Here is a 72,089-nt window from a genome sequence, read left to right as displayed (position 1 = left end):
TATCAAATACACCCATCAGAAAACAGCCTGTCCGAAACCACGAAGAAATCTACAAACGCTGGAAATTCAAGGGATACACACAAAATGCTGGTGGAACACAGCAGGCCAGGCAGCATCTATAGGGAGAAGCGCTGTTGACGTTTCTGACCGAGACCTTTCGTCAGGACTAACTGAAAGGAAAGATAGTTAGAGATTTGAAAGTAGGAGGGGGAGGGGAAAAGCAAAATGCAAAATGATAGGAGAAGACCGGAGGGGGTGGGGTGAAGCTAAGTGCAAGAAAGGTGATTGGCAAAAGGGATACAGAGCTAGAGAAGGGAAAGGTGAAGAATGTCGTGTCTCACCAACATATAAAAGGCCACACTTGCCAGATCTTTTCTGATACCACCAAAATTGACCTTTCTCCAATTTAGAATCTCAAACCAAGGTCCAGACCCCTCTTTTTGCATACAGTCGGCCCTCCTTATCCGCGGGGGATTGGTTCCGGGCCCTCTCACGGATACCAAAAAACACGGAGCTCAATTCCCTGATTTAACTTTTCTCAGTGTGGTGGACTTTAGGACCCAGCAGAGTCTCATAGCATTATGATCACTAATTTCTGTCACCAGCCCTGGATCATTTCCTAACATCTTATTGCACACTTCTACGGTGAGAATTCTATATACTGATTAAGGGCACATTTGACAAACTCTACGTCATCAAGACCTTTTACAGTATGGGAGTCCCAGTCAATATATGGAAAGTTAAAATCACTTACTAAATCAACCTTGGATTCTTGGAATGGTCTGCGATCTCTCTACGAATTTGTTCCTCTAAATCCCTTAGACTGTTGGGTGCAACCAAGTCCCTCCTGAGCTCATCAGGCTTTCCTATGATGCTTCTTGCACTGTGGTATGCACAGCTCAGCACAATGATCGCACCATGCTGTTACGTACCCGTGACACGTGACAGTGGTACCCTTGTCACGTGACTGGGGTTGAAGTTATACTGGACATGAGGTAATGGTGGAGTGATGTCATTTTCCCGCCAGTAGAGGTCATGTGACAGGTTTTTTCTACAGGGTATAAAAGGAAGATCCACCCTGTCAGGTGGGGCAGTTCGTGGCTGGATTTGCCAAGATGACTTCATATCACTGTGTGATTTAATGCGATGACGCAGTTTAGTTAAAAATGAAGTTTTGTTAATGCCAAAAGTTTAAAAGGTCAGAGCCAACGGTTTCTTTGCTAATGGAGAGTGAAGTTTGGAGATCAAGAAAAATCGATTTTCGATGGTTTGACTTCGACCTTGTGTGATCCTCATTCGGAAGGATTTCGTTGACTATTCTCGCTGTTGGCCCCTGGGATGACCAGAAAGGGTTTGAGAATAGTGTGGAAGAGAGGTCAGTCACTTTAAGTTGTTATATTTAATAAAATTCGACGTGGGAGTTCGACGCTGGGAATCGAAGGACATCGACGTGGAAGAGAATTTAAATCGCTTTAAAAAGTCTCTCCTTTTAAAAGTACCGTGAGCTTTTGAACTGTCGGCATATCGTTTTAAAATACTGCTTTCATTCGGCATATCGCTTTGGAGAACTGAGTTTTTTCAATACCGCTTTAAAGACTGTTTGAGACTGCAAAGCTATTAAGAACTGTTTGATTCGGCTGCCAGCAGCTGAGCTCGGACCATTGTTTGGGTTTGTTTACATTTGAAGGGGGTTTGTTATCAGTGTTTAATAAACGTGTTATTCGTTATAAAACCCCTTGCCTAACTCATCTATATTATTGTTGCCCGAATACGTAACATAATTATGGGGGCTCGTCCGGGATTGAATTGTTTGTGTTTAAAAAGTTTTTTGAATTTTGAATCGGTGTTTTGGTAACGGGGATTGCTCGATTTTTTTTTGTTTGCTTGGCTTGTGAGTGGTATTCGGCAACGATGAATATTGATGAGTTTCTGGATTCGCCAGACGCGGATTTGTTAGCGAAGGCGAAAAAAACTGAAGTCTCTGAACTTGCTAATCGGTTGCATCTGAAAGGGATTTTGCCAACTACTTCAAAAGCTGTAATACAGAGAAAGATCGCATCACATTTTGTGGCTTCGGGTCATTTTGAAGAATCGATTTTAGAATCGTTTCCAATAAGTAATCTGGAGATGCAGTTGCAAATTGAACAAATGATGTTAGAAAGGTGTAAATTGGAATCTGAGCAAAAGCAGAGAGATTTTGAATATGCAATGGAGAAATTAAGGTCTGTAGAAAAGGCTGCTGATTCTAAAAAACCGTTTGTTGCTAGCCAAGAAATTAAATTGGTCCCTCCATTTAGTGAAACAGAAGTGGAGAGATATTTTCAACATTTTGAAACTATTGCTCGGATGTCAGAGTGGCCGAAAGATAAATGGTCAGTGTTATTACAGAGTGTAATCAAAGGAAAGGCAAGACACGTTTACACAGCTTTAACTGCTGCGCAAGCATTAGATTATGATATTGTGAAAGAAAATATTCTCAAATCGTATGAATTGGTCCCAGAAGCGTATAGGGAAAGATTCAGGAGTTTGAAAAAGTCTGTGGAAAAGACTTATGTGGAATTTGCCTATGATAAAGCTATGTGTTTTGAGAGATGGGTTTCTTCTAAAAATGTAGATGAGGACTATGAGACATTGAGAGAGCTGATTTTGATGGAGGAATTTAAAAGAAGCATTCCTGTTGAAGTAAGGACCTACTTAAATGAGAGGGATACTGATAAATTGCAGGACTGTGCTAGATTAGCTGATGAGTATGTTTTAATCCATAAGAATAAATTTCCTCAGGGTAGAATTTTCAAGAGGAAAAATAATATGGAGACTCCAGGTAAATCAGAAATTAAATCAGAGGTTAATGAGAGAGGTAAGGAGGAAGGAAAGCCTGTGAAGGAAAGACAGTTTGGTCTTATTTGTAACTATTGTAAGAAGCCTGGCCATGTAATAGCTAACTGTTTCAAATTGAAAAAGAAAGAGAAGGAAGCAGTTCCGGATGCTTGTGTGCAACATACTGAAGCACCTGTAAAGTTACAGGGTTTGGTAAACACAAATGAGGATTTGTTAGAGTCTGACAAAGTTAGGAAGGGATATGATCATTTTATAACTGAAGGGTTTGTATCCTTGAAAGAAGGATCTACTCTGGTGCCAATAAAAATTCTTAGGGATACTGGAGCTTCTCAATCACTGATGTTAGATAGTGTGTTGAAGTTTAATGAAGAGAGTGATACTGGTGAGGTAAATTACATAAGAGGTGTTGGAAGTGATTTTATGCCTGTACGTTTACATGAAGTAAATTTAAAGTCAGGGTTAGTTACAGGATTTGTTAAGGTAGGATTACAGCATAGCTTACCTGTGAAGGGTATTTCTTTATTGTTAGGTAATGACTTGGCAGGTGGACAAGTTTTTCCTGAAGTGCATTTGACAATGGAATCAGAGGAACCAGAGGTGAATTCTAACACAGATTCTTCCTGTGTTGTGACTAGAGCTATGGCTAAAAAAATTGATGTGCAGAATGAGGTTGTTACTCATGACTGTTCAACTCAGGATTTGAGTTTTGAAGATGTGTCGGAAACTTTCTTACCTTCGTTGTTTGAACAAGGTTCTGGGAGTAAGTCTGACTATGAAGATTTATCTTTGTCTCGGAAGGAGATGATAGCAGAGCAGAATAGAGATCCTGAGATTGTAAAATTAAGGGAACAAGCTTTACTAGGTAGTGAAATTGAGAAGGTGTCAGTAGGATATTACTTGGAAAAAGGAGTGTTGATGAGGAAGTGGAGGTCGCCTACAATTCCTGCAAGTGAGGAATGGAATGTTGTTTATCAGGTAGTTGTTCCTAAAGTTTATCGGAATGAGATTTTGACTTTAGCTCATAGTGTGCCTTTAGGTGGACATCAAGGGGTAAGGAAAACTGTGGACAAGATTTTAAAACATTTTTACTGGCCTGGTTTAAGAAAAGATGTGGCGATGTTTTGTAAGACGTGCCATACTTGTCAAATTGTGGGTAAACCAAATCAGGTTACACCAGTAGCTCCATTACAACCTATTCCAGCATTTGGTGAACCGTTTTCTAAAGTTATTGTAGATTGTGTTGGTCCATTACCAAAGACAAAAACTGGTTATCAGTATTTGTTGACTATCATGTGTACTTCGTCTAGGTTTCCAGAGGCAGTACCACTTAGGAATATAAAAGCTAAAACTGTGACGAAGGCTCTTATAAAATTCTTTACTTATTTTGGATTGCCTAAGGAAATACAAACTGATCAAGGTAGTAATTTTATGTCTGGATTGTTTCAACAGATAGTTTATAAATTGGGAGCTAAGCAAATTACTTCGTCTGCGTACCATCCAGAATCGCAAGGTGCTTTGGAGAGGTTTCATTCTACTCTCAAGAATATGATTAGGACATATTGTGTGGAGAATGAAAGTGACTGGGATGAGAGTATAAACTTACTTTTATTTGCAGTAAGGGAATCGGTACAGGAATCTTTAGGTTTTAGTCCATTTGAACTTGTGTTTGGACATAGAGTTAGAGGACCTTTAGCTTTATTGAAGGAACAGTGGATTAGTAAGGAAGTGCATACTAATTTGTTGGACTATGTTTTGAAATTTAAGGACAGGTTACATAAAGCTTGTAGCTTAGCCAAGGAAAATTTGAAGTTGGCTCAGGAGAAAATGAAGACTTGGTATGATAAGGAAGCTAGGATGAGGATGTTTAAGCCTGGAGATAAGGTGTTGGTTTTTTTCCCAGTGCAGACAAATCCTTTACAAGCTAGATTTCATGGACCTTATGAAATTGTGTCTAGAGTTAATGATGTGGATTATGTAATAAAAACTCCAGATCGTAGAAGGTCAACACAACTTTGCCACATAAATATGATTAAACCATATTTTGAGAAACAATCTGATACTGTGACTGTTGTGGTTAGTGAGAATGAGTTGGATTTAACTGGGAACATGATAGATGATTCATCTGACTTTCATTCTAAATCTAACATTGTTTCTGTTAGGTTACCTAATTCGACTATTTTGGAAAATATGGATGAGAAATTAGCACATTTACAGCTAGAGCAGAAACAACAGATGAAGGAATTGATTTTTAAGTATAAGGATTTGTTTCCAGATGTTCCGAGAAGGACTACTGTAGCTTCACATGATGTAGATGTTGGAGATGCCAAACCTATTAAACAACATCCATATAGGATGAACATGGAAAAATGTGAACTTGCTGAGAAAGAAATTGAATACATGTTAGAGAATGATATTATTAGACATTCTAACTCGAATTGGAGTTCGCCATGTGTTATGGTGCCAAAACCAGATGGTAGTATTAGGTTTTGTACGGACTATAGGAAGGTGAATGCTGTAACGAAAACAGATGCATATCCAATTCCTAGAGTAGATGATTGTGTAGATAAGGTGGGGAAAGCAAAGTTTCTTACAAAGATTGATTTATTGAAAGGGTATTGGTGTGTTCCGTTAACGGACAGAGGTAGAGAAATTTCTGCATTTGTAACTCCATCTGGGTTATATGAGTATAATGTTCTTCCATTTGGGATGAAGAATGCCCCAGGTACTTTTCAGAGGATGATTAATTCTGTGATTCAGGGATTGAAAGATACTGATGCTTATATTGATGATTTAGTGACAGGAAATGATACTTGGGAAGCACACATTATTGCGGTGGAGAAATTGTTTGAAAAGCTTTCAAAAGCTAACTTGACTATTAATTTAGCCAAGAGTGAATTTGGACATGCTACTGTGACTTACCTTGGTTATGTTGTGGGTCAAGGTAAGGTAGCTCCTGTTCAGGCAAAAGTTCAGGCAATTTTGGAAATTCCCACTCCAACGGGGAAAAAAACTCTCAGAAGGTTTTTGGGAATGGTAGGATATTATCGAAAATTTTGTAAGAATTTTGCTAATGTTGCCCTTCCATTAACTAACCTTCTGCAGAAGAATGTAAAGTTTGTGTGGACAGTGTTTTGTCAGGAAGCATTTGAAAAATTGAAAACAATGATATGTGAACAACCTGTGCTTAAGGCACCTGACTTTGCAAAACCTTTTTCATTAGCTGTAGATGCTAGTGATGAAGCTGCGGGAGCAGTATTGATGCAAAGGAATGAGGGTGATGAGGTTGATCATCCGGTAGCATACTTTTCTAAGAAATTTAATAAGCATCAAAGAAACTATTCAACAATAGAGAAAGAATTGTTATCTCTTGTTTTAGCTTTGGAATATTTTGAGGTATATGTTGGTACAACTCAAAAACCACTTATTGTTTACACTGATCATAATCCGTTAGTTTTTCTGAGTAAGATGAAAAACAAAAACAGAAGATTGTTAAATTGGAGTTTGATGTTACAAGAGTACAATATTGTGATAACTCATATTAAAGGTAAAGATAATGTGGTTGCTGATTGTCTATCTCGATGTTGAATGTACAATGGTTTTTTTTTGGAGTGGTTTTTTTTTATTGTAACACTCCTACTGTATTGTATATTGTGTATGTTATATGATTTATACATGTTGTTTTTTTTTGTAAGTAATTGTTAAAATTTTTGTTCTTGATAGACCAAAAATGTTTTTTTTGGAGGGAGGTGTTACGTACCCGTGACACGTGACAGTGGTACCCTTGTCACGTGACTGGGGTTGAAGTTATACTGGACATGAGGTAATGGTGGAGTGATGTCATTTTCCCGCCAGTAGAGGTCATGTGACAGGTTTTTTCTACAGGGTATAAAAGGAAGATCCACCCTGTCAGGTGGGGCAGTTCGTGGCTGGATTTGCCAAGATGACTTCATATCACTGTGTGATTTAATGCGATGACGCAGTTTAGTTAAAAATGAAGTTTTGTTAATGCCAAAAGTTTAAAAGGTCAGAGCCAACGGTTTCTTTGCTAATGGAGAGTGAAGTTTGGAGATCAAGAAAAATCGATTTTCGATGGTTTGACTTCGACCTTGTGTGATCCTCATTCGGAAGGATTTCGTTGACTATTCTCGCTGTTGGCCCCTGGGATGACCAGAAAGGGTTTGAGAATAGTGTGGAAGAGAGGTCAGTCACTTTAAGTTGTTATATTTAATAAAATTCGACGTGGGAGTTCGACGCTGGGAATCGAAGGACATCGACGTGGAAGAGAATTTAAATCGCTTTAAAAAGTCTCTCCTTTTAAAAGTACCGTGAGCTTTTGAACTGTCGGCATATCGTTTTAAAATACTGCTTTCATTCGGCATATCGCTTTGGAGAACTGAGTTTTTTCAATACCGCTTTAAAGACTGTTTGAGACTGCAAAGCTATTAAGAACTGTTTGATTCGGCTGCCAGCAGCTGAGCTCGGACCATTGTTTGGGTTTGTTTACATTTGAAGGGGGTTTGTTATCAGTGTTTAATAAACGTGTTATTCGTTATAAAACCCCTTGCCTAACTCATCTATATTATTGTTGCCCGAATACGTAACAATGCACAACTATGATTGCTGGCTCTATCTGAGGTCTGAACAACATCTGAATGGTGTCAAGTAAACATACTCTCCATCATTGTCACAAAAACAAAGGAGCTGATTGTGGACTACAGGAGTAATGAAGACAGGCTAACCCCCATCAACATCAATGAATCTGGGGTTGAGAGGGTGAACAGCTTTCAGTTCCTCAGCGTAAACATCACCAAGGATCTCACATTGTCTGTACATTCTGGCTGTGTTGTGAAAAGAGCACAGCAGCATCTCTTTCACCTCAGATGGTTGAAGAAATTTGGGATGGGGCCCCAAATCCTAAGACCTTTCTACAGGGACACAATTGAAAGCATCCTTACTGGCTGCATCACTGCCTGGCATGGGAACTGTACTTGCCGGAATCGCAGGAAGCTGCAGAAAGTAGTGCAGACAGCCCAGTACATCTGTAGATGTGAACTTCCCACTATTCTAGACATTTACAGAGATAGGTGTGTAAAAAGGGCCCAAAGGATATTGAGGACCCAATTCACCACAACCACAAACTGTTCCTGTTGCTACCATCCAGAAAACTGTACCACAGCAAAAGGACAAACAGGCTCTGGGACATCATCTTCTACCAGGACAGAAGGCTGATAAAGTCATGCTGATACAATTGCATGTCTATGTTATATTGTGTCCTATGTATAAACTATTTATTATAAATTACTATAAATTACACATTGCACATTTAGATAAAGATGTAACAAAGATTTCTACTCCTCTTGTATATGAAGATATCTGTTCTGTCATTATGGCTCCCATTCCCCCTGCAACTTATATTAACCACATCAACCGCTCCCCCCCCCCACACTAGCACTGGCAAGCCTCACCACAATGATATTAGTCCCCTCTTGTTCTGTTCCCCTAACTAACGAATCTCCTATCAGTCCTTTGACTTTCCCCTGCCAGGTAACCCCAACAGTTTCTAAAGTGGTCCACCTGCTGTTGTGCGGGATAGTGACATGAGTACTCTGCGATGGCTATTTTACCTCATTCCCATTCCTGACTCTCACTCAGTTTCCTGTGTCCTGCACCTTGGGTGTAACTCAACTCTGACTTGACTTGACTCTCTTCATGTCATATCTATCACCCTTTCCGACTCCCGGCTGATCCGGAATTCATTCATTTCAAGTTCCAACTACTTAAAATGCAGGGTTACAAGCTGCAGCTGGATACACATCTTGTAGGTGAGGGTGTCAGAGACACTGGAGGTCTCCCCGCCTGCCTACCAAAGCCCACTCTAATTTGTAATGACCAGTGTGAGGAAAAATCTTGTGCTGTGCAATTTTTTTTGCCCAATGAAAACAAGTTATGGGCACTAAATTTTATATTTTGAGGTATTCATTTTAACAGCTTGCAAATCACTGTCGTTAAGAACTTTGTTCTCCTCTGGGTTTGATCGAGTTCATCTGCACTCTCACACAACCTATGTAGCAGGCTTGTAATGGGTAATGAGGGATTTTCTCACCAGAGCTTTTGCACATTGTCCTTATGTGGTTTGCTTTCCTAAATTATGCTTTAAAAAGTCAGATTTCCAAATATCACTCCACTTCTTCCAACTTGTAAATTCTCCAGCAACTTTTGCATCACCACAATACATACAGGAAACATCAGTTTCTATATTGCACATCAATATTTCCCCTGAACCATCCTGAGGAAGTGAGAATATATAAAAAAATCATTTCGAACCAATGTAACCTCTGACTAAAAGAATTATTGGGACTGAATAGGAATTTTTGAACTGAAGTAAACTCTGTCTTCTGCGGTTAGCTAAGACAGGTTTTTTTTACCAGTTCTCTGAGACTTGCAGAGAGATACACTGAGAGATGATAACATTATACATTGCACCCTCATTAGTTGATAACATTATACATTGTACCCTCGTTTGAGTAAAGGGAGAAGAACTCGCCGATAAGTACAGGAATGAACATCTGTTTATAATTAAGTCAATGCTTTGCAAAGAGAATAACTGATAAGGACTGGACAATACATCCATCTGTAACTAAAACCTTTATGTAGCAAACTCTCTTATCTAAGTAATTAAATTTAGCACCAACAAATTTGGTGGGTGTACCAGTTCAAATAACATCTTGCTATAGTAATGTATGGGGCTTACTATGTATAAGTATACAGCTGTAGCCTGCCTAAGTCAGCTGGTGGCAGTGCTTACGTGCCTTCCCTTTGACAACTGGGTCTCAAACTCCTGCAGGGAAATGCGCAATAAACTGTGATGATGATAAGAAGCTGGTCTCCCGAGTTTTATTCAGATTCAGCTTTAACATTTGGTGTCACAAACAGGATCCTAATATAGGGAGTGCCAAGCAGACGGACTAAGTAAGCGGGTGGAACACTCTGGGGACTGCGGAGATCGACCGGGCGCCCAAGAGGTATTTTACCTTTTGTCGCTCTGAGTTAGTTCCTTTGGAAGTACAGTCCCTTGACCAAGGCCGATCGCATACCTTGACAGGATCAGGAAATAATCTGTCGGGAGACTCATATAAGGTAGGCAACATTTTACTAAGTGGGCAGGAGGCAGACGTGCCAGATAAATGTATCAACTGAGCAGGAGGAGACAGTTGGGTAAATTTATCTGATTGTTAATTGAGCAGGAAGCTTTGTGCCGGGTAAATTACTTAGAGAACATGAGTCAATTTCAGTCGATTGATACGAGTGGGCCAGGAGCAGCCCTACACAATATGTGTGAGTTTTCCAGACAAGGAAAAAGAATTGCGAATGTTGAGTGCAGCGCTGAATAAGAAATTGGGAAACAAAATGTGGCCACTGGGTTGGGGGGGGGGGGGGGGCGGTGGAACATGGTGTTACTACCTCATGAGAACAAGTACTTTGATATGGATTATTTGATATGGAAAAAGAACTGTGGAAAGAAGTGGAAATTGTTGAAAAGGGAATGGAAGGAAAGGCTGATGTAAAGTGGAACAGTATGTTATTAGCAAGTTGGAGGAACAATGTATGTAACAAGGGGATAGAGGTATGAACTGCAGAAGGAACACCAAAGGTTGGGAGACGGTAAAAGCAGAGCGTGAGTGGGTGGATTGGCGCTGAAAACGAGAACAGGAAAAACAACGTAAGCAAACCAAGGCCGGCCTAGATAGGAGAGAAGGGCAGGAATGTCAAACTAAAGTTTGAACTGATGGGGAAACAAGGGATCACAAACCCATGCCTGGCAAACTGACCCTGTTTGAGGACACTGGCCGTGATGAGGAGTGGACACCCACCGTACCACCCCCACCCACCTTACCACGGGTCAAGTGCACCCAGTGCTCCCAAACCCCAATTCTCCCAGTACTCAGATACGGTGGCCACTTGGGTAAAACAGCAACGGCAGGGAAGGGGAGGTTCCTATACCCTGAGATCCAGAAAGGGAATTCTGAGGATTATTCTGAGACAGCAAGGGAAGAATCCTATAAAACCGCAGAGTTAATGACTCCACAGAGACAACTGCCCACAAGAATGCTGCCCAATCCATGAGCAGGAGGAGGGACAGCCCTCAGTGATTCCTGTGTATGCACCCTGGAAGCCTCAAGAAATGGTAATGATCATGAGTCAGGCCCCAGATAGAAAAGAAAAACCCGCACCGTTTGCTCAGTATGTCCACAGTACTATACAAATGTTTCATGTGACCCCACAAGATTTATTCGGTCTCTGCTGCACATTTCTTTCAGCTGATGAGGGGCGGAAATGGAAGGCAGAATTGAGATACCAAACCTATCAGGAGCTACAAGCGGGAAACCATAATGAGAATGAACAAACAGACCAGATTATTCAAGCCTTGGAAAGGACTCTCCAGCAACCTGTAAATATCACTAAAGTACTTGAATGCAAACCTAAGCCTGGAGAATTGGGACCAGACTATTGGGAGTGATTTGTGGCCTGCTACGGCACTTTCGCAAGAAACCAAGCCTTTAAAGATGGGAATCCGTCCCCCCAGTTTAATGCCTTACTGCTCCAATGCTTACCAACTAAGTTACCAACATGATTACAACAAATAATATGGATTGTCCTGACAACAACCAAAATCCAATGTGACAAGCTATGACATATTATTGGGACTGGGCTTTCGAATCCCGATCAATCTCGAAGGGAAGTAATATTAAAGGTGAATATGTTCAGCAGGAAGAAGGATGCAAGCGGGCTATATCTGGGAATCAGAAATGGGAACAAAAACCTACCAAGGGACAGGTGGGGACAACAACCCGTTTAGAAATTGACAAACAAGGATGCTTCCTACCGTGAGTACCACTTCTCAGGAACAGCCCAAGGTAATATTGCAAGTTGCTGGAATCCCAGCTCCATTTATGATTGACATTGGGACAACCACAACCACTCTCGAACAGGAAATAGTATCGGAAAAGGGATTACAGCTATCAGACGCTACAACCACTCTGTCTGGGTTCGAAGGCACGGAACGTACGTATTCACGTACCCAGCCACAGCAGATGGAATTCCAGGGGAACCAATGTGAGGTTTCATTTAGTTTCAAGATTCTGAGGTGCAATCTAGGAGGGAGAGACTTGCTCTGTCCATTGGAAGTCGAGATTCTACGCATGGACAAGGGTATCACCCTGGGACTAGTGAACAATCTACAGCTTCCCCAGTTTCTGACCCCCCCCCCCCCGTGCCCCAGTGGTGGGCACTTCATCTGGACTCCACTGCATTTGAACCCCTTCTGCCAGCGGCCGACCCTCATGTGACTCTGTGCTGTGATGCTACGGGGTGCTCAACTGAGGAAAGACAATATTATCGAGGGACTGAAGTTCCCAGTCACAGTGTTTGGAGAGATTAAAGGTAAAGAGGGCAATGAAGCACCTTTTTATGAGGATGGAAGCTCTTTTGTGGATGCAGCAGGAGAACGATATTCCAGCTATGCGATACAGTGATGGACAGTGAAGTAGTTGAGCTGGCCTCTTTTGAAGCAGCTGTCTACGCCCAGAAGGCTGAGCTGTTTTCTCTGATTCGTGCCTGTATCCAAGCAACAGACAAAAGTGGGAATGTTTACACAGACTCCCGTTATGCATTTAGAGTTGCACATGACTTACGTGGCTCTCTGGGAACATGGGGATCCCTGACTTCCTCTGGCCACCCCATTAGTAATGCCACCTTTGCAGACAACTTACTCACCGCTCTACAGCTACCTCAAGTTTTGGCTATCATTAAATATGTGGCCCACACCCGCATGTCTGACCGGTTCATTAAAGGCAATGCTTTAGCAGATTAGACAGCGAAATGTGCAGCACAGTCCTCGGTAGTTGCAGTCCCCTTGAGTTCCTGTCAAGCAACCTTCCGTGACTTAAGAAGAATGGGTTTGCCAGACATGTGGATGGTACATACTTTTCAGGGGGACGCCTCTGAGGAGGAGCGCAGTGGTTCTAAATGGAGTGCCCGAAAGACCCTGACCTAGGTTTTTGGATCACCCCAGCAGGACAGGTTTGCGTTCCTATACAGTTTTTACCAATATTGGTCGATTATATACATGACTATACACAACTGGGAAAGGAGGGAATGGTTGGTAACCTGTACCCTGCACAACAGGTGGACGTTTTTCATGTCTACATGTTGATTTTATTGAATTGCCTAGAGTGCATTACTATAGATACTGCTTAGTTATTATAGATTTGTTTAGTAGATGGATTGAAGCTATTCCAACTACCAATAATACTGCTATAACTGTTGTGAAGGTATTATTACAGGAAATAACTCCCAGGTACGGCCTGCCAGAGATACTGAGCTCTGACAATGGCCCACACTTTGTGGCGAAAGTAAACAAAGGGTTATGTAACGAACTAGCTATCAAGCAACATGGGCCGCTGGCATAGTGGAAAGAGCCAATGGCGCTCTGAAGAGTAAATTGGCCAAACTAACGGTGGAGACTGGACTCACTTGGTTGAAGATCCTACAGTTAGCCCTATTCCACATGAGGGTTACCCCACAGGGGAAAACAGGGTTGTCACACCAGCTGAAATCATCTATGGACAGCCCATGAGGACACTCTGGGGACCAGGACCTTGTGCACCATTACTCCCAGAAAGTCTACCAGCAAAATTGGATATGCATACCCTACGGGAAGAGATGGGGAAATATAAATGCCAACTAATCAACATTTTCCAAGCATTACATTCACAGGTATGACAGGCTTACAAGGAAGAGAGGAGTGACTATCCCACCATAGAACCTGGGAATTTTGTCCTGATCAAGAACTGGGATCAAGGGAAACTCAGATCTCAGTGGAGAGGACCATATCAAGTGTACTGACCACTCTCCCACTCTCACAGCTGTGAAACAGAAGGGGCAATCTCGGTGGATACAACAAACAGACTGCAAATCTGTTACTGAAGGACTCCCTCGGACTAAAAGAAAATTCATTGGTTGATAGTGGAGTGATGAACCCCTACATTTCTTGACGTGGACTTGTCATTTTAAGGAGAGTGCCTGAGTGATGTCAGCCAATGGCTTTCCCGGCTCCTGTTTGACTCTTACTGAGAGAGAGAGGGGCAGAACAATTTGACTATGCAGCGTGTTTACACTTGCTGGCAGTTTGATTTACTTAAGCAAGGACAGTCAGACAGAGAGAAAGAAAGAAGATGGAAGGTTCAAAGCAAAGGACCTTGTGGCCACAGGTCACTGTTTGGAGTCTCCTAAACCCACAAGGGTGGGTAGATTATTGATCCAGCATATACCGAATGTGTGATTGTCACTTTGTTTGATCTGCAGGAGTGGATCTTTTGGTTTGGGAGTATCCTGTGAAGACCACTTGTGCTAACCCTTGCCTGGGTGTGGTAATTCACTTGAAGAGGGTACCCCTGTGACAAATCACTATTGGTGATAATTCGTATAATCTCTATGTGGATTTTGTTGAAGTATCCCGTGGCTACCACTTTTGTTAACCCTTAGCTGGGTTTTCGTGTGTTATGTCGTAACCACATGTGAGAAGGGATATTCTGTGTAAATCACTGTCGCTAATACTTTGTGTGTTGGATCTGGATTGCGAGTACTTTTTGGAATACCTGTGTGTTAACCCTTGCCTGGGTGGTAGTTCCCTTTTAAGACGGAAGCCCTGTGAGAAGCTACTTTTGGTGATAATTTGTACGTGCATTTGGAACGACGATGATAAGACCTACGGCAACTGTTATCCCATTTTACCACCATGGAATTGTGGAATTCGACGTAATTGCCTTCTCTCAATATTCACCCTTGGATTACAAATATATCTCTCTCTCTCTCTCATTTATTTCATCGATGAACTAAACTTTCATACTTCGCCATCTCAAGACTTTAAGATTGTTATTCCTGGAGCACAATGGTTTGGGAGTCATATTTACACATATGTATAGTGATAACACTGTTAACTTTTGATTATTTTGCTTAAGTTGTTATCATGTAAGTAGATACTAATAAAGGTAGTGGTTTTAACATCAAAACCAGACTCCAGGTGTGGTCTATTGCTGCTGGTTCATTTAAATCGTTACGGGTACGCAACAGTGGTGTTTGTGTTTGTGTCTTTGAGAGAGCTCAGCCCAGCATCCAGGACCCCCATATTAACACCTTTCTATTTCTGTCACACCTATGCCAAAGAGGTAGAACTAGGGGCCTGCTGGGTTTGTGCCGAAATTCCGCAACATGGTAAAACTATGATTCCAATGTCAGTAATCACGCTCAACCAGAGAGAGGAACTCTCAGCCTGGGCTTTCTCAAATAACACCCGGGGAAGTGAGGTGAGGAACTGTGATCCAGTCAGAGATGACTGTGGCTGTCAGTGTTTTGAGGGATGGTATCTCAGGCCCCCACCAAACAGAACTTCCTCGACTGGGAAACATACATCCTGGCCATGCTTGCAGGTGCCCAGCAGTGGAGAGGAATAACTGAGACTGAGCGATTTTGGATGATCACTTTTCTCTCTTATGGAGTAGCTAGGAATTCATGAGAGATAATCAATTTGGCTACAGCATTTGTGGAGCTGGCCACAGTACTGCAGGGGCCCTGACAGAAACACAGGCCCAAGTCACAGAAATATCCACTGAAATGATTACAATCTGGCAAACAGTCCTACAGTATCATATGGCTTTAGATTTTATCCAAGCTGAGAAAGCGGGAACCTGTGTTATTATTGACACAGAATGCTGCACTGATATCCCTAATGAGTCTAACATTACAATCCTCTCTGAGCACACTGCCAAGGAGATTGACAGCATCATGAAAGTAGGGCAGGATTTACACGTGTTCACTGAAGGGTCAAAATGGTGGTCTTCGAAGGCCTGTTTGGTAATATTTAGGGCATGATATTGCATTATGGCCTAATAGCTGTACATATCATTGTTATAATTGATGTACGCTGTTTTTACCCACTGTTAAGTCAATGCTGTAATTGGTTGCTTTCTCTGTAAAGATACTGCTTTGTTGATCATGTAATAATCAAAAGGAGAGAATCATAAAGTATGTCAAGGGTTAACACTTTGTTAAATAATAGCACCCTGCTTTACTAAAAGAAACTGTTGATGATCAACAGATGTGCTATGCCTTGCTGACCCATACTACTTCTTGAGGATAGCTAGCTAGGGTTTCAGGATGCTTCTCTCCTTGTGCACTCATACATAGAGATAGGACAGCTTCAGTCTGTTCTGTGTGTGTAGCCATTATGACTATTTTGTAATTTGTCTTTAGGGACTGTCATATAGTAAATAACTTTGGTTCCAGCCTGTCTTGAGTGGGGAGTATCTGGACAGATATATCTGTGGTGTAAGGGGAATTGTTAGTCAGTTCGTGGATTTGGGCGGGAACAGTCACAGACTGTTCCTGTTTGAGCGACTAACTGAGTAAGTCCCGGGCGCTTGGAGTAAAGAGTTTGTACTTATATGGTCTCTGAGTGACTTTATCTGGATTCAACTTCCACAGAATGGGAGTGTCTTTAAATGGCTGGGCTGCTGGAAGCACATTACCAGACCTGGAGTGATTGCAACTGGGACTGACAGAGGCATAACTGGTTCTTCTGGGCACATTCAGTCTCACTCCAACTATTTCCTACCTTCCCTTGTACAGATATGTAATGTCTAAAGGACCAGTATCTGAGTAAATGAAACTCACCAAACTTTCTCCTGACTGAATTAATGGGAACTCTGAGTCAGTTGATTCAGAATTGTTCTCTCCAGTTGATGTACTCAATCCTCAGGCTGGTTCACTTGTTCCTGTTCCCTCGTCTTCACCCGTGGTTTGCTCCCAGTTTGTTTTTTTCTTCCAATAAACCTGTTACCGCAGGTCTAACTTTAACCAGAGAGATAATGCAACACGTTAACAATAAAAAGGAGAACCAAACATTTCTGCTTAATGTTATTAAGAACAAAACTCACTGAAATTTAAACATTGAATGCAGATATAATGATCTCAGTGAACAATCCTTTATTGTCCCTCACATGTCACAAGACAATATGGGATAAGAAGGAGCCATCATTCAAGCAGGAGCAGAATTTGATGATGTGATCCATCTGGTCTGCCCCACCACTCAACCATGGCCGATTTTCATTCCAACACCATATTCCTGCCTTCCTCCTGTAACCCTGAACTACTCAGAATCATGATTATATTAATCTCTGTCATAAATATACCCAAAAGGCAGCCTCAACCAACCTCTGCGGCAACAAATTCCACAGATCAGACGTCTTTTGGCCAAAATATTTTTCCCATCTCAGTTGTAAAGGGAAGGATCTTTATTCTGAGACTGTGCAGACAGTTTACAGACTCTCCGTATAATGGAAACATCTTCTCCATGTCCACTGTATCCAGGCTTTTCAGCATTTGGTAGGTTTACTTAACCATACATACCCCCATCATCCGTCCCTCTGAACTTCACTGAGCACAGGTCCAGAACCATCAAATGCTCTTCATACATAAAGCCAATCATTCCTGAGATTATTCTTGTAAACCTCTTTATCAACAACTGTACTGAACACATTTCCAGGAATAACAGACGAATTGGTACCAGGTTAATTTACAGGTAAAGTTGTGCTTTCTTTACTGTTCTGCTGGCACAGAATGAGGCACTTCCATTTCCAGGTTAAACAGGTCAGTTTCAGGAAATGTAAACCATTCCACGGTGAATGTAATAAAAAGAAACTGGAATTACCAGAAACGCTCAGCAGATAAGGAACAGCTGTGGGGAGAGGAACAAACTTTACAATTCAAGTTAATAATATTTCATCAAAATGACTTCAAACATTTTCAGTTTTTAGTACAGATCTCCAGCAACTTGAGATTCTGCTTGATTTCCACCGAGTGACAGACAGGCGACAGTGGGGGGGGGGGGGGGTGTTGGTGGATTTCCAAACACCGTTTGAACACCAAACTCACAGGTCTGTTTCTACTGTTGTGAACACGAAAAAGCCCATTTACTCGTAGCCTCTCCCTGTGAGGATGAAATGGGAACTCATTCTCTCCTCAGATTAGCAGTCATTGCTTCCAAAGGAACTCTGGAAACAAACATCTGATTCCAGACCAGAAATACTCACACAACGCCGCATAAGCCCAAGCAGCTCGATCCCTGGGTCCATTTTACCTGGATTAAAAGCTGTGATATCCCAGGACCCAACCTCACAGAGTCAGACAGCTGAATCAGCTATTCACCCACCCTGAGAGTCTCACACATCATCCCTGCATCTCAGACCGGGTAGTGCAATCCGGGATTTGACCAGAACTAATGTTCAGCTGCTGGAAAATTCTGCTTCATTACAGAAGGAGGAACATCCAGACCCATCTGTAGAAGCACTAACCACAATCAAAGCCAAAACACCGACAGTTCCATTTGGCTGGAATGCCAATCACAGGATTATAGCCCAAGTAGCAACTCCCCCAGTACTCTTTGCTGACAGTAAAATGCTGCTGTTTGTCAGCCAGTCACTCTTCAAAAACTAGCACATCCACACTAATGCACAACAGAACTGGTACCTGAGGACCCTCTGGCATTCCAACTAACAAAAACTGCTTTTGGAAATAATTCTGTGAGGCCAAATGTGTAAAAGAATACATCACAATGAAGACAAGGGTTAGAAGAAAGATTGCTGATATACAGTATATCATTGAAGAGGTGTGATACAGGGTGGATCAAGGTTGACCCAGATGTTTGAGGTATATCACTGATACTCGGGGGAGAGAGAGACTGGACAGAGGTTGTGCAAGATGGGCAGGGAATGAGCAGATGGAACCAGGTGGAGAAGAGAACAAGGACGATCAATGATGGTTCTCCAGCAATACACAGATACTCAATTAATAGTACACACTACTGTATAAAAGATCATAAAATCACAAAGTTAGAGCAAACAATAAGAACTTTGGCATTTACACTTTGACCCTCACAAAATCTTTATCAACACACCATAGAAAGTTTCCTATCCGGACACATCTCGCCTTTGCATGGTAACTGCTTTCTCCGTGACTGTGAGGAATGGCAGAGACCTTTGGATTCAGATCAGCACATCAAAGAAACCACCCCCCCCCCCAGACTTCCCAATCCCTCGGTAAAGCAGGCAGTGAAATCAAAGATCCCCACAACATGGGACGATCTCCTTTCTCACCTACCCCAGTCGGGGAGAAGACAACAGCCATAAAGCTCGAGGACAAATGCGAGGAGCCTCAGGAAGTGAGGCGAGTTTGGGTAATTTAACGGGACTCACTGGCCAACATCAGACTCCCCAATACAACAAGGAGGAAGCATCACCACTCATCAGGGGACTCAGTACACCCCACGTGATCTTGTGTCACAAAGCGGAGGGCGGGGCAGATCTGCGGTAAACAGCCTCACATAACCTGTTCACAGGACTCCCATTTCAATTCTGCTGAAATAGACATCCTGGGCTCCTGGTTTGGATCATTCAATACAGATTAAATGAAGTAGACACATTTTTGACGAGCCCAGATAATTGGAAAATAAATGAGTAATTGGCCCTTATTTCGGGGCTTACGGCCAAGAACAGATCTCCCTGCTTGGGATCGGTCTTAATATATATATATCCCGACCTCAAGCTCCCCGACCCAGGAGGTGAGGTTCCCTTCCCAATCCCACAGTCGATCCACTTCAGCAATGAGCAGAAAGGAAAACATCACCCATCCGGAGACTGTGAGCATCTGCGAAGTGATTGTTACATCATCTGAAGGGCGGGGCCTCAGAAACAGACGCTCAGATGCTACCCATCTGTGGTTAAATGGAAGAGATCAACTTGCCCCTCCCATCTCCTCTCACCTTAAATGTATGAGACATTACAGCCCCCAGGAAAAATGCATCGTCTGTCCACTAAAAATCAGAATAATGTTTATTATCACTGGCATGTGTCATGAAATGTGTTAACTTTGCAGCAGCAGTTCACTGCAAAACATAATATAGAAGAAAAAAAAACAAAATAAAATAATAAAAATAAATTGCTAAATCAATTATAGTATACGTATATCTGGGACCCTTGCTCATTGTGATTTTTATAAATCACCTGGATGAAGAAGTGAAGGGATGAGTTTGTTAATTTGCAATAGTGTGGGGGGCTGTCAGAGGTTACAGCAAGACATTGATAGGATTCAAAACTGGGCTGAGAAGTGGCAAATGAAATTCAACTGAGATAAACGTGAGACGGTACATTTTGTTAGGTCAAATATGATGGCAGAACATAGCATTAATGGAAACACTCTTGGTAGTGTGGAGGATCAGAGGGATCTTGGGGTCCGTGTGCATAGGACACTCAAAGCTGCTACTCAGGTTTACTCTGTGGTTAAGAAGTCATATGGTGCTTTGGTTTCATCAAAGCCAAAGCCATCAAAGGATTGAATTTAGGAGCCGAGAGGTAATGTTGCAGCTATATATGACCCTGGTCACACCCCACTGTGCTCAATTCTGGTCGCCTCACTACAGAAAGGATGTGGAAGCCATAGAAAGGGTGCAGAGGAGATTTACAAGGATGTTGGCTGGATTGGGGGGCATGCCTTATGTGAATAGGTTGAGTGAACTCAGCCTTTTCTCCTTGGAGCAAAGGAGGATGAGAGGTGACCTGATAGAGGTGTACAAGATGATGAGAAGCTTTGATCCTGTGGATAGTCAGAGGCTTTTTCCCAGGGCTGAAAAGGCTGCCACAAGAGGGCACAGGTTTAAGGTGCTGGGGAGTAGGTGCAGAGTAGATGTCAGTGGTAAGTTTTTTTTTTAACGCAGTGAGTGGTGAGTACGTGGAATGGGCTGCTGGCAATGTTGGTGGAAGCAGATACGATCAGGTCTTTTAAGAGACTTTTGGATATGTACCTGGAGACACTAGAGAAAAGTAGAGAAAAACCAGCTTAGAAAAAACAGAGGGCTATGGGTAATCTTAGTAATTTCTAAGGTTTGGACATGTCGGCACAACTTTGTGAGCCGATGGGCTTGTATTGTGCTGTAGGCTTTCTATGTTTCTATGAATAGATTAAAAATCGTGCAAGAAACAGAAATACTATATATTTTAAAAGTGAGGTAGTGTTCAAGGGTTCAATGTGGATTTAGCAATTAGATGGCAGAGAGAAAGAAACAGTTCCTGAATCACTGAGTGTGTGCCTTAAGGCTTCTGTACCTCTCTATCTAATGGTAACATTGAGAAAAGGGCATGCCCTGGTTGCTGGAGGCCCTTAATAATTGACGCAGCCTTTCTGAGACACTGCTTCTAATCCTCTGGTAATCTTATAAACGTCTAACCAGTCTCACCCCAGCCGGCAGGCTCTGGAGAAAACAGCACAAGTTTGTCCAAACTCTCGATATAGCTCATGCCCTCTAATCCAGACAATATCCTGGTCAACCTCTTCTGCACCCTCTCCAAATCCAGGACATCCTTCCTAGAATGGGGGCGACCAGAACTGTAGGAGATACTCCAGATGTGGTCTAACTAGTTTCATAAAGTTGCAACACAACATCCCGAGTTTTGAACTCGATGCAAGACAACCACGCTATTTGCCTTCTGAACCACCTGATCAATGTGTGCAGTCTCTTTCAGGGAGCGATGAACTTAGACTCTAAGATCCCTCTGATAATCAACACTGTTCAGGGTTTTGCATTTAACAGTGTACTGTCACATACATTCGACCTACCGAGCTGCCACGATGATCATCACTAATCAAATCTCAATGAGTTTTCGCAGGTGTTGCTGAATTTATCTCCAAGTGCACAAGTACGGGAAGGTACAGGTATAGAGAAACACTGACTTGTAGCAGTATCACAGGCAAGTACATTCAGATCACTCACAGAACATAAATTATACAATTCTCCGTCAGTAAGAACATAGAAATATGTTTTACTTCATCCTGTTAATAGGACCAGAACAACAGAGGATGAGCAGCGGCTCATCTCAGACGGTTCGGTGTGAAGGGTTTCGGCCGGTAACGTCGACTGTACTCTTTTTCTGGATGTTACCCAGCCTGCTGTGCTCCTCCAGCATTTTGCGCGCGTTGCTCGCATTTCCAGCATCTGCAGATTTTCTCTTGTTTGAGTTCGGGAAAGTTAACTGACTACCCAACGTCAGACCTCCCCGCCCGGGACCGGCTTCAATAGTCACCGAGGAGAAATTTTTGGTGTCGCCCCGCAGAGAATAATCCGTTTCCGGCTCCACGCCCCAGGGAGCGAGGACCCTATTCCGATCCCGAACCCATTGCCCACCCGCCTCAAAGAACCAAAAACACGGCCCATTCCGGGACTGAGCATGCGCGATGTCGTCTACGCGTTATCAGGGCGATGGGCGAGGCCTCGGAAACAAATCCGCAGGTGCTGCCGAACCGCGGTAAAACGGGGTCACGTGATGCTGGAGGGTCTCCCACATGACCCGGTGACTCCTCTCCTCGCCCCTCACACGCTGCCCGACCCACCGCCGCATTTCCCACATTATTTCATTATTTTCCTATATTATTTTCATATTTATACCAGTTACGTATTCAGTTTTTCCCTTCATATCTTCCCCGATCCCTGTACCTCCAACCCCAGGTCACAGAGTTCTCAGAGTTAGAGTCTCGGTCAGACACACAATTCAGACCCAAACAGGAAATGTGCAAGTTTCATTTAAATCAGTTCCATATTTATAAACACTAATTTCTATTCACATTCCTCTGGCCTCAATGGACAGGAACACTGAAACATCAAGTGAGAAATAGCAGGAGGTGGCCATTCAGACCCTCTAACCATCAACAAGATGGCGGCTGCTCTCCCATCTCAGCCACGTTACTGCCCATTTCTCATTTCCTCAATCCCTTCGGTGTCCACACATCTTACGAACTCTGTTTTATGTGAGGATGATCACTGAGACTTCACCGCCCTCTGTTGTGGGGATTTACAAACATTCGCCACCCTTAGAGTGGAGACAATTCCCCTCATCTCAGTCCCGGACAGTCCACCCGGTTTTTCAGAGACTGGGATCCCTGGTTCAACCGGTAATTATGTTGTGCATTTCAATGTGTTCACCTCTCAGATAACAACACACACAAAATGCTGGTGGAACACAACAGGCCAGGCAGCATCTATAGGGAGAAGCGCTGTTGACGTCTCAGGCCCAGACCCTTCATCAGGACTAACCGAAAGGAAAGATAGTAGGAGATTTGAAAGTAGTGGGGGGGGGGGGGGGGATAGGAAATGATAGGAGAAGACCGGAGGGGGCGGGATGAAGCTAAGAGCTGGAAAGGTGATTGGCGAAAGAGATACAGAGCTGGAGAAGGGAAAGGATCATGGGATGGGAGTGTTACGTATCCCGTAACTGGATCACTTACCAGCAAAGCTAGAGAGGTCCACTGAAGTCTGATGGTACCATTTTTAAACGTTTTTATTTATAAAGGGGCACAAAAGGAAGGTTAATACAAACATGCAGATACCATAAGTCGTCAATACTCAATCTAAAGCGCAGGTATAGTAATAATCAATAAGAAATAAGCTCTATCGTTGTCTAGGGGTAAGATATATATTGTCCGCTGTATATCTAAAAGTCTCTTGCGGTCACTGCAGTTCCACCAGCTGCCGTTTTTTGGGGTGTCGCGGTGGTGCACTTTTGTTGGAGAGAGAGAGATAGAGATTGAATGAAACAGTTACCCGGCGGGTTTTTCCAACCTTTATGAGTTCGATCCGTCGGAGTCTCGTTGGGGAATGGCCGCTCACTTGTGGCCTCTCCTGTAGCTAAGCCGTTTTTCCGTGGTGAGGTCGCCAATCCCAGGCAAGGAAAAGACGCACACGAACCCCCCCACCGGCTGTCGCTATTAAACGCTGTCACAGGATTTCTAGCGTGTCCTCTGGTGCGTCTGGGGGGCCGTCTTTACAACCCCTCTTTTATCTGAATTCACGGGGTCTCAGATGTCAATCAGGTTGGGATGAAGCAATCTCTCTCCGTCTCTCCACCCACGTTGCCCTGAGGGTATACACGTAGTACAGTTCCCAATTCACAAAGGTGTCTCCACGAGACAATGACCACAGTCGCCAGCTTTTGCCTCGCCGTGAAACGAGGGACACCGCACGTATCTCTCTCTTCTCTTGGGTCATTGACCCCCCCTTCACTAGGGCTCTTGCGATTCTCACAAAGGAGGGGGCTGGGGTCATAACAGGAGGCATCGGGTGAAAGAAAGGGGGGTGGGACACCAAAGGGAGATGGAGAACAGGCAAACAACTAAATATGTCAGGGATGGGGTAAGAAGGGGAGGAGGGGCATTAGCAGAAGTTAGAGAAGTCAATGTTCATGCCATCAGGTCGGAGGCTACCCAGTTGGTATATAAGGTGTTGTTCCTCCAACCTGAGTTTGGATTCATTTTGACAATAGAGGAGGCCATGGATAGACATATCAGAATAGGAATGGGACGTGGAATTAAAATGTATGGCCACTGGGAGATCCTGCTTTTTCTGGCGGAACGAGCGTAGGGGTTCAGCGAAACGGTCTCCCAGTCTGCGACGGGTCTCACCAATATATAAAAGGCCACCTCGGGAGTACTGGACACAGTATACCACACCAGCCGACTCACAGGTGAAGTTTTGCCTCACCTGGAAGGACTGTCTGGGGCCCTGAATTGTGGTGAGGGAGGAAGTGTAAGGGCAGGTGTAGCACTTGTTCCGTTTACAAGGATTAGTGCCAGGAGGGAGATTGGTGGGAAGGAATGGGGGGGGGGGGAGTGTGGACAAGGAAGTCACGTAGGGAGTGATCCCTGCAAAAAGCAGAAAGGTGGGGGGAGGGAAAATGTGTTTGGTAGTGGGATCCCTTTAGAGGTGGCGGAAGTTATGGAGAATTATACGTTGGACCTGGAGGCTGGTGAGGTGGTAGGCAAGGACAAGGGGAACACTATCCTGAGTGGGGTGGCAGGTGGATGGGGTGAGGGCAGATGTGCGGGAAATGAGAGAGATGCGTTTGAGAGCAGAGTTGATGGTGGACGAAGGGAAGCCCCTTAGTTTAAAAAAGGAAGACATCTCCTTCGTCCTGGAATGAAAAGCCTCACCCTGAGAGCGGATGCGGCGGAGACGGAGGAATTGTGAGACGGGGATAGCATTTTTGCAAGAGACAGGGTGGGAAGAGGAATAGTCCAGGTAGCTGGAGAGTCTGTAGGCTTATAGTAGTTGTTAGTAGATAGCCAGTCTCCAGAGATGGAGACAGGAAGATCTAGAACGGGGAGGGAGGTGTCGGAAATGGACCAGGTAAATTTGAGGGCAGGGTGAAAGTTGGAGGCAAAATTAATGAAGTACACGTGCTCAGCATACGTGCAGGAGGCAGCGCCAATGCAGTCGTCGATGTAGCGAAGGAAAAGAGGGGGATGGATACCCGTATAGACTTGGAACATGGACTGTTCCATAAAGCCAACAAAAAGGCAGGCATAACTGGGATCCATGCGGGTGCCCATGGCTACACTCTTGGTTTGGAGGAAGTGGGAGGAGCCAAAGGAGAAATTATTAAGAGTAAGAACTAATTCCACTAGACGGAGGAGAGTGGTGGTAGAGGGGAATTGGTTAAGTCTGGAATTCAAAACAAAAAGCGAAAAACTTTGAGACCATCTCGGTGGGGGGTGGATGTATATAGGGACTGGACGTCTATGGTGAAAATAAGATGGTGGGGGCCAGGGAACTTAAAATCACTGAAAAAATTCAAAGCATGAGAAGTGTCACGAACATAGGTGGGAAGAGATTGAACAAGGGGGGATAAGACAGTGTCAAGGTATGCAGAAATGAGTTCAGTGGGGCAGGAGCAAGCTGAGACAATAGGCCTACCTGGACAGGCAGGTTTGTGGATCTTGGGTAGGAGGTAGAAACGGGAAGTGCGGGGTGTGGGAACTATGAGGTTGGTGTCAGTGAATGGGAGATCCCCAGAGCTGATAAGGTTGGTGATGGTATATTAAACAATGGCCTGGTGCTCCTTAGTGGGGTCATGATTAAGGGGTAAATAAGAGGAGGTATCAGAGAGGTGTCGCTGTGCCTCGGCCAGGTAGAGGTCAGTGCGCCAGACAACAACAGCTCCCCCCTTATCAGCAGGTTTTATAGTGAGGTTGGGATTGGCGCAGAGGGACCTCCCAGTCCTCGATTCTCTAAATGAAAGGGTTATCGCATTTGATCTTTCTTCATATGATGACACCCACCACTCCAGGGATCAGTCTGGTGAATCTTCATTGCACTCTCTATATCAAATACTCTCCAACCTCTTTGTCGAATTTCTATGGAATTAATTTCCATCTTCTGCAGCCTGTGTTGCCCCAACCACTCACCACCCACCCCTGACATTATTTCCACCTTCCCACCTTACCCTCACCTGGATCCACCTCTCGCTCCCCAGCTCTTGCCCCATCCCCACCCCTCACCGCTTTTCTCTGACTATTTCCCGTCCACTCTCAGTCCAGAGGGAGGGTTTCGGTCTGAAATGTTGACTGTCTGTTTCCCTCCACAGATGCTGCCCGACCCATTGAGTTCCTCCAGCAGTTTGTTCTTTGGTCTGTTTGACCCGTGTTAATATGGGGAGCGGGATTTTACACCATAAAGGGATCGGGGAAGATATGGAGGGAAAACAAAGCACAAATAATTGTCACTTTGCCCGGACCATTGGCCCCGCTTGCAGGTCAACAGTTTGCCGATGTTTGAACCCCAATGTCGTGAATTCCTCTGCTCGACACCACCGTGAGCTCAGACATTTCCACAGATGAGCCCCTCCTGTCTGCACCAGGACAAACATCCTGTCCGCCCCCTCTCACACCATCCTCATCCTTTCAATAAAACCCCCTCACCCCGTGGGAGTCTATCCCACCCCGGGGAAGAGGCAGCAAGCCGACGGACCGAGCCGTCTGCTCCTACCTCTTAGCGATACATTAGACTCCGGCCGTAGGAGACGCTTCACAAAAACCCCCAACTTCCCTCGGAGGGAAATAGAAATGGAAATAAATTAAAAAGCGGAACATTTACTTCGAGATTTGCTCCGCTCTGATGGAGTCCAGCGTGGGATCGCCCACTCGGCTTGTCCGATTCCCCGACTGGTTGTATCCAGCGATTGACATCGCTTCGCACCAATGAGAATAGCGCAGCTCCTTTCTCCTTTGTTGACAGCGGTGGGGGGGGGGGGGGAAATGCGCTGGTCACGTGATTATCAGTCCAGCCATTTAACCGACAAAGCTCGAGCTCACCAGAGCGTGGGTGCACGTGAGGGCAGATCCCGTTGTGGGGAGTCCATGTTGACGTTAGGCGCGTGTGTGCGCCTGTGTAACGTCACCTGTGGGGAGCGTTCGTACTTAAAAGCACCTTAATGGACGGTTCTTCTGAATTCAGTGGGAGAACAACATTAATCACGGGTTTCATCACTGAATCCAGTGTTGTGAGATGTAAAGTCCCCTATTCTGTCTCCGGCTGAGCCGTGTTGTTGGTGGAGTGGGCAGAGTGGTGTTTGTCTCGATTCGGGTCATAACACCAGAATTGCCAGCGGGGTCCACACACAGTGTATTAGTCAACAAAAAAAAAACATCTCGTCCCTGCAGTCTTTGTCTCCTGGTAAACTCAACACCCTGACAATGTGGACCAAGGTTACCCCTTCCTCTCAAAGTCAGGGAATCATTCAGACAGCTGATCGCTGAGAGCAATTATATTTATTGGTCTTTAAAGTTCGCCCAGATTCGTTTGGACGGATTTGATGTGGAGTTCGGGGTGTCACTGTGAAAGGGCCGGATGGCCGAACTCTCTGCGTTGTCCAAACATCCTTCTAGGTGAGGCGACACTTCACCGGCGAATCTTCCGGGGTCGCCGTTGTGTCCGCTGCTCCCGATGCGGCCACCTCTATACTGGTGACACCAGCTCCTCCGCAGTTGTGCAGGTTAGGGATGGTTTTTTTTGGGGGGGGGGGTCGATATTATTGTTCCCTTTTGTGCGGAGGGGTGAGTTTTGGGGGTTGATCTCAATGCCGTCGTTGCGATGCGGTGGGAGTTTGATTTTTCTCTCTGAACGACTTTCATGCTCTTTCTTTGTTTCGTGGCTCCCTGGGAAAGAAAAAAAAATAGCTGAGAATTGTTTATTACCTACTTTGATAATAAATTAACCTTGAACTATCCGCTCAGAGCGGAACTTCTCGGTGACCAAACATTTTCCTTCCGATTCCCATTCCCGTTCCGATGTGTCAACCCAAGATGAGGCCACCCTCAGTGTCCAGGATCAGCTCCTTATATTACGTCTGGGTACACCCCCCCCCCCCCCCCGCCAGCCTGATAGCATGAATATCGATTTCTCCTTCCAGTAACAAATTTTCCCCACACCCCTCCCTCCCACTCCCTCTCTGACTTTTCACGTCTTCTCACCTGCTGATCACTTCTCTCTGGGCCCACTGCTCCTTCCCTTTCTCTTATTCTCCACTCTCCTCTCCTATTAGATTCTATTTTCTTCTGCTCTTGAGCATTCCCACCTACCTGGCTTCACCTATCACCTTCCAGCTAGACATTTCTTCGCCTGACCCGATTTTATTCAGATATTTCCCCATTCCATCTCAGTCTTGAAGCAGAGTGTCAACTGGAAACGTCGACTGTTGACTCTTTTTGATAGATGCTGTCCGACCTGCTGAGTTCTGCCAGCCTTTTGTGTGTGTTGCTCTGGATTTCCAGCATCTGCAGACTTTGTCGTGTTTGTGATTTACCTCTCCGTTTGCTTCCCGCCTCCGGTCACTGGTGGCGCTGCATGGACCTCCGGTCACTGGTGGCGGTACATGGACTTCCATCACTGGTGGCGCTGCATGGACCTCCGGCCACTGGTGGCGCTGCGGGGAGCTCTGACCCCGGCGGCGATGTGTAGACCATCGGTTACAGCTGGTGCTGCTGTGAACTAACTATTAAATGAGCCGGCGGTTAGGCGGTTCTCCGATTGAGGCGGCGGTAAGGAAAGGGCTGATCCTGGGTTTGTGCAAATCGGGGGCCTGCTGAAGTGGGAAAGGGCCGGGACCGAGCTCTGCCGTTCGGCTGGAGGCTCCGGGCTCTCGTGTCCCTCAGCCCCGGTTTTAGCTTTGCGCCCGAGCCCGGGCTGTGGGATCAGTTAGTTGTCGTTCCCAAGCTGTGAGGGGGTTTGGGGTGAAGGGGAACTCTTTGTGTGTGTGGGTAGAGGTTATGGGTGGACTGTGGGTGGGGGTGAATGGAGGGAAGGGTGTGGGACGGTAGTCGGGGGAGGGTGGGGTTGCTGTTGTGAGAAAGTGGGATGATCGGACGTTCCGTGACACGGGTCAAATGAATTTGGAAACAACAGGAGATCTGGCCCGTTGTATCGGACGCTGCGTGTCCTTTCAGTGAGCAACAATTCTCTCTTCATGTGAATTACTGATTAATCTTACTGTTAACATTGTGTTTGTTACAAAGCCCCAGAGGCTGGGAAGAGCTGTCACCGTCATGGGCTGTTGGTGCAGATTGGGTTGGCGGTGGGGTGTCAGTGATGTCTGTATCAGAGAACAACACGGGTTTGTTCAGCCTCCTGTGAGATATAAATGTCCTTACAGTGGTTTCGGATCTGGTGGCACATCTGGAGTTTGCAAAGGGAGCCGGTAAAAGGAAGGGGCTGAGGAGAGTGAGTTTTAACCAGCGAAGCATGGTCAGAGGTGGAGGGCAACAGGAGCTGTCTGGTAGATCGTTGTAATTGTTTTTTTTATAATCTCGTAGATGGTGGCAGAGCTTGTTGAGGGAGGAGACCCGGAGGTTAGCAGGTCAGACACGGTATCAGGAGAGTGACAGTGATGTGATTTCCTGTGTCACGGGTACAAACCGTCATTTGTGTGGAGGTGCAGCTTCCGTGGAGGTCGAGGAAACAGGACACCAACAGGTTGAACCAGCTGTGGGAAGGCATAGGTTGTCAGGTCTGACGACGAGCTGAATGTACCATAACCTTCAGACTGAATCAGAAAACTATTCTGAGGGTATTTGAAATGTCAGAAGCAGGGGGGATGTGATCACATGTGCAGAGGGCACTGGTTGTGTCTCCATCAGACCCTCAGTGAGATGGTTCAAGATACAATGTGCATTGATGAAAGCACAGTGTATGGGGCCGGACTTAATCTCTGATTCTGACACAGTGAGAGGGTTAGCTTTCCTGTAAGGAAGCAGCCCTAAGGGAAGAAGACACAGGAACTTCATCAGTTGCCAGTTGTTAGCAGAAGTGACCAATCTGTATGTTACCTTGACAGAAGCAGATATTCACATTGGTGACAAAGGGGTGCAGTCTGGTTTATTTCAGGTTGGAAAAGGAGATGGAGTCTTGTGGTGCCACCATCTTTAATTTAGCATGTCCGGAGTGGTGGATCACACAACACGGAAACAGACTTTTGGCTGGCCATACCTGTTCTGACCATCCACTCACTGTCTACACTGGTCCCATTTATCAGCACTGGGTTCATAGCCACTGTATCTCGGCAGTTTCAATGATCATCCACTTCATAAGTGTTCTGAAGGGACCTGCCTCCACCACATCCTCGGGCAGTATTTTACAGATTTCAACTACCCACTGAATGAAAGAACTTAAACAAAACCTCTTCCTCAGAACCCTTGAAACCGCCTCATCCTCTGTTTAAATCTATACCCTCTGATCAGTAACACCTTTGTTGCTTTCCACAGAGTAGTGGTAGCTGGAGAGTTCTGCCTGGGGTGTGAGAACCCACTGGTCACGTGATCACATGTGCCCCTCCCATTTAACTGCAGATGTAACATTCACATGCTCACGGTCTCCGGGTGGGCGAAGTTTTCTTTTCCGATCAGTGTTGAAGTGGATCGTCTCCAGGATCCGGAAAGGTCCTAGCCTCCTGCATCTAGGACAGGGGTGTCAAACTCATTTTAGGTCACGGGCCGGATTGAGCAAAATGCAGCTTCATGCGGGCCGGATCAGTCGGACGCGTGCGAACGCAGCTTTCGTTGCCTCCGTTTTTTCAGCCTGCTCTCATGTGTCTCAGTCTCTGCTATAACTACAAAGTGTTTCACTTTACAAATTCCGTTTCTTATGAAGAAGACTGCCGAATAAACACTAAAAACCCTGAAAACCTGGTACCTGAATAAACTCAGCATTAGCCATATCATACGTCATAGGCGCTTCGATTACTGGGGCCAGCTTTAATAGTAATTAGATATTATCTCGCGGGCCAAAGATAATTCCACCGCGGGCCTTGAGTTTGACATATATGGTCTAGGAACTGGGCATCACCTGAGGCTGTTTACCACAGATTTACCCGTTCCGTCACGGGCAGAGCAGTTACCATGCAAAGCGTGAACTGTCCGGATGGGAAACTTTCTATGGTGTGTTGATAAAAATTTGGTTAGGATCAATATATATATGGCAAAGTTCTTGTTGTTTGTTGTAACATTGTCATTTTAGAATCTTTTATACAGTAGCATTTACTATTCATTCACTATCTGTGTATTTCGGGAGGATCATCAGTGATTGTCCTTGATCTCTTCTCCCTCCTGGTTCCACCTGCTCATCCCTGCCCATCTTGTTCAACCTCTGTCAAGTCTCCTAACCCCAACTCTCCCTCCCCCAGCTTCAGTGATATGCATCAACCTCAGTCCACCCTGTATACCACCACCTCAATGTTATAAATCAACAATTTTTCTTCTAACCTTCGTCTTCATTCTTTTCCACCTTTGGCCTCACTGAGTTATTTCCAGAATCGGTTTTTGTTAGCTGGAATGCGAGAGAGTCATCAAGTACCAGTTCTGTTGTGCATTGGAGTGGAGGTGCTAGTTTTTGAACAGTGACTGGCTGACACACTACAGCATTTTACTGGCAGCAAAGAGTACTGGGAGAGTTGGTGCTTAGGCTATAATCCTGTGATCTACATTCCAGACATATGGAGCTGTCAGTGTTTTGGCTTTGACTGTGGTTAGTGCTTCTACAGATGGGGCTGGATGTTCCTCGTTCTGCAATGAAGCAGAATTTTTGAGCAGCTGAACATTAGTTCTGGGAAAATCCCAGATTGCACTACCCAGTCTGAGATGCAGGGACGATGTGTGAGACTCTCAGGGTGGGTGAGTGGCAGATTCAGCTGTCTGACTCTGTGAGGTTGGGTCCTGGGATATCACAGTTTTTAATCCAGGTAAAATGGACTCAGGGATCATGCTGCTTGGGCTTATGAGGTGTGGAGCGAGTATTTCTGGTCTGGAATCAGATGTTTCTTTCTGCAGTTCCTTTGGAAGCAATGACTGCTAATCTGAGGAGAGGATGAGTTCCCATTCCATCCTCACAGGAAGAGGCTATGACTAAATGGGTTGTTCCATGTTTACAGCAGTAAAAATAGACCTGTGAGTTTGGTGTTCAAACTGTGTTTGGAAATCCCCCCCTCACTGTCACCTGTCTGTCACTCGGTAGAAACCAAGCAGAATCTCAAGTTGCTGGAGATCTGTACTAAAAACTGAAAATGTTTGAAGTCATTTTGATGAAACATTATTAACCTGAATTGTAAAGTTTATTCCTCTCCCCACAGCTGTTCTTACCTGCTGCGCATTTCTGGTAATTACAGTTTCTTTTTATTACATTCACCCTGGAATGGTTTATATTTCCTGAAATTGACCTGTTTTAACCTGGAAATAGAAGTGGCTTATTCTGTGCTAGCAGAACAGTAAAAAAAGCACAACTTTATCTGTAAATTAACCTGGTAGCAATTTGTCTGTTTTTCCTGGAAATGTGTTCAGTACAGTTGTTGATAATGAGGTTTACAAGAATAATCTCAGGAATGATTGGCGTTATGTATGAAGAGCATTTGATGGTTCTGGACCTGTGCTCAATGGAGTTCAGAGGGACAGTGGGGGTGGTGGAGAGAAGTATGGTTAAATAAACCTACCAAATGCTGAAAAGCCTGCATACAGTGAACATGGAGAGGATGTTTCCATTAGATGGAGAGTCTGTGATCTGACAGCACAGTCTCAGAATAAAGATCCTTCCCTTTAAAACTGAGATGAGAAAAATGTTTTGGCCAAAGGATGTCTGATCTATGGAATTTGTTGCTGCAGAGGTTCGTTGAGGCTGCCATTTTGGTATATTTATGACAGAGATTAATATATTAATGAATGCTAAGTAGCTTCAGGGTTACAGGAGGAAGGCAGGAATATTGTGTTGGAATAAAAATCAGCCATGGTTGAATGGTGGGGCAGACCAGATGGATCGAATCACCTAATTCTGATCCTGTGTCTTATGTCTTACCATGACTGAATGATGGCTCCTTCTTATCCCATATCGTTTTGTGACATGTGAGGGACAATATAAGACTTCACTAAAATCATTATATTTGCCTTCAATGTTTAAATTTCAGTGAGTTTAGTTCTTAGTAACGTTAAGCAGAAATGTTTGGTTGTCATTTTTATTCTTAATGTGCTTCATTATCTTTCATGTTAAAGTTAGACCTGAGGTGAGAGATTTATTGGAAGAAAAATCCCAACTGGAAGTAAACCACGACTGAAGACAAGGGAACAGCAACAAGTGAACCAGCCTGAGGATTGAGAGTATCAACTGGAGAGGACCCATCTGACTCAGAGAATCCAGTGATTCAGTCAGGATAAAGTTTGGTGAGTCTCCTTTACTCAAACATTGGTCCTTTAGACATCACATACCTGTACAAAGGAAGGTAGGAAATAGTTAGACTGAGACTGAATGTGCCCAGAAGAACCAGTTATGCCTCTGTCAGACCCATTTGCAATCACTCCAGGTCTGGTAATGTGCTTCCAGCAGCCCAGTCCTTTAAAACCACTCCCATTTTGTGGAACAAACACGAGGAAATCTGCAGATGCTGGAAATTTAAACAACAACACACACAAAATGCTGTGTTCCACCAGCATTTTGTATGTGTTCCCATTTTGTGGAAGTTGAATCTGGATAAGGTCACTCAGAGACTGTATAAGTACAAACTCTTTATTCCAAGCACCCAGGGCTTACTCAGTTTGTCGCTCAAACAGGAACAGTCTGTGACTGTTCCCTCCCAATCCACTAACTGAATAACATTCCTCTTACACCACAGACATATCCATCCAGATACCCCACACAAAACAGGCTGGAGCCAAAGTTATTTACTACATGACTGCCCCAAAAGACAAATTACAAAATAGTCATAATGGCTTACAGACTGAACAGACTGATGCTGTCCTATCTCTATGCATGAGTGCACAAGGAGATAAACATCCTGAAACCTTAGCTAGCTACCCTCAGGAAGATATATGGCTCAGCGTGGCTTAGCACACCTGTTGATCATCAGCAGTTTCTTTCAGAAAAAGAGGCTGCTGTTGTTTAACGAAGTGTTAACCCTTTTACATAACTTATTCCCGTCTTTTGATCATCACATGATCAACAAAGCAGTAATTTTTTCTTTTTTTCTTTTTAAATCTTTTTATTAATTTTAAACAAACATAAATGAAACATGAATACAGAGAGCTTGAGAGTACATAATTAGTAGGTTAAGATATAAATACAAATAGATGATAATCCACATATAATAACCTCCCAAACTCATAGTAATTACGAAAAATGGAGTAAATAAGAACCCCCTCCCAAAAAAAGGAAAAAAAAACTAACCAACATGGGCCATTGCATTATGTCAAATATACACATTAGCGTCAATAACTCTGCACCTCCATCCAAATAATTAAGGATAATAAAAGTAAGGTTTAGGAAAAGTCAATTTAGCTCATATGAAAATATTGAATAAATGGTCTCTTCAAATTTCAAGTTTCTTCAAATTTTACTGAAGGGTCAAAGACAACACTTCTAATTTTTTCTAAACTCAAACAAGAAATAGTTTGAGAAATATAGTTGGAGGATTAATTTCTTTCCAGTTCAATAGGATAGATCTTCTAGCCATTAATGTAACAAATGCAATCATCCGCCGGGCTGAGGGGGATAAACAACTATTATCCACCATTGATAAACTGAAAATTGCAGTAATAGGATGCAGCTGCAATTTGATATGCAAAACTGCTGAAATAGTACCGAAAATATCTTTCCAATAATTTTGCAAACAAGAGCAAGACCAAAACATGTGGGTCAATGAAGCGACTTCAGAATGACATCTGTCACAGTTTGGATTGACATAAAAATAAAATCGAGCAAGTTTATGCTTGGACATGTGAGCCCTATGTACAACCTTAAATTTTATTAGAGCATGTTTAGCACAAATAGAAGAAGAATTGACTAATTGTAAAATTTTCTCCCACTGCTCAGTGGGTGTGAGACAGTGAAGTTCTTTTTCCCGTTCCTTCTTAATTTTTTCTGATACTCCTGGCTGTATTTTCATGATCATATTATAAATGATGGCTACTAATCCCTTCTGGCAAGGATTCAGTGCTAAATTTTTTTCCGTAATGTCCATTGGACATAATTTCGGAAAAGACTGTACATATTATTCAAGAAATTTCTAACTTACAAGAATCTAAAAAAATGAGTTTTAGGCAAATTATATTTATTGGAAAGCTGTTCAAAAGACATAAAACTGTTATCTAAAAATAGATAATGAAAACATGTTATACCTTTTGTTTTCCATAATACAAAGGCTTGATCCATAAAAGAGGGCTGAAAAAAAGTTAGATATGATAGGGCTTGATAAGATAAACTTATTCAAGCCAAAAAATTTACGAAATTGAAACCATATTCATAATGTATGTTTAACTGTAGGATCAGTTATTTGTTTATTCAATTTAGATAAAGCAAAAGGAAGCAAAGTTCCTAAAATAGAAAACAATGAGAAGTCTTGTACAGATTTACATTCCAAATTTACCCATTGTGGGCAAGGTGCTATAATCGATTCTTGCGTCCAAAATATTAAATATCGAATATTAACTGCCCAATAGTTAAATCTTAGGCTTCTGTAAATATTTTTTACATAATCTAGGATTTTTATTCTGCCACACATACGAGGATATTTTGAAGTCAATAATATCAAAAAAAGATTTAGGAATAAAAATTGGTAATGCTTGGAATAAAAATAAAAATTTGGGTAATACTATCATCTTAATAGCATTAACCCGACCAACCAATGACAAAGATAATGGGGACGATCTGGTAATTAGTTGCTTGATTTGGTCAATTAAAGGTAAAAACTTAACTTTAAATAAATCCTTATGTTTCTTGGTAATTTTAATAGCCAAATAAGTAAAATGATCTGTGACAACTTTAAATGGTAAGTGTTTATAGATTGAAACTTGAATATTTAATGGAAATAGTTCACTCTTATTAAAATTCAGTTTGTAGCCAGAAAAGCTACTAAACTGAGCAAGGATAAAATAGCAGGAATAGATCTCTCAGGGTCAGATATGTATAGTAACTGTTACGGATTCAGCAACAAAAAATATATAAGTGAGGCAGGGTTTCTTATAACAAATAAAACGTTTATTAAACACTGAAAAACAAACCCCCAAAAAGTAAACAAACGACTAACGCAACCAGAAATCAGCTGCTGTGCGGCAGCTTAAGCAGTGCTTAAAGCGGTAAAGCTTAAACAGTTCTTAAATAAATGAAGCGAAAACAGTTCTTAAAGCGATGTTGCAAAAACAGTTCTTCAAAGTAGTACTGCAAAAGTTCAAAATGCTTACAGTCCATTAAAGGAGAGACTTTTTAGATGATTTAAATTCTTTTTCACGTCGTGTTGTTGCGGTTCCCAGTCGAACTATACTTTTCCTGGAGAATTTACGAAGATGAAAATGAAACAGCTTAAAGGCACTGACCTTTCCTTTACAAAACTGCACCCAACCCTTTCTGCTATTATTCGCAGGGGTTAACACGGGGACAGCCAACAAATTCCTTCCGAATGAGAATCAAACAAGGTCAAACCTGTTTCACCGTCGAAATCGACTTTCCTCAATCTTTTAACTCCCGAACTTCGATCTTCACTCTCCACTGAATTTTAACTTGCAGTATTATAAAGAAACTGTCGGCGATGACCTTTAAACTTTAGGCATTAGATAAAACTCCACCTTTCAACCAAACTGTGTCATAATATTGGACCACGCAGTGGCATGGAGTCAAAATGTATCTTATGGATAGGGGAATCAAGGGATATGGGGACAAGGCAGGAACTGGGTATTGATAGTAGATGATCAGCCATGATCTCAGAATGGTGGTGCAGGCTCGAAGGGCCGAATGGTCTACGTCTGCACCTATTGTCTATTGTCTATTGTCTAAAATGGCAAATCGAGCCACGAACTGCCCCTGCTCACAGGGAGGGGTCCTCCTTTTATACCCTGTAAAAAAAAACTGTCACATGACCTCTACTGGCGGGAAAATGACGTCACTCCACCATCACAAGACCATTGCCTTAAGTCCAGTATAGCTTCAACACCACTGTCACGTGACAAGTACAAGATACCCATGGGTACGTAACATCTCCCTCCAAAAAAAAATTGGTCTGTCAAGAACAAAATTTTAACAATTATTTACAAGGAAAAACAAATGTATAAATTTTATAACATACACAGTATACATAGTATTATCATATAGCATCTTACAACTTACAATACAGTAGGAGTGTTACAATTGTAAAAAAAAACTACTCCATAAAAAAAGTTACATTGTACATTCAACATCGAGATAGACAATCAGCAACCACATTATCTTTACCTTTAATATGAGTTATTACAATATTGTACTCTTGTAACATCAAATTCCAATTTAATAACCTTCTGTTTTTGTTTTTCATCTTACCCAGAAACACTAATGGATTATGATCAGTGTAAATGATAAGTGGTTTTTGAGTTGTACCAACATATATGTCAAAATGTTCTAAAGCTAAAACAAGAGATAACAATTCCTTCTCTATTGTTGAATAGTTTTTTTGATGCTTATTAAATTTCTTAGAAAAGTAAGCTACTGGATGATCAACCTCATCACCCTCATTCCTTTGCAATAATACTGCTCCTGCAGCCTCATCACTAGCATCTACAGCTAATGAAAAAGGTTTTTCAAAGTCAGGTGCCTTGAGCACAGGTTGCTGACATATCACAGTTTTTAATTTCTCAAATGCTTCTTGACAAGGCACTGTCCACACAAACTTCTCATTCTTCTTCATGAGGTTAGTTAACGGAAGGGCATTATTAGCAAAATTCTTACAAAATTTTCGATAATATCCTACCATTCCCAAGAATCTCCTGAGTTTTTTTTTCCCATTGGAGTGGGAATCTCTAAAATTGCCCGAACTTTTGCCTGAACAGGAGCTACCTTACCTTGACCCACAACATAACCAAGGTAAGTCACAGTGGCATGTCCAAATTCACTCTTAGCTAAATTAACAGTAAAGTTAGCTTTTGAAAGCCTTTCAAACAATTTCTCCACCGCAATAATGTGTGCTTCCCAAGTATCATTTCCTGTCACTAAATCATCAATATTTAAGTATCTGTATGTTTCAATCCCTGAATCACAGAGTTAATCATCCTCTGGAAAGTACCTGGGGCATTCTTCATCCCAAATGGAAGAACATTATATTCATTTAGCCCAGATGGAGTTACAAATGCAGAAATCTCCTACCTCTGTCCGTTAGTGGAACACACCAATACCCTTTCAATAAATCAATCTTTGTAACAAACTTTGCTTTTCCAACTTTACGTACACAATCATCTACTCTAGGAATTGGATATGCATCTGTTTTCGTTTCAGCATTCACCTTCCTACAGTCCGTACAAAACCTAATACTACCGTCTGGCTTTGGCACCGTAACACAGGGTGAAATCCAATTTGAGTTAGGAAGTCTAATAATATTATTCTCTAACATATATTTAATTTCTTTCTCAGCAAGTTCACATTTTTCTATGTTCATCCTATATGGGTGTTGTTTAGTGGGTTTGGCATCTCCAACATCTACATCATGTGAAGCTATAGTAGTCCTTCTCGGAACATCTGGATACAAATCCTTATATTTAAAAATTAATTTTTTCATCTGCTGTTTCTGCTCTGGCTGTAAATGTGTTAGTTTCTCGTCAATATTTTCCAGAATGGTTGAATTTGGTAACCTGACAGAAACAATGCTGGATTTAGAATGAAATTCAGATGAATCATCTATCATGTTCCTAGTTAAATCAAATTCATTATCATTAACCACAACAGTCACAGTATCAGATTGTTTCTCATAATATGGTTTTATCATATTTATATGGCAAAGTTGTGTTGGCCTTCTATGATCTGGAGTTTTTATCACGTAATCCACATCATTGATTTTAGACACAATTTCATAAGGACCATGAAATCTATCTTGTAAAAGATTCATTTGCACTGGGAAAAGAACCAGCACCTTATCTCCAGGCTTAAACATCCTCATCCTAGCTTCTTTATCGTACCAAGTTTTTATTTTCTCCTGAGCCAATTTTAAATTTTCCTTGGCTAAGCTACAAGCTTTATGTAACCTGTCCTTAAATTTCAAAACATAGTCCAACAAATTAGTGTCTACTTCCTTACTAATCCACTGTTCTTTTAATAAAGCTAAAGGTCCTCTAACTCTATGCCCAAATACAAGTTCAAACGGACTAAAACCTAAAGATTCTTGTACCGATACCCTTACTGCAAATAACAAATCATCAGCATATAATTATAACTTGTAAGTCTCTTCCCTACAGGTAATACCAAAAATATTAGGTGATTCACGAATGGCAATGGCTAAAGGTTCCAAATCAATGTCAATTAATAGAGGACTTAAAGGACAGCCTTGCCTCGTACCATGGAATAACTGAAAGAAAGGAGATCTCTGATTACTGGCAAGAACTGAAGCCAAAGGTTTACAATATATGAATTTAATCCATGATATAAATTTCAAGCTAAAATTAAAATTCTGCAACGTATTAAATAAATATGGCCATTCAACTCTATCAAATGCCTTTTCAGCATCTAAGGAAATAATACATTCTGGTATTTTAGATAAAGGAGTATAAATTATATTAATTAATTTTCTGATGTTAAAAGATGAATAACGGTTTTTAATAAATCCGGTCTGGTCTTCAGAGATAATTTGAGGAAATATATTTTCTAATCCAGTGGCCAAAATTTTGGTAAAAATCTTAGAATTCGTATTCAGCAAGGATATAGGCCGATAGGATGCACATTCAGTGGGGTCTTTATCTTTTTTAATAATTGGAGAAATGGAGGAATCATAAAAAGATTGTGGTAATTTACCTACAGTTAACGCATCTTTAAAAATTTTACAAAGTGAAGGAGAGAGTATAGGAAAAAAGGATTTTAAAAATTCCGTAGTATAACTGTCTGGACCAGGGGCTTTACCTGAATTGATTGAAAAAATAGCCTCTTTTATATCAGTTTCCATAATAGGTGCGTCTAGAAGTACACAATCTTATGTGGTTAATTTCAGGATATTCAATTTTCTTAAAAAATCATCTATTACGGAGGAATCCTCAACAAATTCTGATTGATATAAAGAATTATAAAAATCTTGAAAGGCTTTATTTATCTCTTTATGATCAATCGTCAAAGTGCCATCTCGTTTACAAATCTTAATGATTTGTCATTTAACCAAAGCAGTTTTCAATTGATTAGCCAATAATTTGCCAGATTTATCTTCCTGTACATAAACTAGATTTAATTAACTGATTTTCAGTCGAGGAGGATAATAACAAACTGTGCTGCATTTGAAGTTCAACTCGCTTTTTATAAAGTTCTTTACTGGGGGTCACTGCATAAATCTTATCAATTTCTTTAATTTTATCGACCAATGTTAGTATTTCAGTATTAGTTTGTTTCCTAACTCCAGCAGAGTATGAAATAATCTGTCCGCGAATAAATGCTTTAAAAAGTAATTTTTTACAGAGTAAGCAACCAAGTACAGCATTGACATCAGTAGGTAAAAACAGCATACAAAAGTAATTATTACAATGATATGTACAATAGGCCATAATGCAGTATCATGCCTACATGTTACCGAGCAGGCCTTCAAAGACCACCATTTCGACCCTTTGGTGAACCCGTGTAAATCCTGCCCTACTTTCTTGATGCTGTCAATCTCCTTGGCAGTGTGCTCGGAGAGGGATGTAATGTTAGTACACTCATCAGGGATATAGGTGCAGCAATTTGTGTCAACAATAGCGCAGGTTCCCCCTTTTCTCAGCTTGGATAAAATCTAAAGCCTTACGATTCTGTAGGTCTGTTTGCCAGATTGCAATCATTTCAGTGGATAGTTCTATTACTTGGGCCTGTGTTTCTGTTAGGGCTCCTGCAGTACTGTGGCCAGCTCCTCAAGTGCTGTAGCCAAATTGATTATCTCTCGTGAATTCCTGGCTACTCCATAGGAGAGAAAAGTGATCATCCAAAATCGCTCAGTCTCAGTTATTCCTCTCCGCTGCTGGGCACCTGCAAGCATGGCCAGGATGCATGTTTCCCAGTAAAGGAAGTTCCATTTGTTAGGGGCCTAAGATACCATCCATCAGAACACTGACAGCTGCAATCATTCTGACTGGATCACAGTCCCTCGCCTCACTTCCCCAGGTGTTATTTCAGAAGACCCAGGCTGAGAGTTCCTCTCCCTGGTTGAGCAGGATTATTGACATTGGAATCACAGTTTTACCATGCTGCGGAATTTCAGCACAAATCCAGCAGGCCCCTAGTTCTACCAGTTTGGCATTGGTGTGACAGAGAGACAGAAAGGTGTTAACGTGGAGGCCCCCGGATGTCGGGGTGAGCCCTCTCATAGACATAAACGCGAACACCACTATCAACCAATACATTTTCCTTTAGTCCGAGAGAGTCCTTCTACTCAGTTCCTTCAGTAACATGTTTGCATTCTGTTCGATGTATCCACCGAGATTGCCCCTTCAGTTTCACAGCAGTGGGAGTGGTCAGTAACACCTGATATGGTCCTCTCCAGTGATGTCTGATTTTCCCTCGATCCCAGTTCTTGATCAGGACAAAATTCCCAGGTTCTATGGTGGAATAGTCACTCCTCTCTGCAAGGTGGTTCTCTTCCTTGTAAGCCTGTCATACCTATTAATGTAATGCTTGGAAAGTTTTATTAGTTGGCACATATATTTCCCCATCTCTTCCCCTAGGGTATGCATATCCAATTTTGCTGGTAGACTTCTGGGAGCAATGATACACAAGGTCTTGGTCCCCATGGTGTCCTCATGGGCCGTCCATAAATGATTTCAGCTGGTGACAACCTTGCTTACCCCTGTGGGGTAACCCTCGTGTGGAATAGGGCTAACGGTAGGACCTTCAACCAAGTGAGTCCAGTCTCCGCTGTTAGTTTGGCCACTTTACTCTTCAGTGTGCTATTGGCTCTTTCCCCTATGCCAGCGGCCCATGGGTGGTGTACACAGTGGGATTACTGCTTGATAGCTAGTTCGTTACATACCTCTTTGTTTACTTTCACCACATAGTGTGGGCCACTGTCAGAGCTCAGTATCTCTGGCAGGCCGTACCTGGGAATAATTTCCCATAATAATACCTTCACAACAGTCATAACAGTATTATTGGTAGTTGGAATAGCTTCAATCCATCCACTAAACACATCTGTAATAACTAAGCAGTATCTATAGCAATGTACTCTAGGAAGTTCAATAAAATCAACTTGTAGATACGAAAAAGGCTCACCTGTCAAGGGAGTCATACCCAGTGTGTAGGGTACAGGTTACCAGCCATTCCCTCCTTTTCCAGGTGTGTACAATCATCTATATAATCGACCAATATTGGTAAACACTGTGTAGGAACACAAACTTGTCCTGCTGGGGTGATCCAAAAACCTTGGTCAGGGTTTTTCTGGCACCCCATCTGGGACCACAGTTTGCGCTCCTCTTCAGAGGCATCCCCCTGAAAAGTACATACCTCCTGTATGTCTGGCAAACCCGTTCTGCTTATGTCATGGTGGGTTGCTTGTTGGAAACCTGAGGGGACTACAACTACCGAGGATTGTGCTGCACTTTCTAAAGCATTGCCTTCAGTGACCTGGTCGGACATGCTGGTGTGGGCCACACATTTAATAATAGCCAAAACTCAAGGTAGCTGTAGAGCGGTGAGTAAGTTGTTTACTAATGGGGTGGCCAGAGGAAGTCAGGGATCCCCATGTTCCCAGAGAGCCACGTAGTCATGTACAACTCCAAATGCATAACAGGAGTCTCTGTAAACATTCCCACTTTTGTCTGTTGCTGGGAGACAGGCACGAGTCAGAGAAAACAGCTCAGCCTTCTGGGCGGAGACAGCTGCTTCAGAAGAGGCCTGCTCAACTACTTCACTGTCCATCACTGTATTGCATAGCTAGAATATCGTTCTCCTGCTGGATCCACAAAAGAGCTTCCATCCTCATAAAATGTTAGCTTGGACTTGAGGGGGTATTGTATAATGGATGGGAGAGTCTGTCCTTTTATCACGGTGATCCAGACGGTGGGGGCTGTTGTACGGCCGACTTTGTGGCCTGAAATTGCCCAGAGATGGGATACAATGCCTGGGGTTCGGTCAATCTTAAAGGAGTCTCTTGCCAGATGTCCTGTCTTCTTCTCCAACTCCTTCCAGTATCGGAGTTGGCCGGAGGCCGAGTCTTGGCAGACAGACAGACAGACATACTTTATTGATCCCGAGGGAAATTGGGTTTCGTTACAGCCGCACCAACCAAGAATAGTGTAGAAATATATCAATATAAAACCATAAATAATTAAATAATAATAAGTTAATCATTCCAAGTGGAAATAAGTCCAGGACCAGCCCATTGGCTCAGGGTGTCTGACACTCCGAGGGAGGAGATGTAAAGTTTGATGGCCACAGGCAGGAATGACTTCCTATGACACTCAGTGTTACATCTCGGTGGAATGAGTCTCTGGTTGAATGTACTCCTGTGCCTAACCAGTACATTATGGAGTGGATGGGAGTCATTGTTCAAGATGGCATTCAACTTGGACAGCATCCCCTTTTCAGACACCACCGTCAGAGAGTCCAGTTCCACCCCCACAACATCACTGGCCTTACGAATGATTTTGTTGATTCTGTTGGTGTCTGCTACCCTCAGCCTGCTGCCCCAGCACACAACAGCAAACATGATAACACTGGCCACCACTGCCTCGTAGAACATCCTTAGCATCATCCGGCAGATGTTAAAGGACCTCAGTCTCCTCATGAAATAGAGACGGCTCCGACCCTTCTTGTAGACAACCTCAGTGTTCTTTGATCAGTCCAGTTTATTGTCAATTCGTATCCCCAGGTATTTGTAATCCTCCACCATGTCCACACTGACCCCTTGGATGGAAACAGGGGTGTCCGGTGCCTTAGCCCTCCTCAGGTCCACCACCAGCTCCTTAGTCTTTTTCACATTTAGCTGCAAATGATTCTGCTTGCACCATGTGACAAAGTTTCCCACCATTGCCCTGTACTTAGCCTCATCTCCCTTGCTGATGCATCCAACTATGGCAGAGTCATCAGTCAACTTCTGAAGATGGCAAGTTGACGTCTGAGGTGTAGATGGTGAAGAGAAAGGGAGACAGGACAGTCCCCTGTGGAGCCCCAGTGCTGCTGACCACTCTGTCTGACACACAGTGTTGCAAGTGCACGTACTGTGGTCTGCCAGTCAGGTAATCAATAATTCATGACACCAGGGAACCATCCAACTGCATCACTGTCAGCTTCTTACCCAGCAGAGCAGGGCAGATGGTGTTGAACGCACAGGAGAAGTAAAAAAACATGACCCTCACAGTGCTCGCCGGCTTGTCCATGTGGGCGTAGACATGGTTCAGCAGGTAGACAATGGCACCCTCAACTCCTAGTCGGGGCTGATAGGCGAACTGGAGGGGGTCAAAGTGTGGCCTAACTATAGGCCGGAGCTGCTCTAGAACAAGTCTCTCCAGGCTCTTCATGATGTGGGAGGTCAATCTTACCAGTCTCCTTCGGTGCTGGAGGCTGGTTTTGTCAGGGTGTAGGCAGGGAACTCTAGGCTCTTTGGCTTGAACCCAGGGCAAGCCCTAGTGGTGGTATGGGGAGCCACCAGTCCTGTCTGTCACCAAAGAAAATCCGGAACTTCGGCCAGTAATGCTCTGCCCTGTCTTCCTTTAACTTCTTCAGTCACTGTGACTGGGAACATCTGTCCATCGAGGGGTGTGTAATATTGGCTTTCCTCAGTTGAGCACCCCGTAGGATCATAGAGTCACATGAGGGTTGGTGTCTGGCAAAAGGGGTTCAAACGCAGTAGAGTCCAGATTAAGTGCCCACCACTGGGTTGTCGGAAACTGGGGAAGCTGTCGGTTGTTCGCTAATTCCAGGGTGAAACCCTTGTTCGTGCGTAGAATCTCGACTTCCAACGGACAGAGCAAGTCTCTCCCTGCTAGATTACACCCAAGATTGGTGGTGACTGTAAATGAAACCTCACACTGGTCCGCCTGGAATTCCAGCTGCAGTGGCTGGGTATGTGAATACATACGTTCCATGCCTTCGAACTCAGACAGATTGATTGTAGCAGACACGAGAAAATCTGCAGATGCTGGAAATTCAAGCAACACACACAAAATGCTGGTGGAATGCAGCAGGCCAGGCAGCATCCCGTCTGTCTGTTCATTCCCATTGTGTTTTCCCGCCTGTAACTCCTGATAGGTTTGGTATCTCAATTCTGCCTTCCATTTCCACCCCTCATCAGCTGAGAGAATCATATAGCAGAGACCGAATAAATCTTGTGGGGTCGCATTAAATATTTGTATAGTACTGCGGACGTACTGAGCAAACTGTGCTGGTTTTTCCTTTCTATCTGAGTCCTGATTCATGATCATTATAATTTCTTGAGGCTTCCAGGGTGCATACACAGGAATCACTGATGGCTGTCCCTCCTCCTGCTCATGGACTGAGCAGCATTCGGGTGGGCAGTTGTCTCTGTGCAGCCATTAACTCTGGGGTTTTAGTGGATTCTGCCCTCCCTGTTCCGGAATAATCCTCGGTATTCCCTTTCTGGATCTCAGGGTATAGGGACCTCCTCTTCCCTGTGCAGTTGTTTTACCCGAGTGGCCACCGTATCCGAGTACTGGGAGGATTGGGGTTTGGGAGCACTGGGTGCACCTGGCCCCTGGTAAGGTGGGGGTGGGGTACAGAGGGTACCCACTCCTCATCACGGTCACTATACTCAAACAGGGTCAGTATGCCAGCCATGGGTTCGGGATCCCTTGTTTCCCTATCAGTTTGAACTCTAGACTGATGTTCCTGCCCTTCTGTCCTATCTAGGCCGGCCTTAGTTTGCTTACGTTGTTTTCCTGTTCTCATTTTCAGCACCAATCCACCCAATCACACTCCACTTTTAGCGTCTCCCAACCTTTGGTGTTCCTTCTGCAGTACATACCTCTATCCCTTTCTTGCATGCATTATTCCTCCAACTTGCTAATAATATACTGTTCCACTTTACATCTGCCTTTTCCTTCCACTCCCCTTTCACCAATTTCCACTTCTTTCCACAGTTCTTTTTCCATATCAAATTTACCACTTGTTCTCATGAGGTAATGTCCCACCACAGTCTGTTTGGCACTCCCAATATTGGGATCCTGTTTGTGACACCAAATATTAAAGTTGAATCTGAATGAAACTCAGGAGACCAGCTTCTTATCGTCACCACAGTTTATTGCGCATTTCCCTGCAGGAGTTTGAGATCTAGTTGTCAAAGGTAATGCATGTAAGCACTGCCACCAGCTGACAAGTGGACTGACTTTGTCAGATTACAGCTATATATTTATATGTAGTAAGCCCCATACATTACTATTGCAAGATGTTATATGAACTGGCACGCCCAGCAAGTCTGTTGGTGCAAAACTTAATTAATTAGATAAGACAGTTCGCTAAATCAAGGTTTTAATTACAGATGGATGTACTGACCTGTCCTTTTCAGTTATTCCCTTTGCAAGGCCCTGACTTAATTACAGACAGATGTTCATTCCTGTCCTTGTCGGTGAGGCTTCCTCCCTTTACTCAAACGAAGGTACAATGTATAATGTTATCATCTCTCAGTGTATCTCTCTGCAAGTCTCAGAGAACTGGTAAAAAGCCTGTCTTAGCTAACCGCTGAAGACAGAGTTTATTTCAGTTCAAAAATTCCTATTCAGTCCCAATTATTATTTTAGCCAGAGGTTACATAGCTTCAAAATGATTTTTTTTTAATATCCTCAATTCCTCAGGAGGGTTCAGGGGAAATATTTATGTTCAATATAGAAACTAGTGTTACCTGTGTGTATTATGACGATGCAAAAGTTGCTGCAGAATTTACAACTGGGAAGAAGTGGAGTGATTTTTGGAAATCTGACTTTTTAAAGCATAATTTAGCAAGCAAACCACATATGGGCAATGTGCAAAAGCTCTGTTGAGAAAATCCTTCATTACCCACGCCTGCTACATAGGTTGTGTGAGAGTGCAGATGAACTCAATTGAACTCAGAGGAGATCAAAGTTCTTGTCGACAGTGATTTGCTAGCTGTTAAAATGAATACCTCTATATAAAATTCACTGTGCACTGGGTAAAAAAAATGCACACAGGTCATTACAAATTAGAGGGGACATTGGTTGGAAGGTGGGGAGACCTCCAATGTCCCTGATGCCCTCACCTACAAGATGTGCATCCAGCTGCAGCTTGTAACCCTGCACTTTAAGGAGTTGGAGCTGGATATGGATGAATTCCAAATCATCCAGCAGTTAGAGGGGGTAATAAATATGACATGAAGAGAGGGGAGTTATACCCAAGGTGCAGGACACAGGAAAATGGGTGAGAGTCAGGAAGGGGAATGAAGTTAAATCGCCATCGCAGAGTAATCTTGTTGCTATCCTGCACAACAGCAGGTGGACAACTTTAGAAACTGTTGGGGGGAATTTCCTGGCAGAGGAAAGTGAAAGGGGTGATAGGGGATTTGTCAGTTCGGGGAACAGAACAATTGGGGACTAATATCCTAGTGGTAAGACTTGCTAGTGCTAGTGTTGGTGGAGGGGATGATGTGGTTAAGGTAAGTTGTAGGGGGAATGGGAGCCAGAATGACAGAACAGATAGTGGAGAGGGTGAATTGAATTGAATTGAATTGACTTTATTACATACATCCTTCATATACATGAGGAGTAGAAATCTTTATGTTATGTCTCCATCTAAATGTGTACATTTTAGTACTTTATAATAGTTTATACATAGGACAGTCGATATGACATAGAAATGCAATTGTGTCAGCATGAATTAAACAGTCCGATGGCCTGGTTGACGATGATAACCCGGAGACTGTTGGTCCTTTTGCTGTGGTCCTTTTGCTATCCTGGATGGTAGCAGCAGGGACAGTTTGTGGTTGTGGTAAATTGGGTCCCCAATATCCTTTGGGCCCTTTTTACACAATTGTCTTTGTAGATGTCCTGAATAGTGGAAAGTTTACATCTACAGATTCGCTGGGCTGTCCGAACCACTCTCTGCAGTTTCCTGCGATTATGGGAAGTACAGTTCCCATACCAGGCAGTGATGCTCTCAATTGTGTCCCTTAGGAAGTCCTTAGGATTTCGGGCCCCATCCCAAACTTCTTCAACCATCTGAGGTGAGAGAGATGCTGCTGTGCTCTTTTCACAACACAGCCGGTATGTACAGACCATGTGAGATTCTTGTGATGTTTATGCCGAGGATCTTAAAGCTGTTCTCCTTCTCAATCCCAGATCCATTGATGTCAATAGGGGTTAGCCTGTCTCCATTCCGCCTGTAGTCCACAATCAACTTCTTTGTTTTTGTGACATTGAGGGAGAGTTTGTTTTCTTGACAACAGTCAGATGTTGTTCAGACCTCAGATAGAGTCAGCAATCAAATGGTTGAGCATGATGCGATGAATGTGCTGAGCTGTGTATACCACAATGCAAGAAGCATCGTAGGAAAACCAGATGAGCTCAGGACAGGGAATGATGATATTGTAGCCATTATTGGGACCTGGTTGGGATTTAGTGGAACAAATTTGTAGAGAGTTCGCAGACCATGCCAAGAAACAAAGATTGATTCAGTAAGTTATTTTAGCTATCCATATATTGACTGGGACTCCCATACAGTAGAAGGACCAGATGGGGTAGAGTTTGTCAAATGTGCCCTTAATCAGTACGTAGAATTCCCAGCGTAGAAGTGTGCAATAAGCTGTCAGAAAGTGATCCAGTGCTGGTTACAGAAATTAGTGATCATAATGCCATGAGATTCAAAGTAAATATGGAAAAAGAGAGGTCTGGACTATGGGTTGAGATTCTAAATTGGAGAAAGGTTAATTTTGATGGTATCAGAAAGGATCAGACAAGTGTGGTTTGGACAGGCTGTTTTCTGGCAAAAGAGTACTTGTAAGTGGGAGGCCTTCAGATGTGAAATTTTGAGGGTGTCTAGTTTGTATGTGACTGCCAAAATAAAAGTTGAAAGGTAACTGTTGCAGGGAACCTTGATTTTCAAGAGATATTGAGGCCCCAAATATTTTGTTCCTCTAAATGCCTCAGACTTCTGGCTGCCGCCAAGACTCATTAATGACTACAATATCATAATTCCATACCCTCAGCTCATCAGACTTTTTGGTCATCTTCTGTTTGTTTCTAAAAGCTTCCCAGTACTTTTGGCTCTTTTGTTTGCCCTCTCTAGCTTTTATGTTGGCTTTGGCTTCTCATATCAGCCACGGTTGTGTCCTCCTGCCTTTCCAATGCTTACATTGGGATGAATCGATCACTCAGCTCCCAAATTGCTCCCAGAAATTCCAGCCATTGCTGCTCCATTGTCATGCCTACCAGTTTTCCCTTGCAAACAAGTTTGTCCAGCTTCTCTATCATAGAAACATGGGGAAGTTCCATATGGAAACAGGATATTTGGCCCATCTAGTCAATGCCAAAAAAGCATTTAAGCTGTCTAATGAAACTACCTGCATCACCCTCCATACCCCTAGCACCCAAGCTCCTGTCCAAACTTCTTTTAAATGGAGAAACCAAGCTCATATTCACCACTTGTGCTGACATCTCATTCCACACTCTCACAACCATTTCAGTAAAGAGCTTTTCCAAATGTTCCTGTTAAATTTTCACCTTCCCAACGTACCCATGACCTCTGGTTGTCATCTCACCCAACCTCAGTGGAAAAAACTGCTTGCATTTACCCTATCTACACCCTCCTAATTTTATACACTCCTAACAAAACCTCAAAGCAATGTATAATTTCCTTGTTTATGTTTGGAGCCTTTTTTTTAGGTGTATAAGACAATGAAAGTCATTGATCATGTGGAGAGCCAGAGGTTTTTTCCCCAGGGTTGAAATGGCTAACATGGGAGCATGTTTTAAGATGCTTGGAAATAGGGACCGAGGGGATGTCAGGGGTAAGTTTTTTACACAGAGTGGTGGGTGCGTGGAATGCACTGCTAGTAGCGGTGGTCGAGGCAGATACAATAGGGTCTTTTAACAGCCTCTTAAATAGGTACATGGAGCTTAGAGAAATAGAGGGCTATGCGGTAGGGAAATTCTAGGCCATTTCTAGAGTAAGTTACATAGTTAGCAAAACATTTTAGGCTGAATGGCCTGAAGTATGCTGTAGATTTCTATGTTCTATGTTGAACAGTGATATAACTTCTCTTCTTTAATCTGTACAGGGTCGACGATTTTAATGCTGCTTTTCCATACTCCCATAGACCCTTTGTCCATCTCCTGAATAAATAGAGATGAAAAAATATTGAAGATCTCCCCCATCTGCTTTGGTTCCACAAGTGGATTGCCATTCCAGTCTTCCAGAGGACCAACTTTGTGGCTTGCAATCCTTTTGCTCTTAATCTATCTCTAGAATCCCTGAGGATTATCCTTCATCTTTTCTGCGACAGCAGCCCCATTCCTTCTTTTAGCCACCCTGATTTATTTCTTATGACTTCTCTTGCATTTCTTATACTCCATAAGAAACTGCCTGCCTATCCCTGTTATGCAACTCCATTTTGTGCTTCACCAGGGTCTCAATAGCTCTTGAAAACCAAGGTTCCCTACAGTTTCTATCTTTACCTTTTATTCTGACAAGCACATAACCGCTTTGTACTTTCAAAATTTTGCTTTGAAGGCTTAGGATCAGTTGCCAGATCCTATTGTCATAATTCCAGGTGTTGTTCCATGCCCTGAACACATCCGCCTACACTGCTCCTTGTATTGAAATATACAGGGCTCAGCATATTCACTGCACCATGCTCAACTTTTTCATTCCTGACTCTGTCTGAGGTCTGAACAACATCTGTCTCCACAACCTCTCCACTATCTGTTCTGTTATTCATGCTCCCATTCCCCCTGCAACTTTAGTTTAAAGACCCCCCCCCCCCCCACCTCCCACCATACAGCTCTATCATCCCTTTGGCTTTCATCTCCCAGATCAATAAAAAGGAGATGCATACCAGGTACAGGCAAATAGGAACAAATGGGGTACTTATGAAGTACAGGAAATTGAAGTGAACACTTATGAAAGAAATAAAAGAAGGCATGAGGTTGCCCCAGCAGACAAGGTGAAGGACAATCCTCAGGGATTCTGCAGGTATGTTAAGAGCAAAAAGATTGCAAAGGACAAAATTAATCCTCTGGAAGATCAGAATGGTAATCCATATGTGGAGACAAAATAGATGGGGGAGATTTTTTTTTTGCATCCGTATTTGCACAGGAGATGGACACAGAGTCTATAGGAGTGAGGCAAATCAGCATCAACTTCATGGACCCTGTACTAATTACAGAGGTGGGGGTGTTTGCTGTCTCAAAGCAAATTAGTGTGGATAATTCCCCAGGGCCTGGCAAGTTGTTCCCTGGGACCCTGCGGTGGACAAGTTCAGAAGTTGTTGGGGCCCAAGCACAGATATTTTAATCATCCTTAGTGACAGGTGAGGTACTGGAGGATTGGAGGACAGCCAATGTTATTCCGCTGTTCAAGAAAGGCTCTAAAAATAAACTAAGAAATTGTAATTTTGGTGAGCTTGACATCAGTAGGGGGAAAGTTATTGGAACATATGTGCAAGAACCGGATATATAAGTATTTGGATAGAGGTGGCCTGATTAAGGTTAGACAGCATGGCTTTGTGCTTGGTAGGTCATGTCTAACCAATCTTATAGAGTTTCTCGAGGAAGTTATCAGGAAAGTGGATGAAGACAAGGCAGTGGATGTTGTCTACATGGACTTTAGCAAGGCACTTAACAAAGTCTCATATGGGAGGTTGGTCAAGAAGGCTCAGTCACTCAGCAATCAAGATTAAACAGTAAAAGACAGTAAATTGGATAACACACTGGTTTTGGGAGGAGCCAGAGTGTGGTAGCAGATAATTGCTTCTCTGACTGGAGGCCCATGACTAGTGATGTGCCACAGGGATCATTGCTGGATCTTTTGTTGTTTGTCATCTATATCAGTAATCTGGATGTTAACATGGTTAGCCTGATCAGCAAATTTCTGGATAACACCAAGACTGGGAGTGTAGTGGACAGCGAGGAAGACTGTCATGGCTTGCAGTGCGAACTGGACCAGCTAGAAAAATGGTTTGAGAAATGGAAAATAGAATTTAATGCAGACAAGTGTGAGGTGTTGCACTTTGGTAGGACCTATCAGGGTGGGTCTAACACAGTGACTGGTCGAGCATGGAGGAGTGTTGTAGGAGAAAGTAACCTGAGAATACAGGTCTATATTTCACTGAAAGTGGTGTCACAGTTCGATAGGGACGGAAAGAAAGATTTTGGCACATTGGCCTTCATAAACCAAAGTACTGAGTACAGGAGATGGATGTTATGTTGACTTTGTACCAGACAATGGTGAGGCCTAATTTGGAGTATTGGGTGTAGTTTTGGTCACCAACCTACAGGAAAGATGTAAAAGAGTTTGAAAGAGTTCAGAGAAAATTCGCAAGGATGGTGCCATGTCTTTAGGACTTGGGTTATAAGGAGAGATTGAACAGGTCTGGGCTTTATTCTTTGGAATGTAGGAGATTGAGGGGAGATTTGATGGAGGTAAACCACAATGATGAGGATTTTAGATGGGGTAAATGCAAGCTGGCTTTTACCACTGAAATGGGGTGGGACTACAACCAGAGGCCATGGGCTAAGGGTGAAAAGGGAAACATTAAGGAGAACATGAGGGGAAACTTCTTCACACAGGTGGCCATCCGGATGTGGAATGAGCAGCCAGCACAAGTGGTGCATACGAGCTCAATTTCAACAGGTTAGTGGTTGGTATAGGTACCTGGATGGTAGGGGTATGGGAGTAGACAGTTTAAATAGTTCAACACAAACTAGATAGACCAAAGGGTCTGTTTCTGTGTTGTCCTTTTCCATGACTATGATAAGAAACTTAAATAATACCAACATTCACTCAAATTTCTTTTAACAGCTCTGCAGACCAACCATACATCTGAGTAGGAGATATTTACATGCATTAAAACTGTGGCACTTTAAATTAACAGTACATAAAAGAAAATCCCAGCTGCACAGCAACAAAGGCTATTTGTGCGAGAGTGTTTCAGTTACTGTGGGACCAGGCACCCATGCAGCTCAGTAGGAATGGGGAATAATACCAATTGAGAGAGTCAAACTGAGCCAGGTCACAGATTGGAGATGGCAGAAATGCCCCATTCTTATAGAGGGAGGAAGAGCATCAGAGAATTTTATGGTCATTCCAGATACCAGCACTGTGCCCAGTTACAAGATAATTTCTCTCTCCAACTTGGGTTGAACCTCACTGTAACAGTGTGAAGCCAGATCACACCTTGACAACACAAATGATCTCATCTGAAATGTCCTTCACCCATTGATGGATTTTGTAAATCTTTTTACAGCTTAAAAATAACAAGGAATTTATTACGGGAATCTTGACCTCATCACACTAGTTTTGCTTTCTCTGTCTAGATATTTAAGAAGTGGAGCAAAGGATTCAATCGACTATCCTTCCTGCTCAGACTGTGGGGAGGGATTCACTCGGTCATCGGACTGACTGGCATACCCGTCATTTTACACAGGGGAGAGGCCGTTCACCTGCTCAGACAGTGGGAATGGATTCACTTGGTCATCTGACCTAATGTCTCACCAGGGAGTTCACACCGGGGAGTGGACGTTCTCCTGTTCGGACTGTGAGAAGGGATTCACTTGCTCATCTAAACTGAAGGTACATCAGAGAGTTCACACTGGGGAGAGGCCATTCACCTGCTCAGACTGTGGGAAGGGATTCACTAAATCATCTCACCTACTGATTCACCAGTCAGTTCACACTGCAGTGAGGGATTTCACCTGCTCAGTCTGTGGGAAGACATTCACTCAGTCATCCAACCTACAGAGACACCAACGAGTTCACACTGGGGAGAAGCCATTCACCTGCTCAGACTGTGGAAAGGGATTCACTCGATCATCCAACCTACAGAGTCACCAGCGAGTTCACACTGGTGAGAGGCCGTTCATCTGCTCAGTCTGTGGGAAGAGATTCACTCAGTCATCCCACCTACAGAGTCATCAGCGAGTTCACACTGGGGAGAAGCCATTCACCTGCTCAGAATGTGGGAAGCGATTCACTCAGTCATCCACCCTACTGGCACACCAGTCAGTTCACACTGGGGAAAGGCCGTTCACCTGCTGTGAATGTGGGACAGGATTCAAGCAGTCATCTCATCTACAGAGACACCAGCAAGTTCACACTGGGGAGAGACCGTTCACCTGCTCAGACTGTGGGAAAGGATTCACTCGGTCATCCACCCTACAGAGTCATCAGCGAGTTCACACAGGGAAGAAGCCATTCACCTGCTCAGATTAGGAAGGGATTAACTCGGTCATCCCAACTACTGGCACACGAGTCAGTTCACATAGGGGAGAGGCCGTTCACCTGCTGTGAATGTGGGAAAGTATTTATGCGATCATCCCTCCTGCAGAGACACCAGCGAGTTCACACCAGGTTGAGGCTGATCACCTGCTCAGACATTGGGAAGAGTTTCTCTTAGCCATCTTGACCAAATGTGCATCATTGAGTTCACACTGGGGAGAGGCTGTTCACCAACTGTGAATGTGGAAAGGGATTCACTCTGTAATCTAACCATGTGACTCACTACCGGGTTCACTCTTGCGAGAAAGTTTCAATAAGCTGCATGATGTATATTTGTCCAGCTAAATGCAGTTTCGAGAGTGACTGTTGATGCTGAACTCTGCAATTATTGCTGCTGCTCACCACACCCAGCTCTGCACCCTCATCACTGGACATGAGAGGGGTTTCTTTTGCTGCACATTCACCTTTAATGGGACTGGAGTTTAGTATCTTGGATCTGGGACAAATAAATCAAGTTCTATTTTAAACTCTGTCTCCAGTACTTGGTGAATTCATAACACACCCAGTGTACAGTAGAAAGTCAACTCCGGCCGGCTGTACACTGCCAGTGATTCTGTTCCACGACGGTCCTTTTAAATCTTCCCCTGTTGTTCCCCTCCTGCTCTCCCTGTGGTGATGGGTTCCAAAGAGTCACCACTCCGTGGGTGAAGAGGTTTCCCTTAAATTTTCTGCAGACTGAAGAAGTTGAGCTGACTGCAGTTCGGTCTGACATGTTCTTCTCCCCTCTAATCTCTGGGCTGAGGAAAATGACATTGGTAGTTAACCTCCTTATTCATGACTTATTTTCACTTTATGGGTACCGTAGATTCCGGATTTTAAGCCGCTACTTTTTTCCCACATTTTGAACAGCTTTGAACTTTGCGGCCTTTAATCCGAAGCGGCTAATGCATGATTTTTTTCATGCCGCCTCGTAAACATTTTGCCTCATAACAGTAGACCAATAAAATTGATGAGTAGTTCACAGAGGTCCAATGAAATTGTACGATAAATCAAGCGCACTTTCACAATTAAATTATTGTAAATCAGTCATTTGTACTCACCCTCATCAACATGGAAAACACTCGAAGCATTGTGCTGCCTTATGGCAGTTACTTAGTTTATAATATTTTCGCTTAGTAATTCATTTTCTAGTTAAAGTTAGAAGAGTTTTAACTATATTTGTTTTCTGTACTACATCGCGGGATGCTATGACATCACACCCGGTTTCGCGGTGTCTTGTGGGAAAATGCCGGTTTGCGATGAAACGGGACGGAGGGAGGGAGCGCATTACGCGAGCGGCTTTGGATCTGAGCGAACGCTGCTTTTAAGTTAAAGGTGATCAATAACTTTTCCTGGTAGGCTGTAGTATATATATTTTTTACCAGTCGTTAGGAGATATTGGAATGTTGTTCAGTAAAGAAGTATACGCAACGTATTTAAAAGTAGCCGCGTTACGGGCACGGTTCGAAAAAAAGCATTTGCAATATGTATTTGTTTTTGTTACCATATGGATTTAATTAAAAGTTAAAAAATCCTCACGTGTAATATCTTTCTGTGTAAATATCTCATATTACAACGTGGGACACCTGCGGCCGAAAATCCGGTGCGGCCTAAAATCCGGTGCGGCCTTTACAATTAAAAAATTGATTTTATTTCTAAAATTAGAGCCAGCGGCTTTTAATCAGGTGCGCTCTGTAGTCCGGAATCTACGGTAATTTTCTCTGCTTCTAAAGGGTTGTTGGAAAACACCACTGTCCTCCAAAGACTGAAAGCCAAATGGGAAACCATCATTTGGATGATCAACAGAACATGATCAGAAACCAGATGCAGGTCTGCACAGGACAGTGTTTGGGGCTCTAGACAATGGTCAGGGTAAAAACATATGATCTGGAGAAGGTATTCAGCAGCGAGGTGTGGCATCGAATGACATGGTATCAAAATTTGGAAGCTGATTGACAGAGAAAATAATTTGGTTGACTGATGACAAACAAACAATGCTTGTTCTGTTCGGAATGGTTGTTGAGGGAGATGTTCCTGCTTGTTTATCCTGTAATATTATATCCGGATGGTTATGCATTGTCCTATTAGTAGTAATGTATTGGTTATCATATAATTTGTAAGATCTTGTCTCTAAAGCTGGATCAGGCCTGAATTTATGCTGCCTTTATGAAGTCGCAGTAGCCATTCATGAGTTAATATTTTAAAGTAAGATTTTGATGAATGCTATTTGCCATTCGATTGTACCTGTGAAGTAATCAGATTGAGTTCAACTGCTGCAGGATCCCAGAATCTGTTGGATTGTGTCTGGTTTGCCTTGGTAGTTTCTGCATTTATCACCTTGTTTGTTTGTATTTTTGATTTTTTTTGTTAACCACCTCGTCCTGTATTACTGCAAGGAACCCCTGTTTCTGGGAAGAGGTCTCGAACTCTGAGTCGGGCTCTCGATTCCTCCTTGTCGCCAGCTTTTCTGTTCAGATCATTGGAATGTCTCACATGGAGAGTCGTATTCATTCCACTGGTTAGCATTTTCTTCCGTAGTGATAATACATTTTGCTGAGTTGGCTTCTCAATTATGTTTTCTGGTCTGTGTTTCTTATCAGACTTGCATATATACTCACATAGAGTTCTGAATCACATTTATTTTTGATGAAAATAGATACTTTAGAAATTTTATCAGAAGACTAGAGGGCTATGGGTAACCCAAGTAATTTTTAAGGTAGGGACATGTTCGGCACAACTTTGTGGGCCGAAGGGCCTGTATTGTGCTGTAGGTTTTCTATGTTACAATGTTGTTTTTTTTTACGTCTGTTATACCTGTTCCGCCATCAGTCTTCGGTAGTGTTCATCAATGTAGATTTGACTGTAAATAGTGTTTTCTAAATTTTTCATTTCAGTTCTTGTCTTTCACTGTAAAGTGTCCAGATTGGAATGCCGAATCTTTTTGCCGAAAGAATACATTAATATCAATATAGCAGAAGTGTTTATTGCCTTTGTTATATTTGCTATACCATGGAGATCTGCTTGGCAAATATTATTAAGCCGTGATGTAAATTCTGTCATAAGTTTTTGTTTTTCTGTTTGGCATTATTTTCTATATTCTTTGCCTGTTGATATTCCAGATAACTGGGTGTCAAGAGTCCCGATGGTCTTGGCCTAAAACATTGATTCCCATCGATAGATGCTGCCTGACCTGCTGAGCTCCTCCCGCACATTCTATTATTGCTCTAGACTTCCAGCATCTGCTGTATCTCTAGTGTCCCATATACTGGTACGTTTCTGAAAAGGACATGCAGGTAGGCAGAGAGGGTGCTGTGGCTCTGTTGGTAAAAAAAAATAAAATCAAATCATCAGAAATGTGACATAGGGTTGGAAGGTATTGTGGGAAGAACTAATGAACAGCAATGGTGAAAAGACTCTGATGGGAGTTATCTCGAGACCCCAAACCATAGTAGGTATATCGTCCACAAATTGCAAGGGGAGATAGAAAATGCTGGCCAAAAGGGCAATGCAGAAATAGTCATGCGAGATAGTCATTCAGATATATTGGGAAAATGAGGTTGGTGCTGGATCCCAAGAGCGAGAATCCCTACAATGTCCAGATGATAACTTATTAGAGGATCTCCTGGTTGTGCCCAGCTGGGGATCAGCTGTTCTGGATTTGGTGTTGGGCAATGAACAGAATTAGAGCACTTAAGGTAAAAGAACCCTGAGTGGCAGGCAATCTAAATATAATTGAATTCACCCTGAAATTTGAGAAAGAGAAGCTAAAGTGAGATGTATCAGTATAACTGTGGAATGACAATTACAGAGGCATGAGAGAGGAATTGGCCATATTTGATAGGGAAAAAAAATCACTGGCAGGAATGACGACAAAGCATCAATGGCTGTAATTACGGGAAGCAATTCTGAAGACACAGAATATATACATTCCAAACAGGAAGAACTATTCTAAAGACACCATCATACAACTGCACTTTATAACATACTAACGCCTCACTTAGAATACTGTAAGCAGTTTTTGGTCCCCTATCTTAGAAAGGATGGCCTCACACTGGAGTGAATTTAAAGGATCGAATGTCTTGTTGTATCATATGAAGACCATTTGATGACTCTGGGCCTGTATTCACTGGAATTCAAGAGAATGAAGGGTGATATAATTGAAACCTATCGCATGTTGAAAGGCCTCGATAGACTGAGGTGTCCTATTGTGGGAGAGTCTCAGAACAGAGGACACAGTTTCGGAACAGAGGGGTGTCCTTTTGAAATTAGCCAGAGAGTGGTGAATCTGTGGAATTCGTTGCCACGGACAACGTGGATGCCAAGACTTTATGTCTAGTCTATAAAGAGTATGTCAACCCTATAGTAATTATTGTCTTTGAGCTCCAGCTGATAAAACTTGAGGTACAGGCATCACAAAGCACAATCATTTCTTGGTTTGCTGGGAACTTTTCTGCTCAAATTGCAGTATGTCTCTATGGAGGGACATGGGTGGTAAACTTGTTTTTCTATTGTGACCATTTCTTCAGTTTTCTGGATTGAGCTTTCGTTTAAGTTCAATGGTGTGTACTTCTAATTAGTTTTACACATGCCGGCATGGAGTGCTGAATCCTGGTTTCATTAAAGAAAATAAATCCTGAAAATAAATATTTTACTTCATCCCTCCCCCTCTCCCAGTTTTACCCTTGACCTCCCACCTTGTACTTCTTCCCCCTGCAGTTCTTATCCTGACTTATCATCTTTTTTCCCCAAAAATGCCAATATTTCAAGAGTATTGGGGACAGAAGTGAGTATACTGTAGATGCTATTACTAAGTAGAGAATGTGGTTTGAAAACTGAAAGGTCTGAAGGTGGATAAGACTCCAGGCCAGATGGTGTACACCCCAGGGTGCAGACAGAGGGAGCTGAAGATTTTGGGCAGACAGTAGAGTCGTAGAACACTACAGCACAGAAAAATGCCATTAAGCCATTCTGTTCTGTGCCAACCCATCAATCTGCCGAGTTCCAACAACCTCTACCGGCACCATATCCACCCCCCCCCCCCCCCCCATCCATGTCCCATCCAAACTTATCTGAAATGTTGAAATCGACCCTGCCACTTGCTCTGGTAGCCCATTCCACATTTCCTCCGGATCTGAATGAAGAAATTCCCCCTCATGTTTCTCTTAAAGACTGAGTAATGATCTTTCAATGATCACTAGATTTGAGAATGATTATGGTGGACTAGAAGGTTGCAAATGTCACTCCACTCTTTAAAAAAGTGAGGAGGGCAGAAGAAGAGAAATGATAGGACAGTTAGTCTGACCTCAGTAGCTGGGAAGATGTTGGTGTCCACTAACGATGAGGTTTCAGGGTACTCCAAGCGCATGATGAAGTGTGGCGAAAGTCGGCATGGTTTTCCTCAGGAGAAATCTTCCCAGTCAAATCTGCTGAAATTCCTTGGTGAAATGAGAAAGGCGGTGGATGTTGTTTGTTTGGATTTTCATATGGTCTTTAATAATGTGCTGCACCTGAAGCTGCCTAACAAGACCGCAGCTCATGGTATTTGATGTCTGTGTCCCTGTTCCCGCTGGAGTTTAGAATAATGGGGGGGGGGGGGGTTCCCGAATACTGAAAACCCGAGATAGAGAGGATATGCTTCTGTGCCCATACTCCTCTATCTCCAATTCAAATGTACCCAGCCACCCACCTTCATGCCCTTGGGGCAGTGAATCTTAAAAAATATATACACTCAGTTAGATGGATAGATAAACACTTCACTAATCCTAAAGGAATTTACATGGCAGATTTAGAATTCCAGATATTTCCATACTTCTCCATTTAAAATGAGCAGCCTTTTTCGATCCCTGTCCATTTCTTTCTCACTGATCAACAAAGATATCAAAGAGCCCGTCTCTTTCCCTTGTTTATCTCCCCCGTTTCAATCCCTGGTTTCTATCCCAGTTTAATTACCATCTCTCTTCTCTCCCCTATTCCCTCCAATCTCTCTCCTCTGTCATTCTCTGCCACGCCTCTTTCTGCCCCCTCACTCACTCCCGGTTTATTTCTCACCCATGTCCATCTCATTTCATGCCGTTCTCTCCCCTCATTGGTTGTCACCCTCATCTCTCTCGCCTCTGTTTATTGCCTCAGCCATTTCCCTCCCATCTCTCCTCAGTCTGTATCGCTAACACTCCTACAGCCTCTTATTTCTCTCTCTCTCTCACTACCACCACTCAGCCTGTTCTCTCTCTTCTCGCTCCCTTCCCCACACTCTCTCTCCCACCCCTCTCTCTCTCCCGTCCCACTTCATTTTCTTTCCTTCTTCTTCCTCTATCCTTCTGTCTCTTTCTCTCCCTCCTGTGCTTCATCCAACTCCAAATGCCAATGTTCCGATGTCCCCAAGAATACTTACCTTGTTGATGTCACCAACGCACATTGAAAGGGGCGTTTTGCTATCCTGGACTGAACACAGGCCGAGGTTCAGTGTTGGTCTGTAAAGGCGGGATGGAGGTGTGGTTTGTAGACAGAAAGAGGAGAAGAGAAGTGAGAGTGAGAGAAAGTTTGGGTAAGCAGAGTAAGAGAGGTGAGGAAGGGGAGAGGGTGTATTAGGGTAGGAGGGGAGAATAGGAAAGGGAGAGTGAGAGAAGACGGATGAAAGAACCAGAGAGGAATGTGTGCTGAGGAGTGAGAGTGAAGGGTAGGGAGAAAAGGAGTGACAGATAAAGGGAGCGCAGTATGAAGAGAGTAGAGAGCAAGATGTTGAGGGAGCTGCACACACTCAGTGTTGAAGGAGTTCCATTCCCTCTGTCCTACTCACAGTAACTCTTCTAAGGATGTATTTGCATCAACGAAAATAGGATTCAACACACTGCGAGCATGTGCTATTCTGAACTGAAATGAAAGCTTAACCCAGAAAGATGAAGAAATTATCACAATGGAAGTTATTTCCTCTGGGGGCAGTTATGTGTCCTAATATGGCTTTAGGAGCAAATAACATTCTTGGCGGGGCAGTAAGCTGCCTCTAACTTGAGGCACCAGACCTGACCGACCGTTAGTGGAGCAGGTACTTCCAAAAAGGGATGTGGCACTGGAACACAAGAAGAAACATAGCACTGCAGGCCTTGAGCATTTGTCGTCACAACTTATCTGACACTCAGCAATCTCCTCCGACATTACCAACCTAACAGACGTTGTTGGGGATGCATAAATTTGCAACGAGGGTGCTTGACAGTTCGCCTTGACTCGCAGCACTAGGGCTAAAACAGTTTGGGAAACTCTGCTATAGAAGATAGAGTTAACCAATGGATGAGCATAACCGTCCATGGATGGGATCCCCACCATCTGAGCAGACGAGGTGTCAACGTGAAACGGCCGAGGCCAGGCTAAACATTGGAGACTTCTTCCCAGAAACTGAGTGGTTCCTTGTGTAAATACAAAACCGGGTGGTTGACACAAAAATAACAGAAATGTACATTAAAAGAGTAACAAATTCAAGAAAGATTGTTGTGCCTCTCCCGGGCTCTAAAGCAGAATATGCCATTTGATTTTCTACACAGGCGGCATCAAGTGGCAAGCATCATTCACCAAAGTCTTGCTTTCAGATACAATCATTAAGCATACTATAGATTACTATAAATACAAGCCTGATCCCATTTTTGAGTCAGAGTCTGACAATTATATTACGACGGATCCAATTATTAGAGATAGAGCAATACCTGATCGGCGTCCGGATATAATATCACAGGGTAAACATGCAAATTAGATTTACTGAATCGATATAGGCATTCCGACACACACCACACGCAGCAATCAATAAGTGAAAAATACCTGAAATATGCCGACGTGAAAAATAAAAATAAAAGCCTGTGATACATGAACAGTGTATACGTTGTCCCAATTGTAATATATACGACTTGTATCATCCCAAAGTCACCACACAATAACATGAAATAACTAGACCTGCAGGACAATAATGAACATCACTGGAATAGTCCAAAAATTTGTTGTATTTCAGAAATCAATTCTTAGTCCATGTCTGATCCTCATGTTTTACCAGTTTTAGCCGAGAAAAAAAATAACAATAATATTAAACATGTGATTGTACTGCAGTGAATACAGAGCAGATTCAATGTCAAGTTTGCTCGGATGGAAACTTTTGATAAATCAGGAAGCGAAGTGACATTTTTCCTTGAAGCAGAGTAGAAATGTGGGTGTTCCATGGATATTTGCACAATTATGAACCAAATCCCAGAGTTCTGTAGTGTTAATCATTTCTCCATAACAGGTTTATCTAACACCAAGGACAAGTGTGAGGTTTACTGTGAGCTTATGTAGACTGTTGACTTTCTTTTTCATTTCCTTCTGATGCAAAAGACTAAAGTTAGAAATGAGGTGCAATTTTGCTGATTAGGTCCTGAATGTCCCCGGATCCTCTCCCGCTTTATCATTACAGAAAGGGTTATGGCGGTGACAGGGGCCGGAATACGGTGGAAAATAAACATAAATGCTAGGGTGAGTTTAATAATTGATAGGAGGTGGATGTTGTGGGCTGAGGGTGGCGATGTGTATTTTCCTGTGTTGTGTCTCTCTCAGGCTCTAAAGTAGTTTTATTCTCCCCGCTGCCACATTCTCCGATGACCATCTGTTCAGCCATCTACAGATGGAAATCACCGCAACTGCCTCTGAGAAGAGTTTAGATATCTTGTTAATTAGTTCAATAATTGTCATGAGCGGATATTTCACTGCGCTGATGAACTGTTCTCTGAAGCTGGACCGAGTTACCATAAATAATCGTGTTTGTGCAACAATTTAATATCATCAACATGTATCCGGTGTGTTGAAAAATGCATGTCGAATCGTTCTAATAATTCTGATCCAATCCGGCAATGGTGCTATAAAGGAACTCTGCAACACTCACCGACCACAGGATGATGAAGCTTCCGGAGGGGTGAGAAGTAAGATGACAGACCTCCTCCAGCTCTCCATCTCCGGGTCAATGCGGTTCTCCGACTTATTCTGGCCCCACAGCCCCTTATGGACGCGACTAGTCACCAAAATATGTCTGATTGCCAGAGTATTGAGCAGTAGTATTAACATGAACAGGAGTAATGGCGTTAGAATGGTAGTAAGCCAAACCAGGATTCATATAGTAGCTCGGCTTTGTAATGCAGTCCCAGGGTATATTGTCAATCACATTCACAGGTTGCAATATAAAGAAGTAGGGCACATTATTCAAACAGAACAGAACTCCAGTCGTTGCCAGAACCACATTCGCAGTTTTCCTCAATACTTTACTCTCCGCTTCTGGCAACAGATGGTGACAAACCAATCAAACGTAAACCTGACGGTGAGCCAGAGAGAAAAATCTGTGACTGCCTTTCCCAGTGCAGCGATCACACTGCATATGGGGGTGATGTCCAGGAAAGTCCCAAGGAAGTACAGTAATAATAACTGACCGGCCACAACATCAACGCAAAGTCGATGGTTAGTAAATCTGCCGTTGCCATGGCCACCAGGTAGCGAGTGGTGCAGGTGGAGAGGCCGCACTTTCCCCAGAACAGGATCATCATTGGCACTAAATTCACTGGGGTGGGGAAGAACAGCAGAAAGAATCAATGAATTACTGACTCACCACTCTTGGTCTCTGTGGAGAGATGAGCTGTAAAGAGGGAACAATTAAACTCTGTGGGCGCTCAATACTGGAGGTTTAAAAGCTGTAAATCGGGTTTTGCCAACACCTTAAAGACGCGCAAGTAGGGAAAAAGGTTACGTACACGGTATTGCAAGATGATCAGGATTTGGGAATGAGGCACTGTCAACTGATCGCCAAGGGTGCTTTTCGACCAAGGTGTAAAGTTTGGATACCTAGGCAACTTCTACGATGTTCTGCCACTCATCGCACGTCACGACGCCCCACTGCCTCTGACTTTGTCCATTTACAATGTTCAAAGTTCGTAGCAGATTTAATTCCTCTGTTCTCAGGCATTCATCTCCTTTTTGACTCCCATTTGTCACCCGCCCAGCTGGCTCGGTGCTTTTAAATTCTGCAACTACCCTTGGCTGTGGTTCCTGCACACTATGTCAAGGGATCTGATCAGGAAGTTCCCAATTTCTTTTTTTTGCACATTCTTCCTGACCTGCTCCAAATTACAGAAGCATTATTCCAAATGGATAGATGTTTATTGTTCCCACGCAGAGTATCCAATGTACTTTACCCCGTCAAGCATCTAACGGACACCGCTGGGTTGGCTAACCCCCACTTCATAGGTAATATGGCGTGGAAACAAACCCTTGTAAACTAGAACACACTGCAACACTTTTGAATGTTCGAAACTCCCGATGGTCCAAGATCGAACATACAAGTGAATCTAACTGGGGGTTTTGCATATCGCGTTCCCTTCAGACTGCCAAACACAGCACAATTCCTTTAAATTTGAAATTAATGCATCTTGAACAATTAATGTGAAAAAAAAGCAAACCAAGTGGCCCTTAAAGGTGCCGAGAGTGCTGGATTATTGGAGTTTACTTTGACAGCGGCTTTGCATTGATAAATCAAAACTGTGCCATGAATCCACAAAATATATCCATCTCCCCGATCATCCACTCTACATGCTAGTAACTGCCCTGTAATTCCATGTGCTTTAATCTTGGTAAGCAGGCTCATGTGCAGAACGTTGTCAAAGGCCTTCTGAAAATCCAAGTACACCACATCTACTATATCTCCTTTGTCTACCGAGCTTGTAATTTCCTGCAAAAAATGCAGTAGCTTAGTTGAGCAGGATTTTCCCTTAAGGAAACCATGCTGGCTCTGTCCTATCTTGTCAGGTGGCCCTATGTAATGTCATATAATCTCATCCCTAACAATCGATTCCAACAACTTCTCAACCACTAATGTCAGGCTAACAGGTCTATAGATTCCTTTCTCTGCCTCCCACCCTTCTTAAATAGTGTCGTAACATTTGCAATTTTCCAGTCATTTGGTACAATGCCAGAATCTGCTGATTCTTAAAGAATCATTGTTAATGCCTTCACGACCTCTCCAGCTACTTCCTTCAGAACACGAGGATGCATTCCATCAGGCCCAGGAGATTTATTCACCGTCAGGCCATTAAGCTTCCTGAGCAGCTTCTCAGTCAATATTTTCACTGCACATACTTCAGTTCTCTGACACTTTTTAATGTCTGGTATACTGCAGATGTCTTCCACTGTGAAGACTGATGCAAAATGGGCATTCAGTTCCTCTGTAATCTCTGCGTCTCTCATAACAATATCTCCAGTGTCATTTTCTATTTGTCCCTTATCTATCCTCAACTCTCTTTTATCCTATAGTTGAAAAAGGTTTTGGTATCTTCTTTGATATTAGTGGCCAGCTTCCATTCATATTTCATCTTTTCCTTCCTAATGACCTTCTTAGTTTCCATCGGCAAGATTTTAGAAGCTTCCCAATCATCCATATTCCACGAGATTTACCTTACTTATATGCCCTCTCTTTTGCTTTTATTTTAGCTCTGACTTCACTTGTCTGACACAGTAGTGTCTTTCTTCCATTCAAAAATGTCTTCTTTTCAAATATATCTGACTTGTACTTCCCTATTTTTTTTTCGCAGAAACTGTAGCCATTGCTGCTCTGTGGTCCTTCCTTTATTCCACTGAAATACTGACACATAAATATTTAGTTTCTCCTTCTCAAATTTCAAAGTGAACTCGATCCTATTGTGATCACTGTTCCCTAAGGGTTCCTTAACCTTAAGCTTTCTTATTACTTCCGGCACAACAACCAATCCAGCACAGCCGGTCCTGTAGTGGGTTCAACAACAAGCTGTTCTTAAAAACCATCTCTTAGACATTCTAAAATTTCTCTCTCTTGAGGTCCAGTACTGGCCTGGTTTTCCCAATCCAGTTTCATGTTAAAATCCCCAACAATTATCATGACATAGCCTTTCTGACATGCCATTTCTATCTCCTGCTACAACTTGTAATCCAGATCCCGGCTGCTGTTTGGAGGCCTGTATACAACTGCCATTAGGGTACTTTTACCCTTGCCATTTCTTAACTCAACCCATTCAGACTCTACACCTTCCGATCCACTGTCATCTCTTTCTAATGATTTATTATAATTTCTTATACACAGGGTTACACCACCCCCTCTGTCTACTAACCTATCTTTCCGATAAACCGTATATCCTTGGGCGTTCAGCTCTCAATGGCAGCCATCCTTTAGCCAAGTTTCACAGATGGACACTACGTCATACTTGCCAATCGGTAGCTTAATTTCAAGATTGTCGATTTTATTTCTTATGCTGCGTGCATTTAAATGCAACACATCCAGTCCAGTATTTACTGTTTTAACTGCACCATGCCTCCATTGCCCTGTAACTCATCTCACTGGCTGCGATTAAGCCTCATCTCCTGTCTTTCCTTTCTATCATCTCTGTTGCATGCTATCTCTGATTTGTTTCTGTTTTCCCCTTCGTCAGTCCTATCACTCCGGATCCCATTCCCCTGTCAAATTAGTTGAAACCCTCCCTAACAGCTCTATTGAAGCTCCCTGCTAGGATTTAGGACCCTTTGGGCTCAGCCTTAATTTGACCTTTTTGTACAGGCCGTATCTCCCCCGAAGATTCTCCAAGGATCCCGGAATCCGAAACCCTGCTCCCTACACCTGTCTCTCAGTCACGCAATAATATGAGTGATCATACTGTTCTTGTGCTCGTTAACGTGTGACACAGGCAGGATTCCTGCTTTTCAGCTTCCTACTTAACTCCTGAATTCTCTCTTCTGGATTTCCTCTCTTTTTCTACCCATGTCATTGGTACCAACTGGTACGAGGACTTCTGGCTGTTCAAGTCAAGTCAAGACACTTTGTAATTGTCATTTCGACCATAACTGCTGGTACAGTACACAGTAAAAACGAGACAACGTTTTTTCAGGACCATGGTGCTACATGAAACAATTCAAAAACTACACTGAAACTACATAAAACAACACAAAAACTACACTAGACTACAGACCTACACAGGACTGCGTGAAGTGCACAAAAGAGTGCAGACATTACAATAAAGACAACAGACACAGAAGAGGGCAGAAGGTTGGTGTCAGTCTCGGCTCTGGGTATTGAGGAGTCTGATGACTTGGGGGAAGAAACTGTTGCACAGACTGGTCGTGAGAGCCCAAATGCTTCGGTGCCTTTTCCCAGGTGGCAGCAGGCAGTCGAGTTTGTATGAGGGGTGCGTGGGTTCCTTCATAATGCTTTTGGCTTTACGGGTGCAGCGTGTGGTGTAAATATCTGTAATGGCGGGAAGAGAGAACCCGATGATCTTCTCATCTGACCTCACTATCCTTTGCATGGTCTTACGATCCGAGACAGTGCAATTTCCGAACCAGGCAGTGATGCAGCTGCTCAGGATGCTCTCAATGCAACCTCTGTAGAACGTGGTGAGGACGGGGTGGGGGTGGGGGGGGGCGGGGGTGGAGATGGACTTTTCTCAGCCTTCACAGAAAGTAGAGACGCTGCTGGGCTTTCTTGGCTATGGAGCTAGTGTTGAAGGATCAGGTGAGATTCTCCGTCAGGTGAACACCAAGAAATTTGGTGCTCTTAACGATCTCAACGGAGAAGCTGTCAATGTTCAGAGGAGAGTGCTCTCCTGAAGCCAATAAACATCTGTTTGTTTTGTTCAGATTCAGAGACACGTTGTTGGCTCTGCAGCAGTCCATTAGCCACTGCAACTCCCCTTTGTAAGTTTTTCAGTGAAAGGACTGCGTGATTGGGGTGGGAAGTTTCCTTTACAACACAACTGGGGTGGAGTGTAGGGGAGAAGATGTGAACTGGGGCTGAAACGTAGGGGCAAACAGGTAACATGACATAAAGGAGTGGCGATTTCCCAATAAACCTGTTCCCGGAACTTTGGTTCAGTGAACTGCTAAGGCACGACCACCATGTGAAATTTCGATTAGCAGAAAAAGAGTTGAGGTTTGAACCAATAAAACATTTACATTTTTCAAAAAAGAAATATTATCCCGCCGTGGGAGGGAGATTGAGTTTGTGACTGAACAGGGCAGATGGGGCCATGAAAGGGAAAAGTTTTCGCCGTTTCATGTCACTCACTCTACAGAGTCTCAGTTGCTTTCTTGACCGTACATTGTCATACATAAGCAGGTTCTCTGATCATCCGTCAACATCACCCTCGCCGGTTGTGACTGGTGTCATGTAACGACTGTGCACACTCCCGTCATCTGCCAACAACCCACAAACCAACCCTCGTCAAAGATGCAACATACCTAGCTCCCATTAGTGTATGCAGATGGCGGAAAACGGTTTCACCCAGAGGTTGTTCTCTCCCGCAGACCCTGACTGCTTCTGCCTCTCCAAAGTCCTATCAATCCTGAGCAAAATCTCAGAACAATGTCCCGTGTTTAACCTTTATATCCATATGCTTCTGTCGGAAGTTGGGGGGCGTGGTCAGGGTGTCGATATAAAGGCGGATGACAGAATCCTCTTACCTACGGAGAAGGAAAAGATTTGGTGGAGGACAACCGGCAGACCTTTTTCCGGGAAGTTTGGTATGGGGAGTGGTACGGAGAGCAAGTCTGGGCCAGCCTGATCTTATTAGATGTCACGGCTGGCTGAAGCGGACGAGAGGCTTGTCCTACTTTCTGTTGCCTGTGGGTTTAAGGAAGAGGAATAAACAGGCCTTTCTGGGCCGGCATGCTATAAAAGGGACCGATGCTTGGAAATTGGCTGTTCCCATTCTATGTCATCAGTTTGGCCGAAGAAGCATTTCTAATTCTGAAATTGGTACCTCATTATATCTATCGTTTGTTAGTGATGCAGCATTGTATAATTTATGCACTGCGTGCTGTCTGTCTCTACGCGCCTGCGATGATGCTGCAAGTGTTTAAGTGTACCTGTACCTCACTGTCCCTGTGCACACGGCAATAAAACCGGCTGGACCTGACAATACTCACTGAGATTTGAGCAGTGATGATCCCGCCCAGACGAGTCACGGTGATGTAGGCAAACTGTGTGATTAGGAACTGGAGTCCAATATGGGAAATGTACGGTCAGCCTCTGCAACAGAGAGACGGCATCTCTGAGCGTGTTCCATAAACGAGGGGTTGAGGTGCAGTGAGTAGTGAAAAAGATCAAAGGTACCTTTTTTTGTTACGAGTTCCTGTATGTAAGACCGTTATTTCAGGCTTTACTGAGACTGCACCTCGGATATTTTTCAAATTCGTGCCCTCCTTGTCTAACAAATGTCGTATAAAACAAAGAACAAATTGATCCAGCAACAGTGGACAGCGGGTCAGGCAACATCTGTAGACGGAAATAGATAGTACACATTTCGGATCCATACACTGACGCTGAACTGTACGTAGAGGCTAGATGCCCAGTGTGGGGCAAGAGTTGAGAAGGATTTGGAGGGTGCAAGCGAGGAGGTGTGGTAGGCAGCTTGATATGGGAGACTTGTGGTGTGTCACAGTGGTCGGTGCTGCTCGTTATTCGTTACCTATTTCAGTAATTTTGATGCGAAATCACGTCTTGATCTGGAGGTTTCTGCATTAGGCGGTGCTGTTGATGATTATTGTAGATTACAGGCGTATCTAGATCAGTTGGAGATGTGGGCGGAGGTGTGGCAAGTGGATCCCAATGCATATAAGTATAATGTGGTGCATTTTGCAAATCGAATTTGCTAAGTACTTGGGCAACAAATGGCGGGGCATTAGAGAGTACAATTGACACGACGGACCCAGCAGCACTAGTGCACAGTTCACGGATTTCGGCGTCACGGGTCGATAGAATAGTGAAAAGCCGTATCTCACGCCGGCCTTCCTGGTTCAGGGCAACAGGAAGGAACATGACTTGTGACATTATGATGCAGTTGTATAGGTCGTTGTTGAGGTTGCGGTTGGAGTGCAACAGTTTCGGACGCTGTATTACAGAAAAACTCCCGTTAAACTGGAACGAGTGCAAGTAAGTTATACAATGACGTTGTCAGGGCCTGAAGAACCGGATTATATTAAAGGTTTGTCCAAGTTAAGAATTTGTCCATTACATAATGAGGAGAATGCGATTTAAATATGAAAGGCAGAGATAAGGTCAATAACGGTCTTTCCTGTGCAGGCGAGACAAAAACTCGGGAAATGGATTTAGAGCGCGAGGGGAAGATTGCAAGGAGCTTGAGCAGCAACGTTTTCACAAAGAGTTTCGTGAATATGTGGAATGAGCTGCAAAAAGAGGTAGATCTGGCAGGTACAACCTTTGCATAGAAGGCCGGGGCTTGGATGAATATGGGCCACCTGCAGGAATCTGGGACTTGCTGGTGGTCATGATGGTCCGAATGGATCTTAGGCCGAAGAGCCTGTATCAATTCATAATTTCCTCACGACTCTCATTAGTGGAATGCGTCAGGTATCATTGGATAGACATGATATGGAAATTAATGGTAAATGAGAATGCTTGGTTCCGAAGCCACCTGATGCTCTGATCAGGAGATGGAGATGCTGTCATATTGCTGAGATATCATATTATCTCTGAATTACTTTCCACTTCTTATGAGCCATGAAGAACAATGTAATCACGTGGTGCTTTCCTCCACCGGGACGACAAGAAGACTTTGATCAACCAGCAGAATCACAGTAGACACTGGTATGTTGACTGTCCTCTTTCTAATTAAACGTGTCCTGCTGGTACACATGTAGACAATTGACAAATAGATTAGAGGAAGAAGCTACATGAGCGCAAAATGGACACAGAATATTGTCATTAAACACTCTTTGATCCCACCGTTACAGCAGGCTTGATTAATGAAACATTCAAACAGTTCCAGTGCAGGCACCATGATTGGTCGAATCTCTCCACTCAGTATAAACAGATTACTCCGAGCAAAAGCAACAGGAGATCCTTTGAGGAAATAGAGAGACCTTGGAAGGACTTAGTTTGGGAGAGCAGGCAAAGACGTAGCAGATGGAATACAGTGCAGGGAAATGTATGGACATGAATCTTGGTAGAAGGAATGATAGAGTAAACTATTTTTTTAATGGAGAGAAAATACAAAACAAAACGGAGGCGCTGAGGGATTTGGGAATCCTTCTGCAGGATACCCTAAAGGTTATTTTTTAGGTTGAGTCTGTGGTGAGGGAAGCAAATACGATGTCAGCTTTCATTTCAAAAACAATACAATATAAAAGCAAGGATGTGATTTTGCGTCTTTATGAAGCACTGGTGAGGCCTCACGGACTATTGTGAGCAGTTTTGCGTCCCTTATCTTAGAAAGTATGTGTTGCAACTGGAGAGGGTTCAAAGGAGGTTCATGAAAATGATTCCAGGATTGCATGTCTTCTCATATGACGAGCATCTGATGGCTTCCTGCCTGTGGTTGCTGCACGGAGCGAATGAGGAGAACCCACGTGCAGGACACCGGCACGTCGACTGAGTTGGGGATGCCGGTGTAGACGTGAACGTACAGTAGCAGACCGG

The 72,089-nt window shown here is 43.3% G+C and overlaps 1 protein-coding gene across 2 annotated transcripts; it reads left to right on the top strand.

Moving 5' to 3' along the window:
• The first annotated feature begins 28,709 nt into the window (after positions 1-28,709).
• On the top strand, positions 28,710-56,168 carry LOC140731914 (uncharacterized). 2 transcript variants are annotated; one of them, XM_073053894.1, is made up of 3 exons: positions 28,710-28,812; positions 33,301-33,468; positions 53,805-56,168. In XM_073053894.1, the coding sequence occupies exon 3, from the start codon at positions 53,864-53,866 to the stop codon at positions 54,587-54,589; it is 726 nt and encodes a 241-aa protein (XP_072909995.1). In that variant the 5' UTR covers positions 28,710-28,812; positions 33,301-33,468; positions 53,805-53,863; the 3' UTR covers positions 54,590-56,168. The 2 variants fall into 2 exon arrangements, with proteins under 2 accessions (XP_072909995.1, XP_072909993.1); XM_073053892.1 differs by having other exon boundaries at positions 53,695-56,168.
• The last annotated feature ends 15,921 nt before the right edge of the window (positions 56,169-72,089 follow it).

The sequence above is a fragment of the Hemitrygon akajei genome, chromosome 8, assembly GCF_048418815.1.
Source record: "Hemitrygon akajei chromosome 8, sHemAka1.3, whole genome shotgun sequence".
NCBI classification, from domain to species: Eukaryota; Metazoa; Chordata; class Chondrichthyes; order Myliobatiformes; family Dasyatidae; genus Hemitrygon; species Hemitrygon akajei.
Note: the sequence above shows the minus strand (reverse complement) of the source record. Positions and strands in the feature narration are given on the sequence as shown.

Coding starts and splice junctions, on each gene's coding strand:
- LOC140731914 (XM_073053894.1), top strand. CDS start 53,864: ATGTCTCACCAGGGAGTTCACACCGGGGAGTGGACGTTCTCCTGTTCG.